Genomic DNA, 72,089 nt, shown 5'->3' with positions numbered 1-72,089 from the left:
TGTTTGTTTATTGTTTGCATTTTTACGTACGTGTATATTCGTAGCTCATAATCTCTAGTTTTGCATTTATTAAAATTCATAAATACTTTTCACTGCCTCTGTGTTTGGAAATCCACCTTATAAGTCAATGAAACTTTAAAAGATCTTAAGCTACAAGCTCGAAATATAGACTACTTGAGTAGTTTTAATTAATAAACTCAGGAAGTTTGATGTCCGTGGCCAGGACATAAACTCTCTCGAAGTTTGTGAATACCTCTTCTTGACTGTAATGATTTTACATTTGTTTCGCTGGACGAATTAAATGTTGGTCAGATAGTTATAGAACAAGGTAATCTCGATAATTGATAAAATAAATGTACATGCGACTTATGAATTATGACCATGAGTCATAAATATTAATATTCCCAAGATTCCCCATATTCTTGAGCTAATTCACATTTACCCCGAGTCGTAAACGCTACATTTTTGGTGGAGAATGCGGGCAGTTTCAAACTTTATTTTGGTGGGCAAAATTCAGTTTCAGTGAATGTGTATTATTGGTATTAATATTTGTAACGTTACACGCGCGTTTTGAATTGTGAGGTAAGTCGCTATAACGCGAACTCACTCAGCTGACGTTATAGGCACAAAGCCAGCTCAGCTCTTCAAATTAACATTTTTAAAAATGTCTAAGCATTTTTAATCACTGTTAAGAGCTAAAACTGCAGTTCATGACATTACATTGTGTCTCTGTAAAGACGAAGCAAAACTCTTTACAGTTAGTACATGTAATATGATTTAAACCGACTAAATGAAGACGAAGGATCTCTTTAGGACGAAGACGTAAATCTGACCTGGGCAGTGCCTCAGTTTCAGTCGTAATAGGCCTTATGATAATACGTTAACGATAAACTCCTGGTCAGAAATTGGCGTCGCGAACCAATTTTGAAAAACCTACGCATAAAATCATAAAAGGGCTACTTTGATTAATGCTTATGGGAGATGAGCAGATAATTCATGCTCACAGCTGTTTTGATGCCTGTTGTGCTCACAGCTTAAGTAAATAGATGTTTTGATGCCTGTCGTGCTCACAGTTTCTAGTGATTAAAACAAGAAGTTTTAATACCTGTTTTTATGTAAACCGTTTCAGAGATAATGTGTAATTGAAGACCAGTTTTATGAATTAAGAAAATATGACAGTCCCTGTTCTTATGATAAAACCGTCTCAATGTGTAATGTAAAATGTGTAATTCCTGTAGTTACATGTTGTGAAACTCGCATTTTCCGCATGCAACAGAGCGCGAAATACTCGTGATTTCCACAGAAAAAAAATCTGCTGTCTAAATTGCTGAATCACGTCACCGACACTAGAGGGCAGCCTCTAGGTGCGTGGCAGTTCTCAAATCACGCGCGCCCCACCGACGTCATCCTACGTGAGCGTCGCCTCCCACTGACGTCAGCCTGCGCGAGCGCAACTACGCCATCTCGTGGCGTTCTAAGATAATACCTGCTTTCAATTTCTTTTTCTCTCTGCATTCAGTTTCTCTCTCAAATACTTAACTGCATTCAAGCTTAGCTTATGCTGATATTATTTGGAGTTAGACGATTCCTTTTTCTGTTTTTGACTGTCACACTTTAAGTTAAGTTCGAAAAAAAAGAAAACTTTTCGAATTAAAAACTTAGATTTGATTCACTCAGTTCATTGATAGGTCCACCTAGGAAGAAGCACGCCACCGTGCGGCCATCTTGGGTCGACTTATCAATATCTGTTTAACCCCCCAGTCTGCAATTAAAGTGTCTCATTGCTACCCTTTTCGTTTGATTATTTTTATAAGCAATACTAATAACTTCAGTGTTATTGTAAGGATTATAGGAAGTCATTCTGAATTTCAGTTTTAATTATTTTAGTATTGATACATCACTGTATCATTCTAATTTTCTTTCCTTCCTTATTTTTATTATTTTGAACCTCCCCTTGCATGCTTAGTTGAATTTCAATTCAAACTAGTTTGAATTTTAATTCAAAATTGTGTCTAATCAGCCAGGGAAGACCACTGAGAAGACATACGGCCCTCACCCTAGTGGCACAAACCCACTGCCGGGGCCTATCCCTCTGCCTGCGTCTCAAGCCTGTGTTGTTATTCACATTTTATTTCATTGATAATTTTTTTCTCTTCCCTCTTTTCTCCAAAGGGGGGGGGGGGGGGGTAGGTTATTCTGATAAATCACCATCAGTTATCATAATTTCCCTTTTGTTGTATCACCTTTTTTTTCTTGTAAAGCCTTTACCTCTGACTCCTGCATACATATTTACTCAATTTGATGAAACCAAAAAGCCTTAATTTACATTAAGTCTAACCTCTTAATCCCTTGTTGTGTATCTATTGGCAGGACTCAGTCAGTGTTTATAGGCTCAGGCCTCCTCATTTTTATTTTATAACACTCCCGTGTTATTGTTTGTGACATTTCATTGCAGACCAATTCACTTCCTTGTGTTGTGTTTCCCTTTTCTTCCCTACCTCTAACTTTGCCTTTCTCCATTCTGTTGTGATTTGTTTCTCTCATTTCACTTACAGACAGAACCTAAGAGAGACCCCAGGAAAGTGAATAGAGTAACGATCAGAGCCGGCGTCATTAGACGACCCCCAGGCTACCGCCTGTCAAAATCTCTATTGTGGGTTTATCCATACCCACAAAATTGGCTCCGCTAACTGTCGGCATCAGTTAGCCCCGAAATTCTCATAGACGGCATAGCCCGTATGAGTATAGCTCATTTGACCCTAAAACAAACTTGCATTTTGTCTCTTTTTGTGTGTGCTGTGCTTCTCTCACCACAGTAAGCAGAGATGTCGAGCTCACCCAGTTCCACAGAAGACCTGGAGGACCGAGCACACACACAGAACCGTCTAGACCAGCTACTCTTCCTGACCGAGGAAGAGGACGAGACGGACACGACGCTGCAACAGGAAGTTGAAAGACTTCAAAATGCCCTAGCCGATCTTCATCGGCACACAGAACAAAGGCAGCAGTCGGAGGAACTCACCCGGAAGGAACTCAACGAACGGCTCCAACAGGCTGAAGCTCTCCTTGAGAGAGCAGAGACTAAAATCCATCAGCTCACTCAGCAGAGACACGAGCTCCAAGATGAACTTGACACTGTTCATGCAGAACTAAAACATGCTTACAGATTGCAGAGGGTCTGGAACGGAGAAACACACATCACAGAGTTTCTCCCGGTCAGCCAAACACCAAAAGCTGAAGGGGGCGGAGCTGTAAAGGGTCAGAATCCTCTCCAGACGGATTGGGCCCCCAGCAACAGCTCTCCTCCCAAAAACCTTGACAAGCTAGCCCGCAACATTCCTACGTTCAACCAAGCTCCTGAAGGAAACCATGACATTTTTGCTTACTTACAAGACATTGATTTTCACTTGCAAACTGTCGCCAACCTGACCGCTTGGGACGCACTGTATCTGCTACGAATAACTGCAAATAGAGATGTGCGTAAGTTCCTGGATCGCCAACCAAACCCTGTCAAAGCAGATTACAAGCAACTGCGACAAGCTTTGATCCATGAATTCTCTGACCCAGAATCTGACCAAGGGTTTATCACGGCCCTCGACGTGAAACAGGCCCGACTTGAACACCCAAACTCCTATTATGGCCGACTCCGACAAACGTTTTTCGGAGCAACCGACACCCCAGGTATGGAAGAAGATGTGAACTTTAGAACGTTATTCCTGCGAAATCTACATAGCAGCGTGAGTAAACATCTCGGTGTGCTCGTCTGCCCACGAACCATGTCTACTCGAAAACTCAGAGACTTAGCCCACAAGGCTTACACCAAGCAAAGGGCTATGGATGAAAAGACTGTCGAAACACACACAATTTACTCCGTCTCTGAGCACTGCTCAGAGCCAGACAGCAGGTGGCAGCACGACTGTGACGGTGCTCATCCAAAGCGTCGGACCGAGCGCTCAGAAAGATTCTGGAACCAGCATCACCCGCCGTCCAGAACTCCAAGCCCTGACCGTCAAACCTATAGCCACTCTCTCCAGAACCCTGATGAGCCCGAGTCTTCTTACACAACAGATGAAGACAGTGCAGCCACGTCTGACACCGACACAGAAAACGAACACTGACACCTGCTGCTTCAAGGTCATCTCTGACCTGCAGCTGTGCAACCAGACCAATGTCTGCGCCACATACCTACCACCATCACGATTGCAGTGACTACACAGCACGAACAAACTTTACCAACTACACTGCACGCCTCAGAGCCGCTTACACTACCTCCGCTGTGTACAAAGAAGGTCATGCGGGCCTCTGATGAACAGACCTTTCCTATGCCAACAATGATGCTCCAACGCCACTCATGGCACATCGAAGCACGTGGCATACCAACCTCAGCGAAGCAACAAGATGCCCTAGTCAACCAAGAACATCCATCGCTGAAATTTTTCCTCCCTCTCTCTCTCTCTCTCTCTCTTTTTCCTCCAACAGGATGCTGTGGTGGTCCGCGAGAAAGCAGCCACAATCGGACATCACCAGGTCCGGCATCCGGCATCACATTAAGAGAGAACACCCCCGACTCCTGATCACCAAGGCAAGACTCACACTCAGGAAGTCTAACACTGTGATGGGCATCTCCACGGTCACCGACCACGCCCCGACACTCGTCTTGGCTTTCATTCTGCACCAGACTCAACGAGACGTGAGCATCCACAGCCCAGCTCACAAAGCCGTGTCTGGCGGTTTCCTACGAACCCTGAAAAGGGGGGGGTCCCACGACATCGACCACCTCAACCTCACTTGAGCTGAATCATCAGCCTAGCAACCACCTGCTATTTGATCGTCATGAGCCACCTGCCATCCATTGTGCCTACTTGTTGTTCGACGAAGTCCATCCCGGATTTCGTCTAACAACAGGGGGGATTATGTAGCAACAATGGCATCTGCTTTTCAAATTAAGGAATCATGTGACGTCAAAACACATCGTCTGGTTAATAATTTCCCCAGAGGGACATTTGAGCCATAAAGAGGACCCTGTTTTTAAGACCCCCTTTGTAAAACCCCCCTAGTTCAGTATTGACTTACTGTGATTTTACAGCCTCAGGACATTCCAGAAGACACACACACACACACACACCCCCACACACACAAAACCTCCTTTGAGTACAATTTCATGTAAAAATATGGCTCTTGAATGTATACCTTCCGATATGTATGTGTGTGATTAGCTTTGCTCTATAATAGAGATGTGGGTTGCTAAGAGTAAAATCTTTAATTCTAAATGTCCACTGAAAGAAGTTCCTCAATAGTGTCTGGTGGTAACCCTACCTCAGACCATAAAACTTTACGTTCGCGAGACATTCCAGAACACACACTTTGGACTTTGAAACAGATATTCCCCCACTCAACAAGCCACTAAATGTTGATATGTATTCCTATGTTTCTCAAGTGTCTTCACCTGCCATAACGGAAACACTGACAATTTTATTGTGTGTTTAATCAAGCTTTATTTGTGTGTAATGTGGCATATGAACGTAATGTTATGTGTGTCCAATATCTACCTGTAATTCTTGGTATCTGTCTGACCGTCCTGTTTTAATTCAACCAGTCCCGCACATAGTATTATCGTAAGATGTATTATTCTGTATGTATAATCTTCAGAGGAAATATTAATTATTTCGCTCAGAAGACATATGACACAAGGGGGCGTGTTGCTTTTTACACAAAGAAGACGTCTCCCCGCTACCTCTCGGAAGTTTTGATTCGCTATGTCACAAAACAAGGCGTAAACAAATTGTCTGTTAAAAGGAAGAGACCCCCACTTTTCCTTCTCTTCCTTCTTCGACCCCGCTGATTCCACTTCCTCTCTTCTCCGGTCGCTCTCATCCCGGACCTCATCCACGTGTAGCGCAGCTCCATGGCAACCAGCTGAACAGGCCTCGCCGTGGCCTCTGGGACACAAACCCCCGCGCCATGTAAAAGCCTGCTGCCTTAGAAACCAAGATTTCTGGCCTCTTCCGCACGGAAGACGAACCTAATTTTCGCGGTAACTTAAATTCAAGTAAGCCTTTACATCGTCTTGCAAAACGACCCAGACGACGAAGCCAGACGCAAACCAGCCGGACACGCGCGCCTCTTTTACAGCATCGCACTGAAAGAGCACAGAATACTGCAAGTATATTGAGTTGATAAAAGCGGTTTTCCTGGTGTCTATCTCTTAGGACTGTGAATTAAGTTCCCTTTCTTCCTCTTCTCTTTTCTTTCTTTCTTTCTTTCTTTCATTTCATTCTGATCACTTATGTTATTGTTTGGTTATATGTTGTTTGTTTATTGTTTGCATTTTTACGTACGTGTATATTCGTAGCTCATAATCTCTAGTTTTGCATTTATTAAAATTCATAAATACTTTTCACTGCCTCTGTGTTTGGAAATCCACCTTATAAGTCAATGAAACTTTAAAAGATCTTAAGCTACAAGCTCGAAATATAGACTACTTGAGTAGTTTTAATTAATAAACTCAGGAAGTTTGATGTCCGTGGCCAGGACATAAACTCTCTCGAAGTTTGTGAATACCTCTTCTTGACTGTAATGATTTTACATTTGTTTCGCTGGACGAATTAAATGTTGGTCAGATAGTTATAGAACAAGGTAATCTCGATAATTGATAAAATAAATGTACATGCGACTTATGAATTATGACCATGAGTCATAAATATTAATATTCCCAAGATTCCCCATATTCTTGAGCTAATTCACATTTACCCCGAGTCGTAAACGCTACACTAGTCTACTTTAATTTTTCACCAGGAATTTTGTTTTGAAAAACTTTTATTTTGTACAAAATGGCATATTGTCACTCTTGTGGTGTTCCTGGTCAAAAATGATCGGCCTACAAAAAATTGCTTATAAATCACTTGTTATGCAATATTATCACCAAATATTGGATTCAATCTTTTTGCCAACTTGTTCTCTTTCAATTAGGACTGGTTTTTTAATTCTATTTGCATCTAATTAATTGTAGGCCTCATTTATTTGAGAGTAGGCATCTAATTTTTTGAGTAAAAAAAAACATTATTTTTGAATAATTTTGGAAATATTAAATGAAATCTGAAGAAATTTGGCACTGTTGATCACACTAGTCTACTTTAATTTTTTACCAGGAATTTTGTTTTGAAAAACTTTTTTTGTACAAAATGGCACAGAGTTACACTTGTGGTGTTCCACTGGGCCATTGTTTCAATGGGCCATAGAAAGTGAACGGGAGAGACTGAAATTTTTTTAGGAGCATTTTCATTATGTTTATGTACACATATGTGCATGTGTGCTTGCAAACATCGAGCCCTTGAACCTGTGCATGTGTGGATACATGCATACACATGCTACCCAAACACACACACACACACACACACACACACACACACATTAAAACACACAAACTATTACACACATTCTTTTTCACAGAGAGAAACTTGATCCTACCCTAAACTGCATCTAATATCCATTCATCCATCTGACATTCATAGACACACATTCATAGACACACACACACACACACACACACACACACACACACACACACACACACACACACACACACACACAGACACACAGACACACACACACAATCCATGCATGTTTCATTGAGTTATGAGTTGAAACATCACATCCAAACAACATAGCATCACTGCTACTGCTACTTCATTGGTACGCCTGTGCAACTTCATGTGTTAGAAGTCCATGAGGAATATCTTTAGGTCAGAGTGATGGATTATGGTGATTTTTGGGCTCCTTTTAATCTTAACAGTCTCATGTAAATAATGATGTGCCATTTTCCACAATTTATGCATGCTTCATTGAGTTATGAGTTAAAACGAGACATAAGTGCTACATCTATATTCAAGGCTCTGTGTGCGCCTTTGTGTGTTACAACTCCATGAGGAATATCTTTAGATCTGATTGATGGAATATATTGAGTTTGGGCTCTTTTTAATCGTGAGCTCCTGCTGTAAATAACGATGTACGATTTTTCATGATCGATGTATGTTTAATGAAGATACGAGTAAAAAGGCCAAGTCTAAGCTACCTTGCTTGGCTACGTGAGTCTGTGGATTTTTTTTGTGTTAGAACTCCATGAGGAATATCTTTAGTTTTGAGTGATGGATTATGTTGAGTTTGGACTCAAAATAATGATGTTATTTTTCACAATCAGAGCATGTTTCATGAAGTTACGAGCAGAAATGTGTCTAAAATTCAGCATCCATATAAGGTTTACACATGGGTCTCTTGAAGGGCTTCTTTTACAAAAACCCAGAATTCATTGTTTTCTAGGGTATCGGGAGTATGTTACGGACAGAATTTGGCCGTTTTTTTTACAGCAAGGTTTTATAACCTTTGGTTGATAAACCATGTACATAAAACATGCACACTAATGCAATTACAAAATTACACTACTGAGTAGATGAATAATAAACATTTATTCTGTATTCATAGAACACACGTAAAACAATAATGGTATTATAACAGAAGTGGCTCAAGTACAAACTATACAAAAACACTGTTTGTACAGGAAGTGAGAACAAGTGATGCATGATGCTGATAAACACACTCCCCTCCAGTATATAAACAGATAAACCAGGGCTCCGCTCCACAACGCAATATCCAGACGTTGATATTGATCTACTGAACTGGTTTGTGTCACAAAAATACAAAACTTTGTAATAATTAATTCTGAATATTTCTGTTTCAGTATTCGTTGAGGAACAATGGCGGTCTGGACTGTCTACCTGTCTCTCTGTCTTCTCATGGCTTTGAGTGCTTCAGGTAAGAGCATTATTCAACGTTTCACATCATTACTGTTATTTTAACATGAATTGTAGCACACCTGGGACTAGTAATGACTAATCAGAAGAATGATCTGTAAAATGTAATTAGTTGACCTTACTTAAAAAAAGTATGCAAACTCTTTGCCTCAAAAAAATTAAGCAAAGTAATCTTAAGATTAGTGAGTTAGAAAAGCTTGTTTATTTTAAGTGTGTGATACTAAATCAAGCAGTACCACTAGCACGTTTTTTTTAATGTTCATGTAACACAATAGCCCTGATCAGAGGTGGGAAATCCAGGGGCCAATGAGTAGAAGTCCTGCCATATGTTTATTCCACCCATGAACTCAGTCAGCTGATTTCACATCACAATACCTCAGTGAATCAGGTTATTTCATGATGATTGTAAATCCATCAACAGGTAACCATCATCACCTGATCTCATTTCACTTTAGCTTTCTTTGTTGCTGCAAATGTGTTTAACAAACACACTGTCACAACTGCCAGAAAAGATAAAAGATATTAGAAGACCTTAGAGCCCAACTAATGGAAATACTAATCACTGTTATGGTGACTTCAAATGAAACACATTAGAGTTAAATCCCTGTTAATTCTCAATAAAACTTCAGTAGACGTCTGACAGAAATAAAGTCAGTCTGGTTAGTAATAAGTGAAGCTGGTAATGCTGTTTGTGGAGTTGTTTAATCCTCCTCTGCTGAGATCTTCACAGATTTAATGTCTTCTATTCTCTTCAGTTGATTTCATCTGAGGCTGTGGCTGAAATTACTCCATATTTAATATACACAGATTTTTTGGCTACGATTATGTCCAGTTCTGGTTTATTTCTTTGCTCTTGGCTGACATGTGGAATTGCTATGCAGAGGTGTAAAGTCCAGGTTCAGAAAGTAAAAGTCCTCCTCAGTATTTTGTTCCAATCACCTGGATTTGCTAATTCAGACAGGAGAGAGAACTAATTAGTGAAATCAGCTGACTGCAGGGCCGCGGGAAGTGGGGGTGCTGGGGGTGCTGCAGCACCCCCTGTTTTCACAGAATTGCAAATGCACCGCATATGTTTGTTCATTAAAATGTATTAATTTTTAGCATTTAGTCATTTATTTGTAATAAACACTTTAAGTGGGCTATTTAAAAATTGTTATTTATATGTTAAATTATCTTTTTAAAACATAAGCGCAGAGTGTTATGTAGGCTAATATTGTGTGTGTGTGTGTGTGTGTGTGTCAGAATTTGTCAGCAGCTGCTCAAGAAAAAAAAAAAAAAAAAAAAAAATCCCAGTCAAAAACCTTACTGTCAGTGTTAGGAACAGGCACATATGTCAAATATAGCAGGAGACATTTTAACTGTTTACTAATAAAACAGTTATTTTTTATGTCAGTGTCTGTCGGCTAGACAGATTAAGTTGACGACTCGCGATCTTCGCAGCGCCAGAGAGAAATGCACATTTCATACGAATTAGGCTACATAAGTAGCGCAGTTTTATTTCGTTTTGAATTGTTCTGCTTAAAAAGTGGTGGTATTGTGTATCGCCATGGTAGCCTAATTGCTGTTTGTGTCCATAACAAAATGACACTTACTGGTTATTTTGTATATTTTTATATGACGACTGTGGTGGCTCATACCAAGATTGTATTTACACAAACTAGTTTGGGACTGCTATTTAATAGCTTAACCTAGCAGTGCCTACTGTCTATCAGTATTTGTCATATTCTTTTTTTTTCTTGTTAAGTAAAGGGGGGCAGAACTTGTGTGTCAACAATTTTGGTGTAAACAAATGTATTATAAAAGGCCTATAAAATTCCTAAAAAGGTGGGTCGCGGCTTGATGACCATGGGGAAATGTGGGTCCCATAGCCAAACTATTCAAAACATCATTCAATGTTGTGATAATCGTAATTAATAATCACAATTACAATTTCAAGGGAATAATCAACAATTATCATTTTTGTCATAATCGTTCAGTCCTACCTATTAAAATAAAATGTGAATGCATTTGACATTAATTTGTGTTTTACTTGTTTTTTTTTTTTATATATCCATAATTAATTGATACCTGATTACCTTACAATAATTTTTGGCTAAAAAGTCACTGAATCGATTTCAAGTCAATGAATCGTTTCTGATCGTATCGTTCTAAATTAACCAATATCGTCCTTGAATCGTATCGACAACGATGAATCGCGAATCGAATCGTTGTAAAAACGAATCGTTACACCCCTACTAAATACAGTACCTACAACTTAAAACTTTTAGTTCTGCTCACTCATTTTTCAAGTTCACTTAAATTAAAGAAACCAATTTCTGAGTTAGGTTTACTTTATTAATTATAGCAGCACTATCCTTGTACAGCATAATATTTAGAATTTCTTAAAAGTTTCCATTATACAAAACAAAACAAAAAAAAAAAAAAAAAAAATATATATATATATATATATATTTTTTTTTTTAGACACATTGACATCAAGAATCAGCCTGTGAATCTCAACAATTTTGACAATTATAAAGCATGTTGCAGTGCATTCTGGGTGCAACCAATCAAAACTCATTAATGGCTCCCATCATGCATTGCTGCATGAATAAATAATGAGCTTATGATCAGAGGTGATCTGTTTGTCACCATTGCTGGGATTCATACACTAAGTCTTGATGTCTGCGTGTGCCAACATAAAAAAAAAGAGGCTTTTTTTTTATTATTATTTATTTGATTATTTGGATTTCATTGAAATGGCTTAAAATATTATGCTGTACCAGGACAGTGCAGCTACACTTAATACCGTGAACCTAACTGTCAATCAGTTCAAATGATTGTGAAATAATGATTATGTTAAAACACAACCAACACCATCCGATCACCTTTTCTCGTTGTTCATCTGGCTGTTATAACTCAGGTACAGCAGCCAAACAAACTGTAAAATTAATGATCAAGAGTGGGTCAAGAGCCCAACTAAAACAAACACTGATCAACACAATGGTGACTTAAAATGACGGTTTTCTCCTTCAGCCAATAGTAGTTCATAAACTTACTTCTTCTAAATGAATCCAGCTCAAGTTGACTGAGCTGGTAAGATTTTTCAACCTCAAAGTACAAGTAACTTACTAAAAGTGAGTGTTAATAGCAGGTTGAATTTTTTTTTTACTGAATTTACTATTTTTATTTAAATAACATGTTTGCATTTGCAGTCGTAGTAGAATAGAAGTACCACTACTACTGCTGCTGCTATTAGCAGTTCTGTTTTAAAAATGTAATATTTCTTTCTTTTTAAGTGGAAGCGAGGCCTGTTAGAAGTACAGATTGTGGCGGTAAGGCATCTCTTGTCTTCTACTTCAGTGTGTATACAGTCCAAAAGTCCAAAACCTTTGCATTTCTCTATCTTAACAAGTGTGTGTGATACCTGATGATCATGTTCTCCAGCATGCTTTAAAAATATTCTAAAGAGCATCTTGGAAACAAGAAATTTTGACTGAAAAACAGGTTTGCATGATTAATGTAAACAAAAACTTAAAAATACTTATTTGATTAGTGCAAAATCTTAAATGTCTTTTCACATCATAATATTTCTCTTTTTAAAAACAATGTTTAATCTTTTGTTTATTTAAGGTACACTATGTAGCTTTTTTTGTTTAAAATATACAATTTTAAAGGTGCAATGTGTGATATTTCTGAGGATCTATTGACAGAAATGCAATATAAGATCCATAACTATGCTTTCAGTGGTGTATAAAGACCTTACTTAATGAACCTTTAAGTTTTTATTACCCTAGATATAGTCATTTATATCTACATAACCACGGCCACCCCCTTCTATGAAGGTCGACATATCGTGACGTCATGTTTCTACCGTAACCGACAGCGAACAAACAGCGCTACAGAGCGCGTTTCGTCACTGACTTGAATGAGAAGCAGCAGAAAAAGACGAAGCAGAATACTCAGGTTGTCCCTGACTCTGCAAACGTGGAGAAAAACATGCTGTCTGAACGACGCCTCGGACATAGTAACGTTAGCTATTTCCCCTTACCTAAGTTAGCTGCTTTGATGCTCTAATCTTATACTAACTACCATGGAAACAAGCTATGGTAAAGTCAGTGAATAAAAGACTAAAACAATGATAAACAAGTAAAAATAACAATCGCAATAACATGTGATTTTACTGAATAATTAAGTAAATATGTAAGGGATAATCCACGGCTAGCCATGCACTAAAGGATTTTAATGCACGACGTAGAGGCGAAGAACCACCCGACGCGAAGCGGTGGTTGCCTTCGTAGAGGCTGCCTTCCGCTTCGCGTCGGGTGGTTCTTCGCCTCTACGTCGTGCATTAAAATCCTTTAAAGGGGTCATATAATGCCATTTTTGTACAAGCTAATATGATTCTTTAGGGTCTAAATTAAAAGTTTGTAATATACTTTAATTAAAAATTCTCATTAGTATTGTAAGAAAACACTAATTTTACCTGCTCAAAAACAGCTCTGTTTTCAGCACGCCGTTTCAGTGCATACAGCTTTAAATGATAATGAGCTTTGCTCACCCCGCCCCTCTGTTCTGTGCGTACACCAATTCTAACACAATAACCACGCGTTGTTCATTATAAACGTGGGATTATGAATTATATTGAGAACGTCGTACATAGAAAACATGCCGTAATGTACCCGGAGTGTAAACCTTAGATGCATTCATCATGAAGCGTGCAGCAAGGTTTGCAAATTTGCAAAGATTAATATAAATACTAATATAAAGGTTAATAAAACATTACACTCACATCTTCTGGAGGTTCAGCAGTAACGTTGGTACCGATCCGTTTTTTCTCGTTTGTAACGCTGTCTGATGTGAAATGATTCGCGTAAACATGAAAGCACAGACGATCGTGGGGAATCCCCGTGAGGGAATCCCCGCGTCAATCCTTTGGGCATATCGCTTCAAAAACAAAACTCGGCCACTGCATCTTCAATGGTTCGGATTTAGGAACATTCAAATGACTGCTGTGTTCCTTATTACACCGAAGAACAATCGCAGACGCCATTATGCTCATAGACAGCGCTCCAGTGAGGGTATCAACAATGACGCGTGGACTATGATTGACAGCTCGCTCATGAGCGAGGGCGGGTGTGTGTTGAAACGCTGCAGCTGTCAATCACAATCGTGGGAGGGGCGTCCGACCGTGTGACGTCACACGTTCGAACAGCTTGATTTCAGAGAGGTTCAAACATATAAGGAGATTAAAAAAAAAACACTGGATGGATTTTTATCATTTTATGATGGTTGTGTACAGGCACTGCCAACACACATTTCAGTACAATCAACTTGTAAAAGTGCATGTACCATTATATGACCCCTTTAATGCATGGCTAGCCGTGGATTATCCCGCTTATACCTTGGTTATTTGCCAAGTTAAAAATAAGTTAAAGCTGTAACTGATGTTTACAGTGTAATTTTTTAACAGACGTGTAAAAATTACGGTTATTTCTTAAGTTAAGGCTCGTCAGTTCTTGCACTCCGTCCGCTTTAAATAAAGTAGAGCCATCGGATTGCTTTTATTTGAATGAATTCACATTTATTTAAATTCATTATTAAAAGAGAGAGACAGAGAACTGAAGGAGAAGGAACAGAGAGAGAGAGAGATGCGTGCGCGAGTTAACGTTAGCCTACCTGTGTGCGTCGATCTCTTATTTAAAGTCTAGCAGCTACTGCAGTCCCCTCGTTGCTTAAGCATATAGCTAACTTAATGATTCTTTAATTGGATTTATTACAATTATTTATGAATGACAGGCAACACTGATACAAATTAAACGATATTCAAAAATCATCCATTTAGCCTACCTAAACGTTTTCATATGCGTCTCTCACTCTGCTTGCAAGTGTATCTGTGTTACTATGGTTACCAATGTAGCGGATTAATTTCGAACTGTAATCAAACTGACTGGAACTACCTGTGCATTAAACGGTTTTACTGCACACCTTCCAGCCAATCAGAATCGAGTATTTAAACAGCCCATGGTATAAAATTTAATATAAAATATAATATAGAGAAACCTCATTGCTTGACTTGCTACTCTCTGCTGACTCAGACGACGACTCCGATCCTACGTCGGCCACCGTAGCTTCTCATTCGAGTTTGCAATTTGAAGGAAAGGCCGCAGTTATTGACCAGTTGCAATTCGCAAATCTCACCACTAGATGCCGCTAAAAATCACACACTGCACCTTTAAGTAATGAGTCAATACATCGTCAATCCTTCTTACAAAACATGATTCACTGATTCACTATATGGTAAGCCTGTTATAAGTGTTTTTATTTTAGACCTGTCGGAATGGTTTTCATGGGGAATTGCGTACATACATCACTCGCCCGTGCGTGTCTCGTCATATACGTAAATAGAGAAGAGTTGCTCCGGCTACTTTGCCATGTGTCTGGTGTGTGAGTGGCAGGGGTTAGGTTGCCTTTTTGTGTTTTAACTGGTAAAGGGATAAAAATGACATAATGTAACTTAAAATTATTAATTTAATTACATGAAAGGTCATCAATGGTAAAAAAGAAATAAAAAATAATAACACACAAAACTTCCCTTTAACAGTCTGTTCATTCGGATGGTCTGCCTATGGATGCAGATGCTTCAAGTTTATCGATTATGCTCTCATGTGGATTGATGCCGAGGTATGATACATTCAGCTTATAATATGACAAAAAAAATCATGTAAGTATATTCTTGGCTGACAACTGTCAATTATCACAAGAAAATTATATATATATATATATATATATATATATATATATACAGTATAAGCAGAACCTTTTCTACAAAAGTAGTCCCTCCTCAAAAGGCAGATTTTAGACTTCATGGGTAAAATAATACATTTGAAAGCATGTAACAGATTTTGTAAAATAAATTATTATTTCTTTTAATAAATAGTGGTGTTTGTTCATGTCTCTGCCTCTACAGAAAATCTGTTTGTCCGTTGCTGGGAACCTTGCTTCTGTGCACAGCCTTGGGGAGTTTTATTTTATACAGAATCTTGTCAGATCCGCAACCTCAACGGATGGCGATTTCTGGATCGGAGGGAGTGATGCTGTTCATGTATGTAATTATTTTTTTGATCATGCTTTTTGTACTACTGGGCATTACGTTACATTAAAACAAATTTTACATTAAAACATTTTTCAAAATGCATGAAGATAGATGTGTTTTAATAATTATAAATTTTTTTGGTCCTCCGAATAGTTAGTTTAGTATGGAAGCTTGTTTCCGCCACAAAATTAAAAAAAAATTAAATGATAATTGCAACTTTTTATCTCACAATTGCGAGTTTACATCTCGCAATCCTGACTTAATTTCTCAGAATTGTGAGATATAAAGTCGCAATTGCGTGTTATAAAGTCAGAATTCAGACTTTTTTTCTCGCAATTGCGACTTCATATCACGCAATTCTGACTTTATAACACGCAATTGCAGGTTTATATCTCGCAATTCTGACATATTTTCTCAGAATTGTGAGATATAAACTCACAATTGTGAGATATAAAGTCCAATTCTAAGGGGGGAAAAAAGACGGACTTTTTTTTTTTTACCTCAGAATAGTTTATCTCACAATTCTGACTTTATAACACGCAATTGCGACTTTATATCATGCAATTCTGACTTCATATCTCGCAATTGCGACTTTATATCATGCAATTCTGACTTTATATCTCCCAATTGCGTATTATAAAGTCAGAATGGCGTGATATAAAGTCGCAATTGCGAGAAAAAAAGTCAGAATTCTGACTTTAAAAAGTGTTTGTATTATGAAACTTGATGTGAAAAAGATGCTGATATGATAATTGAGTAAAAAAATGTAACGTTCTTTACTGATACCCTTTCTGTGAAATAATTTCTATTCATTTCTGTTTAGATTTCTGACATTTTTAAAGTGGAGATGGGGTTAGGGTTCATGAGGAATCATCTTTTAGATGAATAAAGATTAAATTAAGCTTTGTAAGCTGTGGACATAAACACAACTCTGTTCACAGGAGGGATATTGGCTCTGGAGTGATGGGTCCGAAATGAACTATGAAATATGGGCGTCTGGAGAGCCCAGTAACTATAATGGACAAGAGCACTGCCTTGAGATGAGCTACTGTAAGATACTGCTGTTAATGCTCATAAACTATCTAAATAAACTAAATACTTTTTTTTTTCATTATACAAATGATTAAAACAAATATTTTGTTCTATCTTGCAACAGATGGCAACTGGAATGATGCAGAATGTTCTGTAATGTTGCCGTTTGTGTGTGTGAAGTGAACCAGCATGTGAAAAATCAATGTAGACAAAACAATCTACTTTGACTCATTTACTTCCCTTTAGAAATGTTCAATGGAGGTAATAAATGCGTTTTAAAGACAGTTAATTGTGTTTGTTTGATTGTGTTTTGTGAATGATCAGTTAATGACTCAGTGACACCTGTTAAACACCATTTTATAATTTGGGTATCTGTAACACTTCCCAGTGTACAATAAAGAATTTACACAGGGGGTTGCACATTTAAAGTGTATTTATTCTGCAAAACAGGAGTTAAACGTTTTAGTTGCAGCTCTCATGGTTATCACACACCATCACATCGCTCTCTAACTCACGCGAGACTTTACACAACACATTTTAAACATTACATTATAGTTAGGGAAAGTTAGGATTTTTTTTTTTTGCCAATCTGCAAAAAAATTTCTTACCAATAGCTTTTTTTACCATGTGTTCCTATAGGTGTCTAGTAACACCTCCCAATTTATCCACAGCCAAATCCTCGGGGAAACGCCTGGAGAGGCAATCAAAGTTGGGGTGCCCAGACGTCCTGCATGGGTAAAAATAATGAATTTAAATTTTTTTTTTTTTCAATATTACCTTTTGAGATGTCTAACTAGGGGTTTTTAGGGGTGCCGAATCTATCCCAGCCATTAGTTTTGACTAAAAATTACTCCAAGTCCATACAAAAACCCCATAAAAATGGCTTTATTGAACAGTTACAAAACAAAACTTACTAAATCGGTTTAAGGCCAGACACTACAGGTGAATAGAGTCAAATTTTTAACTAGCAGATATCACCATGAAACTTTCCCAGTTGATTACCTATATTAAGATGAGAAAAAGATGTATTACAAGTTTTCTGTAATCTAATTTTTAAATATGCAAATTAGGCAATATCTAATTAAATATGCGCTAATTTGCATATCTTTTAAAAAACGAAATCTGAGTATTGGACAAAGCCAGATTAAAAATTATTTCCAACTGTCAGATCCAAATATGGTCAATTCCTTTTTATCAGCAACCAATTGTGAAAGTAAATGGGCTGAATGCCAATCTCATTGGCTGATGATAAATCTTTAAAGGCCATTTTCTCAAAATGACCTTTCTCTCAAACTCCAAGTCCGAAATCTCCACTTCAGTATAGCACCTATATACACCAAACTCTCCAGTCTTGTACCTATTTATATTATGAAGACATATACAGAGGGATTTGTAAATATAGTATTTCTAGCCTGATTTATATTACATTTTATTCCGAAAAAACATGGCGAAAATAATTTTTTAAGGCTATTGACAGTATTTTCGGATTTACAGGATAACAAAAGATATCCATAAATTCCTCAGTAATTTTTTTCCCATCTAATATGTGAACACAATGAAAAAAAATTTTTTAACCTGGCTTTATCCAATACTCAGATTTTTTTTTAAAGATATGCAAATTAGCGCATATTTAATTAGACATAGCCTAATTTGCATATATAAAAATTAGATTACAGAAAACTTGTAATAATTTTTTTTCTCATCTTAATATAGGTAACCAACTGGGAAAGTTTCATGGTGATATCTGCTAGTTAAAAATTTGACTCTATGCACCTGTAGTGTCTGGCCATAACCTCCTGAGACCCGAGAGCTTGCCTGGTGTGCATTTTATAATTGTTCTTACTATTTGGGATAAGTTGGACCTAATAAGTATAATAACTAAAATTTGTTTTTGTAAAACAAATTTCATGCAAGGACAGTGGGTCTATGTTTTACCATATGATGTCCTCATGCAAGGACAGTGGGTCTATAATTTACCATTTTACTAGCAATTATGTGAAGTGTCAGTACAAATGAAGTGATAAACACTTGACAAAATCTGATTTTTATAATAGTACTGGTAATGGCCAGCAGGGAGCAGTAGAAGGCCACTTATTGGCTCACTTTCATTTTGAAATTCTTGATTTTTACCAGTTTTCTGCACTAAAGCAAACCAGTTTTTCCATGTTAACTCAATAATTCATGCTTACACACACACACACACACACACACACACAGACAAATGTTGTTTTTTCAATGCTATTGCGATCCGTCTAAAAATTCCCAAGTTTAGCTAACCACATGGTAGAATAAATAACGTAATATAGTCCCAATGTCCTCAAACGAGTACTTCACATTTACTGATGTCCTGGAGTGCTACTATTACTAAAATATGTCAAATTTTAATCCCCATATGATGATGGAGACAGTATTGTACATAAATACATTATATTTCATTCATATAATTTGAACAGATTTTTTACCTGGGTCATTTTCTTTCGGGAAGTGTTTTGCTGATATTTTGCTGATTTTCCAGCCATTTTCTTCTCACTGACATTGGTGTAATGTTGTTATATCACCACAAGATGGTGTGGGCAGTGTCCCTAAATGTGGCCAACATGTCTAAGATTTACAAATTTGACTATCATTGTGTCAAGAGGCAAAAATGTAATGTCCTCATATGAGGACGCATGGTCTCAGTAAGTTTTGTTTTGTAATTGTTCAATAAAACCATTTTTATGTGTTTTTTGTATGGACTTGGAGTAATTTTTTGTCAAAACTAATGGCTAGGATAGATTCGGCACCCCTAAAAACCCCTAGTTAGACATCTCAAAAGGTAATATTGAAAAAAAAAAAAATTTACATTCATTATTTTTACCCAGGACGTCTGGGCACCCCAACTTTGATTGCCTCTCCAGGCGTTTCCCCGAGGATTTGGCCATGGATAAATTGGGAGGTGTTACTAGACACCTATAGGAACACATGGTAAAAAAAGCTATTGGTAAGAAAAAAAAAATCCTAACTTTCCCTAACTAATTAGGCTTGTTTGAGATGCGCCTTGCTAGAGGTCTGCACGGGCTTTAAACTGAAGCCTGAACCCGGCCCGTACCCGCGATCATTTAACCCGACCCGACCCGACAATTACATTTACATGTTAAGCCCGAACCCGACCCGAACCAGAGGTCCACTCTATTTCTCACAGCAAATAAATACCATTTTTGCAATATGTTGTATTTAATGATTGCTGAAACGGTAAACAAATACATGTAACGTTAGGCGCAGCGGCCCTCAGCACAGCAGTAAGAGAAAAACTTACCAATTACGTAACTTTGCTGTGGTCGAACAGGTGTAACAGTCACAAATTTCTCTGGAACTCAAACTTTAAACTTTAAAAAGTTCACGCAATGTTGCAAAACTGTTTACACAAATATATCCTTCTCAGTATGAGTTATGAAGGAAGAGAACGGCATCGACAGTTGATGGTTTCAGCGCCGTCCTCCTCTGATTGAAAGTTAGTCCAGCTGCACTGAAGTTTCTCTCGCTGCTGCTGCTACTTGCAGGGATGCTGAGGATACTACGGGCCAGTTTTGACAGTAAGGGGAAAACACCGCTGTTGTTTTTCCACCAACCCAAGAGATCCCGCTCTTCTTCCATGTTGTGGTTGCGGCTGGAGTATTGCGTAACTTCATCTGCGGTTTCACTGAGGGGCACGTTTACCCACTCCTCAAACTATCTTGCTTCTTTTAGTGGCCGGTTCAGCCACCTGTTCAGTTGGCTCGTTGCCTGTGGTAAAGCTGGCTATCCGACGCCTGGCTTCTTGCTGGATATCATCTCTGTCAGGGAGAGACAGCATGCGGAGCTGACAGAACTTTGGCCAAAGGAATATGGCAATCTTATGTAGTGTCTGGATTTTGATTTTGCGGTTCAGCCATTCTAGATGCCGCTCACGAATGATGGCCTGATGAGGACTGTCTGACGTCACAGGTCTGCAGTGGCGCTTAAGCCTCTCGTGCCACAAAACAACCAGGTTAAGTGTGGGGTACTGGTCCCCCTCTAGTTCCCTCTGAGCCTGGTAAAATGGGCGAAGAAATTCCAGCAGGAACTCCAAGACATCTGGAGATATTTCGTCGATTTTTCGGCTTTCCCCTCGGCTTTCAAGTTTTTCTCGAAGCTCAGCGTACACCTGCTTAATTGAATCCAAGGTAAGGAACACCGTGCTAAACCTGGTGTCTGACATTTGCCTGACAGTTGTTGATAACTGACTTATTATACCCGTTTGCTTGACGTATCGCACAAGTGTCTTTGCTGCCAGCAAAGTCTGTGTGACCTCTGGTGCGCTGTCTCGTAGTTCGGCAGAATCAAGCGCGTGTTTGAGAACTGTGTTATAAACATGGTCCTGACAATCCAGGCGATGATACGGCGCGAGTGCAGCAATCATGTTTGATCCCTGGTCAGTGACCCAGACGACTTTGTTCATAACACAAGCATCAAATCCTAGTACAGATACGAGCAGTCTCTGTAATTCTCTCCGTATGTTGTTACCGGTTTTCGCTTCTTCAGGAGGGAACATCGCTGTTGTAAGGACTAAGGACTCTGCTTCGAGGCAAAAAATCAGGTGTGATGTAGTGGCAAGTGATAGTTAAGAAACTGATCTTGCGATAATCGTCAGTCCACATGTCGGTGGTCATCCCAACACTAATATCAGACATGATGATCTCCGATATTTCTTTGACCAGCGCCTGTCTTTTGGAGGCCGCGGTTTCCTTGCATCTCCGAGAGATGGTTGTGGGATCAGGTAACACACTGTCCACTGAGACACGGCCATATGTAGCCCCCACATGTATTAGGTCTTGCACTAGGTTAATAAAACCTTTTCCAGCAACCGTATGAAACGATCTAATATCCCGACAGCAAAACTCCACACATTTTTCTGTTACATTAGATTTTACAGAAGCTGGTACTGACTTGGCTGTTGGAGATAGATAGTCCGAAAGAGTTACCCCTCATTTACACCGCACACGTCTGCGGCGCATTACGGCTGCGACACGGCTACCGGAGCTGATCGCGCCCATTCTAGTCAATGCTTGTGTTTACACCGGCCGCGACGCGGCGCGTTTCAGAAGCTTCCCAGAAGCGGCTTTCCGCGCCGCTTCGCTAAATATAGGTGCCTAGTCTATTTTTGACGGACGCGCGTCCAAGTCGCACCGGGAATACAAAATAAAAGTAAAAACAACATTGTCAAATTCAAAATAAACACACTGTGCAAACTCCCAAACGTATTACACACCAATATCCTTGGTAGAAACCATAGACTGTATGGTCGAAACTCAAAAATCAAGAAAACCCACGTCTGACAGGCAAATGACGTGATCTCGCGCATCCAGTCGCTCCGCTTCTGAAATGCTCCTGGTGTGAGTTGACACCGCGTGGAGGACGGAATAAAACCTTGTCACAGACGTAATGCACCGCAGACGTTTGCAGTGTAAATGAGGGGTCAGTCTCATAGTGCACCAGCAGGTGGCGGCGATGTTTCGTAATGTTGGTTGAACCGATCTCTCGTGAAGTCTCGCGTGAGTTAGAGAGCGAGACTTCCCCGTGAGTGATGGTGTGTGTTGGTGAGTGATGGTGTTAAACTAATACGTTTAACTCCTGTTTTGCAGGTAAGCTGGTGAATAGTTTGTGAGACTTGTGTATTAATGGTTATGTGTATATTCCCGAAGTGTTTGCATAGAATCATATATATATTATATATTAACCGTGCTATGCGTTGATTAGTGAGTTGGCGCGGGTGTGAGTTCATATGGCCATTTATACGAGTGTTGTTTATAGGGAATATATCAGTGATGTAGTGTGACGTCTCAGCCTAGGCTGTACGTAGGGGTGTGTTTGTGTTGTAGGTTTTTAGGTGCCGTCTGGAGGGGGCGTGGCCGACACACCTGACACCTGAGCAAAATCTGCGCAGAACCGATCACCGGTGATCAGCGCGAGATGCATGCCAGTTAGAAATGTGTCCGAGTGCGGTCCGCCTTGCTCTGATGTCATGCTGACGTATGTCAAAAAACTCTCGCGATCGCAAGGCAGACGTGTCGGATTCTGCAGGCGAGCGCAGTTGCTCTCCACCGACTGCGCGGATCAAAAGCACGATAGGAAACGACTTGCTGACGACACAGCATGTTCATTGGTTTAAACAACCGTGATGTATTGTTCTCTTTTAAAATGTTTGATTTTAAAACTCTAATATCATGTTTTATGTGTGTATGGCTACTTACATTAAAATCGCTAAGATTTTAAATTAAAACTTAAAATTGACAAAAACAGCCGACTCTCATGCCTTTTCTTTTGCATTTAAGTTGTAATAGGCCTACAATAAATCTTTCATGTCACAAAGAACTTGTTTTTTCACCTCCACTAATGAGAGTGTTGTTCATTATGTCGCCTTGTTGAGGTAAATTGTAGTTTTCCTTGCTTTACCCCGGTCTTAAAGTTGGCTAGCCTTAAAAAGATGACTGTGAAAAAGAGTATAATTAAATTAAAGGTGAACTAAGTAACTTTTTTACCTTAACTGAACAGCTTCGGAGTCATTGGAATGGTTATATTACTTATTTCGGGTTGAATGGTGGTCGTTTCGCACCCCCCTGGTGCCCGTGAGCGGAAAATTCGCACTTGCAACTTTGAGACGGCGGGCCGCCGACCGCCGCGGCAGGAAGTATCGCGTGATATCAGGTCTCGCGATGTAAACAATTGCTTTACGGCCAAAAGAAATCTGCTCAAATACTGTCATTATTGCGCTCCCTCACGCTGTCCGAACCCGAAGGAAGAAGACGTTTTAAAGAATGTCCCATCTACTTTGATGTCGTTGATCTACTAGCCTCTGGTGTCTGAGAATCACCAAAGAGTTTTTACAACAGTGTTGTCAAATATCTATTCCGAAGCTGTGGGGGGAGCTCTAGAGAGAAACCTGCGAGCAAAAAGCGAGAATACAGCGAAGAAATCCCGAAGCTACTGAGTGCTGCTTTAAATGCATTTATGGTGAGATTACTACATTTTATTTTATTAAACGCATTTATGGTGAGATTATTATATTTTCATGTCAATCTGTGTTCATTTTGACCACGAACCATGCGCTGTCACTTTAATTCAGTGCGTGCAGCACAGCAAAAATAGACTCGGTGCGGAAACGATCTCTGCACTGCTGTAGCCTCTACGCACCGCGCATGGAACGCATCGCCAGACCGCATCCACGCTCAGTGTGAAAGCTCTAATACGGAGCCCGGGAATCAGGTGTGTATAATCTTAAAAAACTCGAGGCCCCTCCGTATATTCACCAGGCCCACCTAATGACGTTCTGTATCCGCCACTGGTATGAGTAGCCTATGTTAGTATGCGATTTCGAATTCAGCCCATCATTTCTTCGCTGTTATTTTTTTAATAAATCAATGCTATTGGTCAAACTTTATGTATGTCAGTGAATTTTACAAATATTTAACAACCAATGAAAAGCATCAAAACAGCTTGTGTTAAATCTTGTTACTCGATTAGACTGTCAAGCAAAACCTCACAGCTCATAGCTCCTCGTAGCTCCGCCCCTCCTCCTCCGGCCAGCGCATAGCTGAACGTAGGCTAATCAGTGATCTTGTTAGATTAAATAAAGAACTGTTTTTTAAAATAAGTACAGCGTTTTCTTTACTCAAGAAATACTATGTCTATAAAGGTTAATATTTTATGTTTTTGAGGTCTGAGATGCGGGAGCGGTGAAGAGAGAGAAAGGGCAAACCAGAGTACAATTTACTCTCGCGATCGACTGGAAAGCAGTCCGCGATCGACAGGTCGACCGCGACTGGTTGGGCACCCTTGGCCTACGCTAAGGTTTTTCCCAGAAGAAGTAAAACCATGTGACTAATAAATCAATGACAATGTAAAACATGTGACATATATAAAACATGACACAATGTGACTTTTAGTACTTCATTTTATTAACTCCTGGGAATTGTGTTCAAATTATGTTTACCACAAGTGTGTATTCATTTCAGCATTCTTTCTTCCTTCCCTTCCATCTTGGGAACCTATGTGTGTGTGTTCTTGAGTATAAGTCCGGAAATGGAGATGTATTTGTTAGTTTGTAATTTTTTTTACTGCCCAGTTCCTTCATTGCTGTGACGCAATCGGCCTTCAAATGCGGCCTTCGGAGGATGCAGCCCTGAGTTGGGACACAGTTTTGTTTCTCAGCACATAAAGATGAACCATTGATCACTCGTGTGCGGCTTCTCTCCAATGTGGTTCCTCATCCTCTCATGTGTTTTCAGATTTGATGACTGACTGAATCTCTTGTCACAGTGTGAACACTTGTAAGGTTTTTCTCCAGTGTGAATCCTCTCATGTGTTTTCAGATGTGGTAACTGACCGAATCTCTTGTCGCAGTGTGAACACTTGTAAGGTTTTTCTCCAGTGTGAGTTCTCTGGTGCAGTTTTAAACAGTTCGGTCTAATAAAAGTCTTCCCACACTCAAAGCACACGTACTCTCTCACACCAGTATGAGTTTTCCGATGGGTATGTAAAGATTGCTGCAGTGAAAAACTCTTTCCACATTCAGAACATGAATGTGGCTTCTCCTTTGTATGAACTGTCAGGTGTTTCTTCAGGGCTGATACCACAAGAAATGTTTTTCCACACTGATCACATGTGAACGGCTTCTCTCCAGTGTGAACGCTCATGTGAATCTTAAGACAACCTTTGCGTCTAAAACTCTTCCCACATTGATCACATGTGAACGGCTTCTCTCCAGTGTGAACTCTCATGTGCATCTCAAGACTATGTATGGTTGTGTAACTCTTCCCACACTGAGTGCAGGTGAAAGATTTCTTGGCTCTTTTCTTTAAAAATGTATTTTTAGTCTTTGAGCGACTCAAAGGTTTCTCTCCAGGTTTGACATGATGTTCCTCCTCCACTTCACTCAGTTCTTCACTATCCTCCTTCACTTCGCTCAGTTCTTCACTCTCCTCCTTCACTTCACTCAGTTCTTCACTCTCCTCCTTCACTTCACTCAGTTCTTCACTCTCCTCCTCCTTCACTTCGCTCAGTTCTTCACTCTCCTCCTTCACTTCACTCAGTTCTTCACTCTCCTCCTTCACTTCACTCAGTTCTTCACTCTCCTCCTTCACTTCACTCAGTTCTTCACTCTCCTCCTTCACTTCACTCAGTTCTTCACTCTCCTCCTTCACTTCCATCAGTTCTTCACTCTCCACCTTCACTTCTCTCAGTTCTTCACTCTCCACCTTCACTTCTCTCAGTTCTTCACTCTCCTCCTTCACTTCACTCAGTTCTTCACTCTCCTCCTTCACTTCCATCAGTTCTTCACTCTCCACCTTCACTTCTCTCAGTTCTTCACTCTCGTCCTTTACTTCTCTCAGTTCTTCACTCTCGTCCTTTACTTCTCTCAGTTCTTCACTCTCCACCTTCACTTCTCTCAGTTCTTCACTCTCGTCCTTTACTTCCATCAGGTCTGACATGAAATGTGAAGAAAGAAAAATAAGTTAAATTTTTAGTACACAATTCAAAGAGATAAATATAAAGTGAAAGGACATAAAAGCGAGCTCTGATGTAATAGCAGAAATTAGGCAACAGCTATAAAATATTACAATGCATTATATAAATCAATTATACGTCCCTGTCCCTCAAAGCATTATAGCCACAAATAACATGTTTCTGTAGTGAGAACTATTAAATATAGTTGATCAACGACATTTTAACATAAAAAAATAAATTTTTCTGACACCAACTTTTAGAATGAGATTTCATTTATTTTATGAAAAACTTTAATCCTCTATGGTACGGTGTTGCCTCCAGGCAACAGTCTATTTTTTTATAAAAACTTAATTAAATGTAATTGGTCAATGCTTTAAGGTAACTGGTCTAAGGGGAGGGGATGAAAATGCAAAAGAGTGGCCACATGACCCACAGGGGTTAATTTTGTTCCAGCACACGTGCATATGTCACATGGTTTGATATTTTCTCCACTGAAAAAGGCATTTTTCACTCATTTCTGTCCAGATAATCAGCTACAAAAAAAATCTGAGTCACCTTCATTGGTAAGTAAAGAAGTATTTTCAAAAACTTTACATTATATATCATCAAATATATCGTAGGAAATTACATAGAACTGCATGTTGCCTCGAGGCAACATTGTACCATAATGGAATCACATAAGGCCATACTAGGTTTTAATACAAGTGTATTTTATTTGTAAGGAAAAGAGTTTGAATTATCTAAATGTATTTGCATTTTTGCATGATTTTGAAATGCATTTATAAGAAAGGTAATTAACATACTATACATGCACATATTATGATTTAATGCAGGAGATGAATCCGCACGTTTTCTATGGCACTTCAAAAAGGTATAAAGCACAGGTAGCACTGCCAGTGAATGAGAGTGAGGATGAGAGAGTTTTTGTTGTTTTTCCCGCACAAAAAGTATTGTCGTCGCATGATAAACGTAATGTAGAGCCACTGTAGTCACTTGGACTATTTTAACGATGTTTTTAATAACTTTTCTGGGCCGGCGAGTTTCGGTCCCTCAGAAAGCCTATGGAGGAGTGATGCAACCGTCAGATTTCATCGAAAAATATCTTAATTTGTGTTCCGAAGATGAACGAAAGACTTACATGGTTGGAACAACATGAGGGTGAGTAATTACTGACAGAATTTTCATTTTTGGGTGAACTAACCCTTTAACTCTCTCTTTTCCAGCACTTTAGATACAGTTGCGCTTAAAGAAGATTAAAGAAAACAGCCCAACGCTGTGGTACAACGAGCACACTCGGGCCTTTAAGAGAGCAGCCAGAAAAAGGGAGCGCAACTGGAAGAAAACAAAACTAGAGGTATGTCGCATTTCATGGAAGGAGAGCTCGATTGCTTACAGAGAGGCTTTAAAAGCTGCTAGATCTGCTTATTTTTCAACCCTATTAGAAGAAAATAAACATAATTTGTAGAGGCAACAATCTTTTAATTAATAAATACATTTAAAAATAATTATAATGTTTATTGATATTGTTATAGTGTCCAATTTTAAGCAGGAAAAACAAATATTTTTTCCTCACTGATATCATATTGCATACCATAGAGGGTTAATTATTAAGGGCCGGTCACGTTAAACTCTTCACTTAAAAAACTAGCATCACAATAAGTGTATTGTGATTGTCAAAGCATTTAGTATCAACATATGTTACTACATGGTACAATGAGTTTTCGTTTTTATTATTGCTTGACAGAAATTTCACAATTCAACGGCATGCACAGACTTCTCCACACAGGTTCACACTCAGTCATTTTCAAATGAACAGCCCATGTTCAACTTCAACCTACTCTGTTAATTTGAGTGGTGACAGATATTATGGGAGTGGCTTGATGCAGTTAACTTAAGAAACTTTAATTAATACTGTCACGTAACAAATCTGCTTCAAAAATAAATTAAAATGAATTGCTCATCACAAATTTTAAAATAAAAATGTAAAGCCTGTACAAATCCTAGAAATCGATAAATGATTGCCAATCATGTAGGGGAAAAAAAGTGCACATTTTATGCATCTATTAACTTTTACATTGTTTTGGTCGCTTGGATGTTTCCTTATAAAGATCCAGAAATGCATCATGCTTTTCGTCAGGTGTCTTTTTTAATTATATGATGTCATTACGTTGCCATCAGAACAATCTTTAGCTTATTCTAATTTTTAAAAAAAATATTAGTACATTATCTGTGTCCTACATGTTTCCCTCATTCCTGTTACTTCTCACATTATTTTCCTTCTTCCTCAAAAACAGAGCATTTCTTAAAACTGTGGCACCCAAGAAGTGACATCATCTGGGCTCTTTCTACAGCATGATGGGAGGACAAGAAAATAATCTCAATCCATTCTCTCAGTTTTTACACAAACTGTACAGTGTTGACCAGATACTAAGGTAATTATAAGAAGAATAATCTCAATAAATATGAATAACTTCTAGAATTTATGAGAAATACAACTTTATTAGTAACTATAAATCAGACTGTTTATTGGTAAAATAATTATAATAATAACTAGGCTATATTGAAAAATGTCTAAAATATTGGCAACATTGTTGCAAAAAATTGTTGAACCAGATATAAATGTAACAAAAAAGAGAGCTAAAATAATATTTATGACCTTTACTGACCATTTGTTGAAAACAATGTTTTTTTAACTGTTCATCTAAAAGTGATGAAGTGCTTGAATGTTTCTAACATGAATGTTCTTCAGCATCATGAATGAATGAAGAATAAACACCAACCTCTTTGTTCTTCAGGATCTTCAGTGTGTTTCATTCTGCAGGGTTCTGGATCACTCATGTTCTCACTGTCCTCTTTAATAAACTCAGTCTTTGCAGATTTCAGCTCTTCCTGATGCTCTGATGCTCGTCTTCACTTGCAGCTGATGGGAATTTACAGCATTTATTGGAGAATTAATGTGGGAGGAGCTTCACTGATGATGTGATTTTTGTGGGAGGAGCTTCACTGATGATGACTTCCAGTGTGGGAGGAGCTTCACTGATGATGAATCAAAGTGTGGTAGGAGCTGATCTGACAAAATCAAAAAATATATCAGTTACTGAGTCTGTTTTTGTACTAAATATCACATCTAAGCACTTATGCCTGTTTGTCTGTCTATTGTCAAGTAACTGATGCCAATTCACATATTTTTTTACTAACCTGGGGCCGTATTCACACAAAGCATTTTATCTTACCACTAGGAGTACTTCTAAATCGCACTAAAAGATTTTAGCTAGGAGTTTTCTCTTAAAAGTTATTCACATCACCTTTCAGACCTACTCTTATTAAAGAAAAATTACAACTCCTAAACTAATAGTGAGTCTTTGTTGCTGCCTGCCTAATGTTTTTTCTCATTAAAATCATGCTCACATACATACTGTTTTAATATAATATAATATAATATAATATAATATAATATAATATAATATAATATAATATAATATAATATAGCTGAATGTCCAATAAAGCTGTTCTCATTTAAAACACTGCTCATTCACGTCTGTTAGCTGCCGTGCTTCACTCTGCTGCACTCATGGTACGGCCGCACAGTTCCTTGATTGTTACGCCGGAATGAGAGTATAGTTCCTAGCCATCTAGGCTTAGAAAATCGCAACTTTTCATTTTCCGTCGATCTTAGTACGAGGTTTAACAACAGAAGAGTCAAGTTTTAAATAGGAAAAATATTGAAAATCGTTGGTCATTTTGAAAGAAACGCTACAGAATGAATGGATTCTAAAACGGTAAAACTCAACTGTTTAACTCTGGGGGAGTTGTAAAATGAGCATATTTACGAAAAAAGTGGAGTATCCCTTTAAAGAACAAGTTTAAAGGGGTCAGATTACTAATATTGGAGTCAAATAACTAAATGCTTATTCTCCATCTTTTTAATCCTATTAACGTTATTGGTTCAAAATAGCACTAATCCTTCCAAGACCAAAATATAGTGTTTTCAGCAGCTGTTAAAGGGTTGATCAGCTTTTTTCCGAAGGCTTGTGTTTAGGCTATGTGGTGCAGTCTAACATGTGTTCATGCTTCATTCAAAAAAACCCGCATTTTTTCACATAGACATAATAAATACATAGACGCCCTATTGGCCGCTTTGGAACGTTGCTGCGATACGTCAACGCGTCCACCATTTTGTGGAGGGCAAGACTGCGCTGTAATCAATGCAAGTGAACAGGTGAGCTGCGGTTTTTCTGTATAAAAACCAAAAAAAAATTACATTTATCAACCGATTTCGGTGGTTTGTATGTGGTGTACAAAAAAGTTCCATCTGTAGTTAGTTAAACTCTCGATAGTTAGACTTATAATTATTTTATTTTTTTTTAATAAGGAATGGCCAAAGCTCAGGCTTGTCATGTATTTAGCTTTTCATTCTTGGATAAGAATTGTGAACACCCCCATACTGAGATATAATTTAATTTTCACATTAAATTAAATAAAGTTTTCTTATTGTGGGAAAAGCATATTCTGTCATTGACCTGATTTTAGCAATAACAAAGATAACTGATGGATCCTTTATGGTAATACATATGATATGGTACAACTACAGTGCAATGCAAATAGTAAATTAGATAAAGTGAGAGGTAGGCTAATAGTAAATAGTTTAGTCAATAAAATAAACAAACAGTATACAGTAAATAAAATAGTAATGAAAAGTATAATTATATAATATCATAAGTACTAATATAATAATAATAATAATAATAATATATTGATAATAGCATAGTTTATGTATAATACTATAATAATAGCAATAGAATATGAAATATCAATTACAGAATATAGACAATAAAAAAGAATAAGTTAAATAGTTACAATGAATAGTAAAATAATTTAACAGCATAACTATAATAGATTGATAATCGCAAGTGGTATATTATTATAATAACAATAATAAATAATGTAAATTTATACATTTTAAAATATTATTACATAGGCTATATAGAATAAAACGAAGCAACCCTGTCTCTTTTTGTTAAATTTCAGTTTTTAAAAGGTATAAGAAGCTATACAAGTCAAGAAATAAAGTAAACGATCCAGTCAAACATACAGCAGGCTACACTGTTAAAGTTAAATAGCCTAAATATATAAAGTTATGAAACTTCACTTTGCCCTCAGCCAAAACAATCTGCCAAGGAACAAATTATAGATTAATGAAACCAAAGATCGCCCGTTAGATAAACACGAGACGAATTATTCTCACTAGACTGACAGCGACGAACGTCAGAACTCAGAAGCACTATAGACGAATCCGACGAGCGTTCTGTGTAGGCTGCCATCTTGTGGCGACGCCATTACTGAGCTGTTACTAGTATGTAAACAAACCTCCGTGATAACGCAAACGCACCCTCGATGACAGCTGCAGGCAGTATGACTTGTTAGGTTGATGATGTTAGACAGTGGCCTCCAGTCACAGATGAAGGTACAAACGATCTTACAGATTATTTATGAAAATAGCTTGGCAATAACTATGCTAGCTAGGCAAGCTAACGAGGAAACTATTAAAAGATCTGTCCATTTGGCAACAATAAATAAATTAATGATATCAAATAAACGAATTCATGTTTTTATTTTGTGACCATTATTTATCTCATTTTCACATTTCAAAAGGAAAGGGTAAGGTACAGCTAACTGCTAGCGTTGTTGGTTCTCAGAGTGAGAGTCACAGTCAAGCAAATACAGTAACGTTAATGCTACTAAGTTACTGCCCCAACGCGCCCCTTCGGTTGTTTTAAAGGTATTCAAGAGTATTTTCTCCTTCGCCTGGCATCCGATGATCAACAAAATGCCAACTACAGGTCACTGATAGAGGGTCAAAAAATTATCTGAGCTCCGTATGGGTTGGTCAAATAATGCACACTCTACCAGATGATAAATACATAGTTCTTAAAGGACCTGTCCGATCTTCACAGACCATTAACAACACTTATACTGTTCAAATAACTCTGCAGAGGAAGAATAGTAAAGTTGTAGATGTAACGTTAGTGACAGTCGTAAATTGCGGGCTGTTTATTCCAGTGGACGCAACCAAACCAATAGGAGGCAATGGCGCAACGCTACCCAGCAACAGCTCAGTAATGGCGCCCGCTTACTTCCGGTAGTTTCGCCGGATTCGTCTATAGCCGAGGCAAGGCTGTTCTCGGCGGGGTACATGAGCGCTGAGCGCCCGCGGTGATCGCTGGATCAACTCCGAAACCGTCAGATAACATTTTTAAAAAGGCGCTATCTTTATAAATAAACCACAGATTTGAGCTTTAAACAACTACATTGTCGACTGAAAAACTCTTAAAACTACATTTCGTGACACAATAACAGTAGTATTTTTAAATTTCGCGGCCTTTCTCCTCTGAAAATAAAAATAGTAAATGAAATGCAACCAGAAACAAATTTTCAGTTTTGCTTGTGAAAGGTAATTCCCTGAGACCTGTTTTCAATTGTGTGGCGATTTGTAAAGCCCCAAGCAGCACAAGAAATAGGCATTTTTCTCAATTCTCGTTATGAGAGGTATGGGAAAGTTGCCCTCCGCAGTATGGCGGCGCCGTTGACGTACGATCCAGCGGCCAATAGGGCGTCTATGTATATTAGGCTGCGTCCGAAATCGAATACTTCCCTACTATATAGTATGCGAAAAACAGTACGCGAGCAGAGTAGTATGTCCGAAATCATAGAATTCGAAAAACAGTAGGCGAGAAGTACCCGGATGACCTACTACATCCGGCGAGATTCTGAAGTGCGCATACGATGGACACTTTACTATCCCATGATGCCACGGGAGAGGAGTTGTCGTCGTTATATTTGAAAATGGCGGAAAACGGAGACGCGGCTGTTTTCAAGTGTAAGTACTTTACAACACACTTTTTGTTTATTTGTGGTTAAATTGTATTTGTTTAACATCATATAAGTAAACGATTGACTTGTTAAAAGTTTAAATAATGTAAATCGAGGGTACAAGTTTGTGAATTGGCTGCAAAATGACAATTTTATCATTATTATTATTGCCGAACAGAACGAGCTAATGTCTGTCAGTTAACACTGTTTTATTTAAACAACGACGTTGTTTCTCAGTTAAATGAGAGGGTTACAAAACTTTTATTTTTTAATTTTACAACGATTTTATTTCTTCTTTACCAGTGTTGATATGTAATTTGTGTTGGCTACAAAGCAAGCTACTGTAATCAAGTGTACCTCAACTTGTCCAACATTAATATTAATTTAATAATATAGATTGACCATGGTTCATCACTAATGTTAAATTCTGTGTTGATTTTGCAGGGGCTGATGACCACACCTGTGTTCTTATGGCTAATGGAAGAGAGGAAAGAAAAGAAAGAGCGACGAGAGAGAGAGGAAAAATTCCTTCTGCTTTTAGAAATTGCTAAAAAAAAATTATAATAAAGAAAACAAATGTTACACACTCTCTTTCCATTTATTTGTTATAAGTTCATTTTGTAATGCTGTTTTAGCAAGTTTTATTACAAAACACTTAATTCCCAGGGATTTACAGTAGTTAGATTGTCAATTGTAAAGTGTTTAATATGTGGCATTGAGTAATTAATATTTTTAAAGGGTGTTGTGTGTGCACTTATTTTGTGACAGATTCCAGATGTTTTTTGAAACAAGCAAATTGCAGGTATATCTGAAAAATATGAGTGCCACACTGAAGAGAAATATCCACATACCCCAGACACCTTTAAAATGTATTTGCTTTATTTTTGTATATTATTTAACTTTTAAATGGATACAGAATACAAAAGTTTAAAACAAAATCACAAAACTTTGGCAAAACTTTTTTTTATTAAAGTGTCATCTTGAGGGAAGAAAATGAACTTCAGCAGCTTCAGTAAGGTAACCTTCACAGGTTTCTAAAGATCTAAAGGGACTTTCTTACTAACAGTCTCATTTGTTGGGCATCACTTTAAAATAATTTAAAATCTGTTTCTTTAAAAGCATGTGTACAAGATGAGAACTTTACACCTTGGGTAATTTTTGGATTTCCACTTGAATTTTTCCTACCTAAATTTAAAGTAAATAATTTGTAAAAAATTAAGCTCAAATATGTGATATGTAGCTAGAACACCAGCACCTCGATGTCCTTTTTTTCCACCCATGGTCGCAATCAGTGACTGGATGGACTACCGTGAGGGGTGGAGGTCAGCTCCATCTTTAAAATATAGATGAAGAATTGGCGTTGTAGGGCTCACAATCTGTAACGTGTTCATAGTTTATTTTAAAATACGATTTGAATCGACAAGACACTTGTTTTCTGTGTTGGATTATTTATATGTATATGTATTATATGTATATGATCCATTTCTTATATGTGTGTGTGTATATATATATATATTATATATATATATACACACACACACATATATATATATATGAATACTTAAGATGTAAAAGCCTCTAAGTGCCATCTGGAATTTTCTTTTAGTTTGATTATTTTTATCAAGTTTATCATGTTTATGTTCAGTTATTTCACTTTAATGGCAATGAAAAGGACCTATTAATTGTCATTAAAGTGAAATTACTGAACCTATAATACAAGTTTGATAAAAATGCTCATTTTAGAAGAATCCTTTTCTTTTACGTCTTAAGTCTTCATACATGAATGAATGTGTGTGTGTATTGTATCTGACCTCAGTGTGTTACCCTATTGTTCACTGTGTGTGTGTGTGTGTGTGTGTATATATATATATATACACACACACACACACACACACACACACACTGTGATATTGCCATCCATGAATGAATCGACAGAGATAAACACACGCATATTATTGATTCATTCATGTTTATTCATTGATGGCACTATCACAAGCAAATAAATTACTTTTTCCTTACCAAAAATCAACCTCTGCCATTGTTCACAGGTTTGTGTGTGTGCGAGCAACTGACCGACGACTCTGAATTGTGAGCACGAACGACGTAAAAACGCAGACGAAAGCGGAAAGAAGAACTAAAAATGTTATGTTGGTGCAGTCAGTGGAACGGGCTCTTTAAATTTTCGCGCTGATGTGACCGCGCATGTTACGTGACAATACCAACATGGCGCATGTAGTACGTCCGGACTCCATTCATACTACCCGTATTCATACTATATAGAACGTACTTTTTTAACGGTCGCGAAGTACGTTCTAATTTAAATGTAGTACCTACTCACAAAGTATGCGATTTCGGACGCAGCCTATGTCTATGTTTTTTCATATAATTTACCTTTATTCTGCACCGCTGTGTCCCTCCTCGTAAACCGATCTTCTTCTTCTTCTTCTTCTTCTATAATTTTATTGGCAGTTTGCAGTCAAAGTGCATTACCGCCATCTACTGGGCTGAGGTGTGATCACATAGGGATGTCAAAAAAAAAAAAAAAAAAAAAAAAGTAACTAAATAAACAATAAATAAAGCTTCAGCTGGCGCTGCGTGTTCAGCTCCTCCAGCTTCCACTCTTATAGCTCCTCAAACTTGTAATAATATTATTAAATAAATAAATAACTAAATTCTTCTTGCTAGTTGGCTTTCTTTAAGATGTAAACCGATCTGATGATTTCCTGGTTATAAGAAGCCTCTCCCTCAGAAATACACGACGGGCTCTGATTGGTCAGCTTGGCCCAGTGTGTTGTGATTCGCTTACCGCCTAGTTCACGCTGTCCGGAAACGTCCATAACAGCAGTTGCATGTGCTCCGGTGTAATGTAAACACAGGCGTCAATATTGCCTTCAATTCATCGATTTCATCCCGAATCAGATTTAGAGAATATTAGTGGAGAGGAATCGAGCAGAACTTGCTCACGAACGGCTTTTTCAGGACGTTTCAGAGTGGTATGTTTTTTGTTGTTGTTGTTTTTTTGTAGATGTCTCATTCTCTTTATATACACTGTTATTTGCAAATGCTAAGTTACTGCTTATGCTAATGCTACTGTTTATGTTAAAACACGCAAAACGTTCATACAATCGTTCTAACTCATAATATTACAATCCTAGAATGGATTATTTGATTCTCTCTCTCTCTCTCTCTCTCTCTCTCTCTCTCTCTCTCTCTCTCTCTCTCTCTCTCTCTCTCTCACTCACTCACTCACTCACTCTCACACACACACACACACACACACACACACACACACACACTCTCTCTCTCTCTCTAAAAAAACATATGTAATCAAATATCTGTTGTCAGAACTATGGACAGTAAACAAAATGTTTACACAGTGAACCATGTTTGATATAACGTTACCTGTGGCCATGATAGAATTATTTTATGCCGTAGACATAACCTCTTCACATTAAGACAAACAGGTAAACTAGAGCATTTGTATTAGCCTATCTGACATAGCATTTGATAGTAATATATTATTTAGCCACAGCCACAAATCTAACACTGAAAAGGGTATTTTATAAAAAAAAAATTAATAAAATTGTAAATTTTAGTTTTGAAATATAACTGTATAAGAAACAGTGCAACAAATAAATCTAGGAATATTAAACAAATATACATGAATAATATTTGACAAAAAAAAAAACCTCTTTAAAACTTCATTTCCCAGAAACAATTTTGTTAAATAAAAGGCATTTCAGTTTTTAAATATGAAAGCGCAACAGAAACTTATACTCAATCTATAGTCCTTTAAAGCTTAAAGGAGAACTCCGGTCAATTTTAACATTGAGCTCATTTGTTTGTACATTTGGAGTGCTGTAGAAGTCGATTGCCGAGTTCACGCGCATAGGTTTAGTTACCTATGATCACGCGCCTGAACTCGGCAATCGACTACTTTGGACTTCAACCGAAAACAGGATGTAAACACTGGTATTTGTGCTGGCTTAAATAACATCATTTTTATTCATATCTTTCACATCTACTGCAGTCAGATTCACTCGTGTTCACTCTGAAGGAATCACTCACATTTTCTGTGCACTTGTAATGACACATCAAGGATGTTAAGAGGCTAAAAGCAGGTTTAGTACTTGCCCCATTGAAGTCAACAGGGTGCAAATTTTAAAGAGGATAACACGGTGTAGGCAACAACGATTTTTGTCGTTGTTCTCTGTATTGACAGCACTCCAAATGTACAAAAAAATGAGTTCAATGTTAAAATTGACCGGAGTTCTCCTTTAAGAGTATTATTGAAATTTGAAACAAGAACTTTTGAAATATGGCAACGATGTTGGGAAAATTAATCAAGTGGGAGACATCTTTTTAATTTACAGTCTAAAGTAGGCCTAAATAAGATTGCAGTGTCAGGTAGAGCTAGACATGAAGAAGTGGTGTTGTCCAGGCTGAGGATTGTACTTAACAGTACATTATTTTTAATGAAAAAGCATGCTGAGGGTATCTGTGAGTATTGTCTTGGAAATAACCCAGAAACTGGAGAGCATGTAGGCCTAGTGTTTTATTGTCAGAAATATAAGCATGAGAGGGAAAGGTTTATTGAGCAAGTAGAAGCCAATGAAATTATATTTAATTATAGAAATATTTTACATTGAAGTTCTGATAAGATGTGTCAAATTTTGTTTTCTTTTTTAAAGAATACACGGCTTTTAAAAAGAATTTAAAAGTATTGAGAAAATAAGCTGTGGGTATACTCCAGTCCAGAGGTTGCGGTAATACAACAACAAGTTGTCAACCGCCAGATAAAAACAGAAGAAGAAGAAGTAGTTACTAGTTTCAGCGTCGAGTATTTTGGGGATTCATAAATTTTGGGGCATCTCGCCCGGGGGGCGGGGTTACGTTCTGCGTCACTTCTCTCATGCGGGTTCTCTTCGACCAGGGTCAGCGCGCACACAGGCAGGCACAGAACTAGCTAGCGAACCTAGGTCATAAATCTAATAAGTTATGTTTTTTACAACACGTTTTTGATGGAAAAGTGATGTTTAATTTCCATAGTCTTTGTTTAGTGAACGAAAGCGAAATCAGGAATTGCGGTCTTTCAGTTTGTTTATCGTTGCCTAGCTACCAAGGGTTGTACAAGATGTGCTGTAGCCTTAATTATTTACAATGGCCAAGTCGCGTTTCATATTAACAGATGAATAGGCTTCGCTCAGTTTATTAAATACATCCAACCTGAAAATCACGGTAGGACTGTGCAAACAAAGTAGACTATCTGTCTAGCATTGCCATGTCAGTGTATTGATTCATTGTCCCATCATAGTTTGTAAGAGACATTTCAGGTTGGATGTATTTAATAAACTGAGCGAAGCCGAAGCCTATTCATCTGTTAATATGAAACGCGACTTGGCCATTGTAATTAAGGCTACAGCACATCTTGTACAACAGAAATGGTTAGCGCTTTTCCCAAATATCACTTTTCATAAGGTATGGACAGTGCCAAACACATTTTTGTTTCATAATAAAATAGAAGAAATCCATTTTAAAAAATATTCACCGTTATTACCCTTGTAATAAATATCTAAGTAAATTTTACAGTAATATTTCCCCACTATGCTCTTTTTGCCAAGAGGAGGAAGAATCTATTTTACACTTATTTTACTTATGTTCTTATACTAAACAATTTTGGCTTCAAATTTCAGCTTCCATATTTCTTGCATTTCATCAGTTATGTAATATTTCTGTCAGTAAAGTTATTTTTCACTCTGATGTCTCTGAAAATAAAAAGCTAGATGATATATTAAACTTGTTCTGTATGATGGGAAAATACCACATCCACAAAGCAAGATACCTTAAATTCAAACCTAGTTGCAAAATTTTTGCTTATGATTTAGTTATTATTGTCTTCACTTCAAAAAATCCCCTCCAATAAAAAAGCTTTGAAAACATCCTGTATTATAGAACAAGTTTTATGTAAATTGTAATTGTATTTTATTTACTGTTATTATTTACTTTCATTTTCTCTGTATCCCCACATGTTCATGTTCATTGTTTTGTGTTATTTCCATTGTATTGATTTATATTGTAATGCAATAAAAAAAAAAAAAAACATCTTGTACAACCCTGGTAGCTAGGCAACGATAAACAAACTGAAAGACCGCGATTCCTGATTTCGCTTTCGTTCAAAACAAAGACTATGGAAATTAAACATCACTTTTCCATCAAAAAACGTGTTGTAAAAAACATAACTTATTAGATTTAAGACCTAGGTTCGCTAGCTAGTTCTGTGCCTGCCTGTGTGCGCGCTGACCCTGGTCGACGAGAACCCGCATTAGAGATGTGACGCAGGACGTAACCCCGCCCCCCGGGCGAGATGCCCCAAAATTTATGAGTCCCGAGTATTTTGAGGGGAGGAGAGCAGTTCACGGTATTTCTCATATTTACACTCCATCACACACACTTTATACAGTTTGATTAAGCGACAGACTCCTTTCTGTAGTGTTTTCATCGATCACAGCGATACTTGTGCGTCTTTTCTGGCGTCTTCCTTCTGAAATAAACATTTAGTGCAGCAGCAGCGAGCATGAGGAGAATATGTTGAGTTCATTCAGACCTGAGCGATTTTGTGTTCGTTTGTGTGATTGTCTCGATGTTTGTGTGAGAACTGTTACTGAATGTCAAGTCAAAAGTTAAAGTTTGAGATTTGTGGGGGAATTGATGCTGCTGCTGTTTTATTTATGCTTTTTGACATTTTTGGCAGATCAAATGTGGTTTACGTTGTTAAAATGCGGGAACAGATACGGCTAAATACTTCACATTGAGCTTATGATTACTTTTTTAGATGCATAGTGCAGTGCAATGCATCTAGTTACTAGAAAATCTAAATATATTTTAGATATTGACATTATAGCCTACTGCTGTAGTTACTTAGATGAGGTGTTTTTTTAAGATTAATGCCATTAGTGTTTGTTTTTATTTTTATGTTTTATCCTTGTCGTGTTGTGAGAAGCAATAGTAACTGTTATTGTCTTTCAATATAGCAGTTTTACAGGCTTTTATCATGTATCCTGACTCAAATAATGTGTTTCTAACAGCAAACACTCAGAATAAAGTGAGATGATCTGCTGATGATTCTGAATGGCTTGTTGAATGAGTGTTGATAGTCTGAGGCTCATCAATATTAACAGATCTGCTGAAAACACTCTTTATTTCATGACAATAGTTCCTGTTTTCACCTCATTTATTATGCTGATGTCTTCAGATCTCCTGTAAATGTACATTTAAAGCTCATTTCATTGGTGTCAGCCGACTGAGGGGATTTGTTGGTTACTCTTGTGTGTTTATTTCTGTGTTTATGATTTTTATCTGTTTTTCTTACCTTATCATCATTGAAGCTCCTCCCACTGTAATTCATCATCAGTGAAGCTCCTCCCACTGCAATTCTCCAATAAATGCTGGAATACTCCCATCAGCTACAAGTGAAGACGAGCATCAGAGCATCAGGAAGAGCTGAAATCTGTAAAGACTGAGTTTATTAAAGAGGACATTGAGAACATGAGTGATCCAGAACCCTGCAGAATGAAACACACTGAAGATCCTGAAGAACAAAGAGGTTGGTGTTTATTCTTCATTCATTCATGATGCTGAAGAACATTCATGTTAGAAACATTCAAGCACTTCATCACTTTTAGATATGCAGATAAACTATGAAATGGTACAGAATGTTCTGGGGTTTTCTTCAACAAATGTTCAGTAAAGGGAGGTTTGAGAAATGTTTATATTAATTGTTCAACATCAGATCAAACTAAATACTATTTTAACTTTTTTATTTTACATTTATTTTATATCTGGTTCACAATTTGCAACAACGTTACCAGAATTCTAGTCATTTTCAACATGTTTAGGAATAATCAGTAAAGTTACTGATAAAGTTGTAACAGGGTTGATGAGGCCATCCTTAAAAATATTCTTGCTTGCCGTAACCGTCCGTCAATTTAGGTCTGACTCAATTAATTTTTTTTTCCTTTTAGTCCGACCAACTTGCCGGTTGTAAACTTGCGTTAAGACAGACCTTTTTTTTTTTTTTTACACTTCAAACAATAATACAAATGCAATAAAATAATAATTAATTAGTAAGTATTGTGAATATAAATTGCCCATAGGCCTACATACAAACGTATGCGAAATGAAACCGAAATCGCGACTCTCAGGGCCACCAACCCTTTCCAACTCCCAGAGTTATCCTTCCCGTCCAGATCCCATGCTACATCTTTACATTACTATTGGGCAGTTTCAGCATATGGACGTGACATTTGCAGTCAAAACTTGAAATGTAAAATTTCAGAAATAAAGAGAGTTTATTTGTTTATTTTTATTTATTTATTTATTTAGTTATTTTATTAGTTTATTTTTTTATTTTCCTTAATAAAGGAGTTCAAACGTTAGAAAAATATCAGTATACACATGCGTTTTATATTTAATATGAGGGAAATACACTTGTGTAACTGTCCGGACGTGACACAAAAAAAATCTTTAACTTTTAGGTGGTAAAATATGTTTTAGTAATTCTATGAATTAAACTGTGCAAACCAAAAGTAATAAAGAATAAAGATAAAGAAGGGTCGGCTCTCCACAGAACATAATATATTCATTTTATTTTATTTTTCATGTTCGCATTTATGAGGAAGAAACAATGTTACGGACGTGAGCGCTCTGAAAGCGGCACTACAAGACTGCTTTAAAACTTTCACAGAGACCTCAAACAGGCATTTAAAACACCAAATATAAAAGATTGGCATATCAATCAAAATAATATTCGATGATTGATCGAAAATCGTATCTCTTCCCCCACATGCTCACCGGCAAGACGCTCCGACATTAAATTTCTCTGTACTGTAGGCTAATAGGCCTATGTGTTGTAGCCCAGTCATTGAAAAACTATTTAGTTTCATATTCATGTTTAAATAAAATAATATTTTTTTAAAACTTCATGTTGATTATATGAAAAGTGAAAAGCATGAATAAGATAAGATGATCCCGAAAATATCGTGGAGACAAATGGAGTGGGCACATGATTTTGACCAATTTTCTGGATTTAATAAATAAGAGCTAAATATAGCAGGCAATCTAATCAGGACAGTGTAGTGATTCTGACAGGTCAATTTAGCTCAAAAGGAATTATTAATTAATTTATAGGGAATTCGAAAGAATCACTTATTACGGCTATGCTAATGACTCGTCCAGCATTCATTTGAACCGGCCGTAACTATCAGCTCTGCAGCGGATATAAATATCCAAACTATAGTGAAACACTATTTATTAGCATGGTAACTAACTTATATCAGCAGTTTAAGGGCCTGTTCACATATCGCGTCTTTTGCGCGCTCAAGTTTGTTATTTCAAATGTAGGCACGCGGTATGCGCGCTCATAATGGAAGCGACGCGGTCGCGGTGCGACGCGCTCGTTTATTCCAAGCGCGTCCGTGCCGCATTGAGATAAAAACATCTCAACTTTTCAGAATATTTGCAGAATGCCGCAAGCGCACCGTAGGACACGTGACAAGAACCAACCAATCAGCTTCCTCCCCTTTTCTGTTACTTTGAAACCTCAGCAGAAAAATGGAGGAGGCAGCTCATCATTGCGGTCCAGGGATTTCCTGAACTTTATGACTTGCTGAAATTTCCTTGCTGTAACGGAGAGCGCAGCTGATGGTTGCTTAGCAACGACAGTCACCTCCGGAGCGCAACCGCCCTAGCGCTTTGGAAAAAGGAGAATGCGGTGCGCCTACGTTTTCTACGCGTTTTTAGGCGCAATATGTGAATGGCGCCTAAGACATTAAATTTGTAAGCACATGACACAAGTAACACTTCTCTTTAAAATACAAACAAGACGTTATTGATTATTCTAAAACATAAAACTAATATCTAACACAAACACACAAATTCATACGAGTTGCAGAAAGAGAGACAGTGAGGAATGAATGAGTTTTAAGAGTGAGATGATGAAATCTCAAGATTCTATGCACCTATAAGACATGACCTGAATGAACCATCAATCATTAATTTAACCCTTCTATCCTTTCTTAGGCAGGTTATTAAATCTATATCAATTACACCAGTTCAGCTTAAGAGTCTGGAGGCTACTTGTCTTTGCTCTCCTTTGGGAATTCCCTTTTGTCAGTGAAAGGGGGTTTCCTGAGTTTGTTGATTGGCGGGCTGTCTCCTCGTGCCTGGATATATGTCTGGGGCGGCCAATCACATGGTGTGCTGACGGATGGATGGAAAGTCTTTGAAGTTGGAACCGCTGATGATATAAGCATAAGAATATATTTGCAGTCGAATCGAGGACCAAAACTTTGCCGCAAAACTTAACTTAGAACCGAGACTCACAACGGAAAAGAAAAGAACTAAGAAAAGAAAGAAAATTGAGACGAGAGTTGTTAGATGGCTTGAATGAAGCTGTTTAACCCATGTTCTTCTGATCTTGATTTGGGTTCTTTCATCTGCTCGTCTACATGGTTACTCGTCTGTCTGGCTACTCCGTCATGGCTTCTCCATGATCGCTTTTTGAATCTACTTTTCCAAAGCTTTGTTCGGGTCCTAACGGTACGTTCACACGGGGCGTCAGCGTCAATGCTTGACGGAAGGCGTGGCTGAAGTTTGGCACTGACGCCATGGTCATAGCAGCGTCAGCCAATGAAATTTAAAATGTATCCTCAGTTTGCTGCTCTTGAACAGGATGAACGTGATTGGCTGCCGCCTGGCTACTGTATTTGCATAGAGCGATCCTATTGGCTGACGCTTCCGTCTGCGGCGCTTCACTGGCGTTGCTCGCGGCAGAAGTTGAAAAATTCTCAACTTCTGCCGCGAGCAACGCCAGTGAAGCACCGCCGACGGATCCACAATTCTTTTCGGCAACGCTTGACGTCACCCATTCAAAGTCAATGGGAAGCATTGACGCTGACGCCCCGTGTGAACGTACCGTAAGATTTTAAAATCGTATGTTTGTCCACCCTTCTGGATGAGTTCTGACCAATTAGACACTGTCTTTATTTGAGAGGTGTTTTTTTCTTCACTTCTCATCGTAAATCATGCGTTATCTGTGATCACTTTACTCTCCAGCACGAGCAGAGGCCACAGTTTATTACTATTCACATCATTATTATTATAAGAATACAACACATTTTACACTGATTTTAATCAAGCCATCTTTTGAATCAAGAACATACGATCGTACTGATAGGAAACGAGACACTTTCATTCAAACATCTAATAGTTATAACAATTACATGACTTATATATGGGATCTAAGCATATTAGACACACATATAGGTTGTAGACACAATATAGAATTATGTAGTTGAACGATGTTTGATTATAAATCCATCAAGAATTGTTTTGGGATGATTTTATGTATTTTTATAGGTAAAGTCTCAGTCTCTGTGGTTTTAACCCTAGGATTTCAACCCTAGGGTCGTTCAGAGTTCCTTAACCCCCTGAGGTCGACGGTATCGCCGGCGATACCAGCTCACTTTTTTTTTATCAGTGTAAAAGAAACTCATAAATACTCTGTTGACTTTGATTTTCCCTAGGAGTTTCATACATCAATCGATTCTGTTAAATGTGTATTATTTTTGTGTATACTCACAATAAAAACAAAGTGTTGTGCTTTTTGACAAATAAAGAAAAATAAACACGAAGCGAGTTCTGCCTTCTCTCTGCCAGTAAAGTCCATTCTGAAACGCGTCCGAAAATGAACTGTAGCTCAGCGAATACTCAGTCAAACAGACATACAGACACACAGGCATGAAGCTTTAAGTTAAATGAAGTAATTTATATAAAAAACAAATATTCTCATCTTGTGAAATCTGTATTAAAAGAGAGCGATTCCAGTCGACCTAATTACAGCTGATTCAGATGTAATGTGACTCCGCCCACGTGCGCTATTCAAACGCAAATGGCTGAGGCAATCCTGTGAACGCCCTCATATCAGCTCGAGAAAACACACAAGTTTATTCAGATCATTACTTGTTTACACCGTCTTGCAGCGCTGTGAGGAATAACAATAATAATGGAAAATTTCCCTCAGAAGTGCGGGTATATCGAGGAGCGAGCTGAGGAATACTAGTAAGTTTTTTTTCCTTCATGAATTTCTTCACGTGGGTTTCTGTTTATGAATGAATGAACGGCAGAGATGCGCACTGTTTACTAGGCTTGTTGCGATAGTCGGTGTTACCGGTGATACACGGTGTTTAACCCACCTACCGGTCATAGCACTTGACCACCGGCACTGTCCCCATCGTGTTGAAGTTTTAGCCTATAGTAATAAAGCACTTAATTCAGTTAGTGACTATGTGCCTTCTTAATTTAGCGTAAGCGGAACGAGCGCCGCAGTAAAGCAGCAGGTGTCCGATTTCATTTATCATTTGAGGAGAGTGAGGCGAGCTAACTGGCAAAGGATGGCGGAAGATCTGGTTTCAAAGAGAAATGCAAACGTGAGTTTAATTTTTATATTAGCTTTTTTTTGCACTTAAGTGTCCAGTGATTATTCGGGTAGGCTACCTTATTTAACGAAGTTTTTGATGTTCGTTCGTTTCATATTCGATGGTTGTGCTGTGTTTTTTTTTTTTTTTTTTTTTTAGCTGAAAAAGGCAGGCACTTTATTTAACGAATAGTGATTTTTTTTAATATAATTTCTTGTTTGATACTTGCACGATGTGTGCAGTGGTTCGTTTTGTTAATAAATGCACTTTAAAGGTGTTTCATAAGTGCTTTTGTTTAGTTTTTACATGGTGTGTTAAGTTATTATTCATTTTTGCAATAAAGATGTGTGTAATACAAGCGAGTGTCTTATTGTTTTGTGTATTTTTATTAAGAATAAAATAAATTAACCCATGATTAATTCAAACAAATGCTACTGAATTGCCGCTAATTAAAGTGAAAGTAAATTGAGACGTGTGCACGTGCGCATTTTCGGCCACCCGAAATCCCCGACACGCAACCCCGGTGACACCGGGATTACCGGTTTTTTTACACGTCGATTAACCGGTGGAAAAAATCCGTCACCGCAACATCCCTACTGTTTACCACAGCTGGCAAAGACAGTTTAAATTTAAATCGCGTGTGTGAATGAATGATGATGTTTTAGCAAACTGTATTGCTATACTGAGATGAGTAAAAATCGACTGAAATATGTTGAAATAAAATGAAGGCTATTTGTATAAGCAACGTATTAAACTGCAAATTAACAATATGCCGTAATATTTCATGAAAACAACGTTACAGTCAGGCGAAATATGAAAGACAACATCTTGACTAGATTTGGGTACAGTTTTTACTGTAGAATACTGCCACGTCAAATAAGCTTTTGTTTAGCAATTTCTAGTTTTTAATCTAAGTTTTTAATCTAATCTAAGTTTTTAATAAAATAGCAAAACATATTTACAAGATAGATGTAAGCAAAATCTTAAATGGTCAATATAAGTCTTCTAAATATATCTTTTGTCCTTGCATTGTGGCTTAGTCAGTGTCACACCTGAATGAATGGCTAATTATGCAGAGTCATTATGCAGAGTGGGTGGGACATTGTATTCTAAGGTGTAAACCACTCCTCGTTCACGCCCCCTCGCATACTGGCTTTCCAAGCAAAACCTGTTTTACATCAATTTATATCAATATATGGTTTTATGTGAACGATAAAGCAAGACTATTTTCACATAATTTTGAAGAAAAAACTCTAGGCGAGGACATCCATTAGTCAAAAGTCTTATTGACACATATTTACTATGTGTTTTGTGGCCTTATTTCAGAAATTTTATTTTTTATTTTTTTCAATAACAATGCATAAACATTATTCTCTCAAAAATGAAAACATGTACATACACGTGGCTCACATATTATGGTAGCCCTGTTTGTGCTTTATAGAGTGAATTTACACCTTTGCCATTAATATGTTTATAAGTAACTGAAAAAAGCACAAATGTTAGGGCATGTCAGAACATCTCAAGGGCCCCAAAAACAGCCCAGACCCCAGAGGGTTAAAGGGGGGTTGAAATGCTATTTCATGCATACTGAGTTTTTTACACTGTTAAAGAGTTGGATTCCCATGCTAAACATGGACAAAGTTTCAAAAATTAATTTGTACGTTTGATGAAGTATTTCTGTGCCAAAAATACTCCTTCCGGTTTGTCACAAGTTTCGGAAAGTTTTTTTTCCGAGCATGGGCGTGTGTGACGTCAGATGGGGCAGAATTTCCTTATACGGGTCCTAAGGGCACTTCTCCCAGAAGGGCGCGCGCGCACCCACCCGTAGACCAGAGCGAGAGAGCGAAAGCAGTACGCCCATCAAAACGCTGTGCTCGGCTTTAGGGAAGTCATCGGCTGTGCTGCCCAGTTTGACGCCGGATTTGCAGATCTTCTAATGCTTAAGGATGGAGCAGTCCCAACGATAAAGGTTCACGGTCGGTCGTGCGTTGGAACCGCAGGCGGTGAGTAAATCTGCTTCAAATGTCTGTGTGTTGTTAGCTATCGCATAAGCACAGCAAGTAAACAACATTTGTGATTCTTTCGCTCCGCCCACAAGGCACGCCTCCAGCCACTCGTTTTTTTTTTCCGGAAAGACTCGGTACAGCCTATCTTTCTTTATAAATATAATAAATCTAAAGACTTTTTGGAGATATGAAGGATGCAATACTACTCTATAGGTACTCAGGTTTAACTTGAGATTGACTGAAACTGAGTGTTTCACCCCCCCTTTAAGAAGAAGGAGGTCTGTTCTGTATATCTGTCATGGGATCAAGCAACCTCTGCCGTTATCTTAGTCGGGCCCTGAGCTTTGCCATCTCTGAACCAATCAGTTTTTTCCAAGCTATCTAACATTGACAATGTTCTTCCTTTAGTTGGACTCATCTCTTTGAAGCTTGCATGGCTATAAAGTTCTTAGCTGGGGGTTTTCTTTGGTTAGTGTAGACTGGCTGGAGCCTGAATTTTATGGTTCTGGATTGGTGATTTGGGGTCTGGGGTGTTGAGTTCTGTGTGGAAGATTAATTTGTGTTTGGTTCGCCCTCAAACCCTACAACACGGAGGCGACGGCGCGTGAACTGGAGCTCGTCTCGTAAATGAACCGAAAGTCAGCGTTTAAGCTACTTGCCTCACAGACCTGAGAAATATATATTTAGAAAGCATGAAATGTGTACTTTTAAACAAAACAATTGAAATCTAAAGAAAGCAGACTGCTCTCTGCTTATGTAATCCGTATGAAATGTGCATTTCTCTCTGGCGCGTTCACCACTGCGAAGATCGCGAGTCAGCATTGTCAACCTCATCTTTGACACAGAAAACACTTATTAATAAACAATTGAAATGTCTCCTTGATATATTTGACATATTAATAATCATTACTTTTCCCAGTTCTTTGTGACAGCTTTTAGGTGCGTTATTGGCAGCGCACCCTTACATGTTACATTTACACAACACCACCACTCAATTGCTAATAGTATTCTTTGGTGTTCAGTTTATACAGGTTTTCTTATTATTTAATATATATATATATATATATATATATATATATATATATATATATATATATATATATATATATATATATATGAAGTTCTGGAAAACTGTCAGTTAAGTCCCGAAATGCAAATTTGTTTAAATTCATACCTATGTAATCACCATGACCAAAATTGTACTTTTTTTTTACATTGAATCTTGAAAAAAAAAATATAGACCGACCTACCTACTCTTTTTTTTTTTTTTTTTTTTTTTTTTTTTTTTTTTTTTTGCTGTTACGGCAAACCAAAATATTTTTAAGGATGGCCTGAATACAGTGACGTTGGTAACAGGTTTGAAGAATACAGTCAATGCTACAGCAGTGTTTCCCACAGAATTAGATTCTATTTGCGGTGGTGTGGTGTTTGGGGGGGGGGGGGGGGGGGTTGGTTAAGTTAAATATATCATATCATGTATATATATAAATAAATTATATATATATATATATATATATATATATATATATATATATATATATATATAAACATTATAATATAATTATATAATGTTTATATATATATATCATATATTTTTATTGACAAGTACACATTCCCATTGCCAACACTTAGTGTCAGATATAAAGACTTTGCCATTGCTACATTTCTATGCTATGACTGCTCCACAGACTTTTTGTTGCAAATTTTGCTCACACACAAACCTGGAACTGGACACACACACACACAAACTCACAAACTTACTGACACACTCAAACACAGGCTCACACACACTCACACATTCAAAAAGACTCACACACACAGATTCAAACACAGACACACCTTCACACACACTCAGACCCAAACACAGACTCAGACACACACAGGCTCACACACACACACCAAACTGGACCTGGAGGTGGACACACACAGACTCAGACACACACACACGCACACCTGGAGATTGAGGTGGACAAAAACCAACACACACCAAACTGAACCTGGAGATAATAATAATATAATGTCTAGTCAGGTGGCTGTGATATGAACCTACCAACGTCCGTTGCAATGATTTTTGGAATGACTGATCGCGAGAGGAACAAATTACGTTTTAGTCGCATAACATCGGTTAATGGAAACGCCGTCATTTCGCAATAGTTGTAACGTTAATTTATATTTAAAAAAAAAAAAAACGCAAAAGTTTTGCGCGAATCTGTAATGAAACGCAACCGCGCTGCAAAAGTTTTGCGCTAATCTGTAATGAAACGTGACCGCGCTTAACATCTAGACAACTTCTCAGAGTTATGTTGAGCAACAGTGTTCATTATACTAACCATTCAACTCCGGATTGATTCTGGAATCTTCACTGGGGGAATAAGCATTAAGCACCGGCAACAATCCGCCCTCTACATGCTCATGTTTTGATTCAGATCGTGCGGTAAGAGAAGGAGGGGCTAGTCGTGCCTCCATTGTCAGTTTGTGAGAGAGAGGGGGGGCATCAGCGCGAATAAAATACAATTTTACCCATATTAAATAGTTAAAAAATCTGAATCAATCCGTGGCGGTCAACGTTGATATGTGGCGGGCCGCCACAAATTAATGAATGTATGGGAAACCCTGTACAGTTTGTGTAAAACTGAGACAATGGATTGAGATTATTTTCTTGTCCTCCCATCATGCAGTAGAAAGAGCCCAGATGATGTCATAATTTTAAGAAATGCTCTGTTTTTAAAAGGAGGAAAATCATGTCAGGAGTAACAGGGCTGAGTGAAACATGTAGGACACAGATAATGCTAATACAAATTATTAATTTAAAACTAGTTAAAGCTGCGGCCACTCTACACTTTGATCATGTGAAATTTCTACTCACACTGTAACGGTCGTGAAATGACGTCACATTCTGCAGCAGCTTTTTTACAAACATGAATTTAACATATAACAAATAATAATAATTCAAAATGTAAAAAAAAAAAAAATCCACTCCACTTGAATGCTAAACGCTTGTTATTTCTCACAGGGTTATTCACTTGAGCTTGTGTTTCTGGTGTCCCACTTTTACATGTGTATGAATGGAAGTCAGTGGAAGGAAAAGTCTAGTGTGAACGGCCCTTAATAATTCAAACGTTTTAGTAAAATAAATATCAATCTCAAAGTTGGTGTCAAAACATGGCAGTATTGTATATTTTAGTGTTAATATGTTGTTAAATAATTGTCATTGAGCAAATATATGTAATAGTTCTTGCTAAAAAAAACATGGGATTCGTGCCTATAATGTTTTAAAAATAAAAATTGGAAGATAAATTTACCTCATTCATGGAAAGTTTCAAGGACATATAATCAATTTATAAAAAGGCTTCAAATTATCATAGTATTTTATAACAGTTGTCTACTATTACATCAGGGCTCACTTTCATGTCCTTTCACTTTATATTTCTCTCCTTGAATTATTTTGATGTTCTGAACATGATATTTAATATTTCTTTCTTTGATTTCAGACCTGATGGAAGTGAAGGAGGAGATTGAAGAACTGGGTGAAGTGAAGGAGGAGTGTGAAGAAATGAGAGAAGTGAAGGAGAGTGAAGAAATGAGAGAAGTGAAGGAGGAGAGTGAAGAACTGAGTGAAGTGAAGGAGGAGATTGAAGAACTGAGTGAAGTGAAGGAGGAGTGTGAAGAAATGAGAGAAGTGAAGGAGGAGAGTGAAGTGGAGGAGGAGAGTGAAGAACTGAGGGAAGTGAAGGAGGAGAGTGAAGAAATGAGAGAAGTGAAGGAGGAGAGTGAAGAACTGAGTGAAGTGAAGGAGGAGAGTGAAGAACTGAGTGAAGTGAAGGAGGAGAGTGAAGAAATGAGAGAAGTGAAGGAGGAGAGTGAAGAACTGAGTGAAGTGAAGGAGGAGAGTGAAGAACTGAGTGAAGTGAAGGAGGAGAGTGAAGAACTGAGTGAAGTGAAGGAGGAGAGTGAAGAACTGAGCAAAGTGAAGGAGGAACATCATGTCAAACCTGGGGAAAAACCTTACAAATGTTCACACTGTGACAAGAGATTCAGTCGATCATCCTATCTGGAAACACATGAGATGATCCACACCGGAGAGAAGCCGTTCACATGTGATCAATGCGGCAAAACTTTTCGTCATGCATCAGCCCTGAAGAGACACCTGAGAGTTCATACAAAGGAGAAGCCACATTCATGTTCTTTATGTGGAAAGAGTTTTTCACGACTGCAAACTTTACAGATACATCAGAAAATTCACACTGGTGTGAGAGAGTACATATGCTTTGAGTGTGAGAAGACTTTTACTACAGCTGAACATTTAAAACTGCACCAGAGAATTCACACTGGAGAAAAACCTTACAAGTGTTCACACTGTGACAAGAGATTCAATCAGTCAACAAATCTGAAAAGACATGAGAGGATCCACAGCAGAGAGAAGTCGCACACATGTGATCAGTGTGGAAAAAGTTTCTCTTTTAAAACTCACCTGAAGCGACACATGAAGATCCATGCAGAGGAGAAACCACATCAACACAGTCTGAGATCACAGCAATTAGTTCATCTTTATGTACTGAGCATCTCTACGGAGCAAGTCTCTTCTGTGTAAGTTAGACACACATCACTCTATAGCCAAATCTCCCATCTCCACCTATAGCGTGTGTGTGGTGAGCACAGGACACTTTGTTGATTGATTGGTATCTATTAACTCATGTTCAACCAGCAGGAATATCTAATTAGTCAGTTCAGATTAGGGCTTTGACTCCGAACTTCGTTATTCGAATATAATTTGAATATTTAAAAAAAATAATGATATTTGAATGAATATTAGGCAGCCTTTAATATTCAAACCTGTTATGGGCATTATTTTTTTGTGTTTGCTTGTAAACGTTGTTTTCAATTCAGATTCTGAGGCTTTTTTACGCCTGAAGTTGTGAATCGCGAGTTTATTAGCAAGGCTATTATTGGTCATCTGGGCTCCTGTAGGTGACGTTAGCGTCCTGGTTAGCGCCTATTTTGTATATCAAATCAATGGCTGCGCCAGCGCCTACAACACCCACGCCTGAGGAGGAGTTTGAAATCTACACTCCTGGCAATTTGAAAAGCAATGTGTGGCGCTACTTAGGGTTCCCAAAGAAACAGGGAAAAAACACGAGTAAGGACAAAGTATTTTTTCTAGGGATGCACCGATACAATTTTTTCAGAATCGATCCGATACCAAAAATTCGGAGTATCGACCGATCCGATACCAATACCAGCACAGTTTTTTTTTTTTTTTAATCAAGTAGAATTTCTATAACTCTGTGTTGAACTGATAATCACTATTTTGTGTGTTAAACACAATCTATTTAATACAGACAACTTCATTATAAAGAAATACAACTTCATTTTTTTTTTTTTTTTACATAGTTAAGGCGGCAGGCGTGTGTTGCTTAGGCGGCTGCCTTAGTTCCAAAGTGCTGCGGGAAACCCTGAGGCATAATTGTCATTGCGTATGTGTATGCAGCATGAGTCAAATCTTCTGTTTGTGAACAGTTGTATTTCATTCATTAATCTGACTATGCATCTGTGCTTTTAATTGCCATTGCCTCGTGTGATAGTAATATGGATCTTAGTAGTATTTTAAGTGATAATTGATTCTATAAACAACTATAAAAAAAGCCTTTCTCCGGCTCCCTGCACTGAGCGTAATGCGAAACCGGAAGTGTCTACCCGCACACTCGCTGATCCGAAATCCAAAATGGCAGCCACGTGCAACTAGCCTATATTGTGACGTTGTGGACTTCCCCAGAGAAGCAGACAGGTGACGAGGATCGAGTTTACAAGCACCAAACAGCTGTGGTTTATTTCCTGAACGTGAACAACCTAAACACGGGTACCAGGAGGTGTCTTAAATGTCCCCACAAACAACAAGAAGGCCCAAGAAGCGATGTAACTTTCAACTAACTTTTCTCCGCACCCCTCACCGTCCTCCCCTCTTTTCCCCTTTTTTCGTCTTTAGCCTCTCCCTCTCAACTATTTCCCTCCCGGACACCTCCCCCCAACAGCAGGTTGTAGAATACATCTGCGATGCTACCATACACCCATTTCTAATGGATGAAGCCTTGGCCTGGGAGAGAGGTCATCAGGTGTTCTCCAACCTTCACTGGCTGTTTTCGACCCTTAACCACAACTCCTTCCAGTTGGCGGGTCATCAAGTGACAGGCCAGGTCACTGCCCCTCTCCTCCAGGCTTCTAGCTTGTGCCCTCTCTCTTGTGCCAGAGCCAACAGGAGGCTCTCTCTGACGCTTCTCACAGCCTACGAACGGCTGCTTTCCTTAAGAGGCCTCTCAATCCAACCTGTCAATAGTTTCCACACAGATTGAGCTGGGAATCCTCGACATACAACTTCCACCGACATGAGCCATGTTGTCCACCCCTTGTCCCGGCAGTCTTGGACGAGTTGCTGGTATTTGTTTTTTTTCCTCTCTGCAGCTTCCTCACAGCCCTCCTCCCACGGCACCGTCAACTCCAGCAGAATGATCTTCTTTCCCTCTGGAGACCACATAATAATGTCGGGCCTTAGAGTTGTGGACAATACTGCCTCGGGGAAGTGGAGTTTCCTCCCGAGATCAACCTCCATTTCCCATCCCTGGGCTGACTGCAGGAGATTATGCCTGGCTTGGCTGTGGACGACAGGTCTTTGGCCCTCTTTCACAAAGGCGATGGTGCTCAGCATTGGTCTTACTTTGGCTGGTTGTTTCTTCCTCCTTTCTTGCTCCAGGATGTCTGCGAGCACTGCCAACACCTTGTCATGGCGCCACCTGTATCTTCCCTGTGTCAATGCAATCTTACACCCTGACAGAATGTGTGCCATTGTTCCTTTCCCACCACACAACCCGCACAGTGGGTCCTCCCTCATCCCCCACCTGTGCAAATTGACTGGGGTTGGTAAGGTGCCATACACTACTCGGAGTAGAAAGGATATACGGAAGGGCTCCAGACACAACAGTTCACTCCATGTGATCGCTCTCTTGGGGAGGTTCCACCTCATCCAGGCACCTTGGGTTGCGAGCCCAATGAATTTTGCTCTTCTCCCTTATTCCTCAAGGTTTCGGACTTCATCCTGGATCATGGTTCTCTTCTCCCTAAGGGTGGACTTTGACCACTGCTGGAAATGTGCTGTTCCTAGACCCTGTTTTCCAGTGCAAGGGCTTTAAACTCCTCCACCACTAAAGACAGGGGAAGCTGGAGCTGGCCCGACCTTATGTAGAGCCCCAAGGATGTAAAGCTTGGGGGTATTCCCAACCATCTTCTAAGGCAGTGGTTCTCAATTCCAGTCCTTGTGACCCACTGTTCTGCACATTTTGTATGTCTCCCTTATTTAGCACACCTGAACCAGATCATCAGCTCATTAGGAGAGACTCCATGAACTGAACTGAGTGTGTCAGATAAGAGAGACATACAAAATGTGCAGAGCAGTGGGTCACGAGGACTGGAATTGAGAACCACTGTTCTAAGGTGCCTGTTGAACTTCCTCTCCATTTCTTCAAAAGTTGATAGAAGCACCTCATATACCGTGAAAAGCCACATGAGTCTTGGGAGCAGGCCATGTTGGTAGATCCAGCACTTGTATTTCCCAGGCAGACCAGACTTGTCAATCTTTTTCAGCCATTCTTCAACTTGATTTCTGGTGCTGGAGATGCTGTTCCTGTCTGACAGGGAATCATCATACCACTTTCCAAGGCATCTAATTGGGTTCCCCTGGATGTTCGGGATCACTTCCCCTTGAACATTCCAGTTGTTTTGCCCTTTTGGATCACCAGGCTCCTTGAGGTGAATCAAGTAAGCATGTTTACAACAGAGAATAAACAGTGTCAGGGCCACAATATGAATAGCGTTTTAATCTTGGAACAATAGTGCTTTGTGGTGCTCTTATTTTTAAAAGTTTTGTGATCATTTTCAGTTTCTGCACTTATAAAATGTTATTATTTTAATGATCTAACTTTATAGTGATTAATGTAGTTATCATATGATCAAACTTAATTTGGACAAATTGTGCTGCTGTCATTATTTATCTGTTGATGAAATGAGTGTCATTAGTGATTGTTTTTGTATTATTGATGTTTTATCCATGTCATGTTGTGAGAATTAACAGTATTGTCTTTCAATGGAGCAGTTTAATAGTCCTTTATCATGTATCCTGACTCAAATAATGTGTTTCTAACAGCAAACACTCAGAATAAAGTGAGATGATCTGCTGATGATTCTGAATGGCTTGTTGAATGAGTGTTGATAGTCTGAGGCTCATCAATATTAACAGATCTGCTGAAAACACTCTTTATTCCATGACAATAGTTCCTGTTTTCACCTAATTTATTATGCTGATGTCTTCAGATCTCCTGTACATTGACACTTAAAGCTCATTACATTGGTGTCAGCAGACTGAGGGGATTTGTTGGCTACTATGTTTATTTCTGTGTTTATGATTTTAACTATTTATTTATATTCTAAAATTATTTATATTCTTTTCTATATTTCTAGATAACTGTGTTTTAATGAAGCAGCAGAATAATGTTATAATTAACACAAAAAAATCAGTTACTGTACAATGAATAGATGGACAGACATACAAGTTTAGAAGTGTCATTTATTATAAAAACAAACTCAGTAATTGATATTTTTGATTTTGGCAGATCAGCTCCTCCCACTGCAATCACATCATCAGTGAAGCTCCTCCCACTGCAATTACATCATCAGTGAAGCTCCTCCCACTGCAATCACATCATCAGTGAAGCTCCTCCCACTGCAATCACATCATCAGTGAAGCTCCTCCCACAGCAATTACATCATCAGTGAAGCTCCTCCCACAGCAGTTTACCAATATTAAAGAGGACAGTGAGAACATGAGTGATCCAGAACCCTGCAGAATGAAACACACTGAAAATCCTGAAGAACAAAGAGGTTGGTTTTTATTATTGTTCAACATCAGATCAAGCTAAATACTATTTTAACTGTTTTATTTTACATTTATTTGATATCTGGTTCCCAATTTGCAACAACTTTACCAGAATTTTCAAGTAAATACCAAGTTACTGATAAAGTTGTATTTGTCAAATATCATACAAGTTATTCATAGTTATAGAGATTCTTCTTAAAGTAACTTTGGTAACAGGGTTGATGAATGTGATCAACATGTAGGACACAGATAATGCTAATAAAAAGTTAATTTAAAACTAGTTAAAGCTGCGGCCGCTCTACACTATCATGGGACATTTCTACACACACTGCAATGGTTGTGAAATGACGTCACACTCTGTGGCAGCTTTTTTGCAAACATAAATTTAACATATAACAATAATAATTAAAAATGTAAAAATAAACAATCCACTCCACTTGAATGATAAACGTTTGTGTTATTTCTCACTGGGTAATTCACTTGAGCTTGTGTTTCTGGTGTCCCACTTTCACATGCGTATGAATGGAAGTCAGTGGAAGGAAAAGTCAAGCCATTAATAATTAAAACATGTTTAGTAAAATAAATATCAATCTCAAAGTTGGTGTCAAAATATGGCAGTATTGTATATTTTAATGTTAATATCATGTTAAATAATTGTGTCATTGAGCAAATTAATAGTTCTTGCTAAAGAAACATGGGATTCGTGCCTATAATGTTTTTAAAATAATAACTGGGAGATAAATTTACCTCATTCATGGAAAGTTTCAAGGACATATAATCAATTTATAAAAAGGCTTCAAATTATCATAGTATTTTATAACAGTTGTCTACTTTCTACTATTACATCAGGGCTCACTTTCATGTCCTTTCACTTTATTTTTCTCTCTTTGAATTATTTTGATGTTCTTGAAAATTAAATGTAATTTTTTTTTTTTTCATGTCAGATCTGATGGAAGTGAAGGAGGAGAGTGAAGAACTGAGTGAAGTGGAGGAGGAACATCATGTCAAACCTGGAGAAAAACCTTTGAGTCAATCAAAGACTAAACAGACATTTTTAAAGAAAAGAAGAGCCAAGAAATCTTTCACCTGCACTCAGTGTGGAAAGAGTTACACAACCAAACAAAGTCTTGAGATTCACATGAGAGTTCATACTGGAGAGAAGCCGTTCTCGTGTGATCAATGTGGGAAAGATTTCAGTCATTCTTCATCCCTTAATGTTCACATGAGGATCCACACTGGAGAGAAGACGTTCACATGTGATCAGTGCAGCAAAACATTTCTTAGTGCATCAAACCTGAAGAAACACCAGACAGTTCATACGAAGGAGAAGCCGCATTCATGTTCTGTGTGTGGAAAGTGTTTTTCACTGCTTCCATATTTACATAAACATCAGAAAAGACACACTGGTGTGAGAGAGTACGTGTGCTTTGAGTGTGGAAATATTTTTTCTTCATCAAGCCATTTAAAACGGCACCAGATTATTCACACTGGAGAAAAACCTTACAAGTGTTCACACTGTGACAAGAGATTCAGTCACTCAGAACATCTGAAAAGACATGAGAGGATCCACAGCAGAGAGAAGTCGCACACATGTGATCAGTGCGGGACAAGTTTCTCTTTTAAAACACATCTGAAGCGACACATGAAGATCCATGCAGTGGAGAAACCACTTAATCAAAGTCTGATATCAAAGTAGTTCATTTTCATGTGCTGAGCAACAAAGTCTCTTCTGTGTAACTGTGGGATTACAAATTTAAGAATCTGTTTAAGATCTGCTGATCTTACGTCCTTACATAACATAACATGAAAAAACCAAGGTAGAGTAAATTTAATTTAGTATTTAAGGTTATGCCAGTCCTGCTCTCTCTATTGTAAGGTAAATTAGTCAGATTACTGAAACTCTCACCCTTTGTCTTTAATGGCTCTTGGAGCCCCTGGCCCAGACTTTGAATAGTCAGGCTGATTGGATTAGATACTGATCTATGCATCTGAATGACACTGTTATGCTGATGAGATCAGGGCTGAGGAAATTCTGGTGACGGCCTGACTCCTGTACTTCATTTGCATGCTTTGTTCAGAGTGTCTACACCTCCATGTAATCCCTCCCCCTTTGAGAGGTATAAACTCTACAATGTACACTGCCTGAGTTAGACTTGGATGACTACAGCGACGCACAGCGAGTTCTCAATAAAGAGTAACTTCTGCTTGAAAGATATCCCAACGTCTCCTGGGGCCTGTTTCAATAAGGAGGTTCAACCAACTCCGAGTTAAAACTTGAACTCTTGAGTTGATTTACCCTGAGATGGGAAACTGAGTTTTCAGTGTCATAAGAGCTGAATTGAGTTAGTTAAATCAACTCTGAGTAGGTTGACTCTGAGTTAAGCGCGTGCACCACGACTGTGACAAGCCGTGATCAATGGAGCTCCGAAATTACGATTCACCATGGCAACAGCACCTGACATAAAGACGCTGTATACTTCAGAGTCTATACACAAATGTAATTCTCAATCACTGTTATATTATCAGGTGAAAACTGACAGAAAGGTAAGTTATTGAACTAATACTAATTTTCATGGTATCCCACGGGCAAAAAAAGAATGTGGCAGCAACTTAAATTTAACAATAAAACCATAATTCAATCAGTTAAATCTTTAAGCATAAAAGGTTCATGGCTGTAGGCTTCATGACTTTACTTACATTTGACATATTACATAAATATAATTCAGTGTCTATTTCAATGTGCCCCCATTAGTACAGATGCCCAGAAAGAATACATTAGCCCAGAGATCCAGAATGAAATTCTGTCCACAATGAGCAACAGTATTGTTTGTGGAATAGCTGACACAATCAGGAATCTACCCATTCTTCAGTATGCAATTATCATTGATGGAACACAAGACATATCTGGGCAAGAACAAGAAAGCATATGCCTGCGTTATATTGACAATGACCTGATTCCCCATGAAGAATGAATTGGTTTGTACGGTGTCTCAGATACAACAGGAAAGATTCTTGCTGAAGTTGCTAAGGATGTGCTGCTGAGATTAAATTTACCAATCCATGGTTTACGAGGTCAAACTTATGATGGGGCTGCTAATATGTCCGGTAAGCATTTTGGGGCACAGGCAATGATAAAACAAGAGCAGCCACAAGCACTCTACGTTCACTGTGGTGCCCACTGTACTAATTTAATTGCACAGAAAGCTTACTTAGCCTCCGTTTTAATCAGAGATTTCTTGGATTGGGTCAACCAGTTGGGAGTCCTGTTATCTCAGTCAGGGAAGTTTAAAGCAATTCATGCAACGATTGCACATGCAGAGAATCCGCTCTGTCCAACAAAATGGACGGTACGGAACAAAGCCATCACAGCTGTTTTATCACAGTATGGATCAGTGCTTGCTAGCTTGGAGGAGATGGCTTCTGGTACCTCAAACACAGCATCTACTGCTAATGGCTTGCTAGGTCAGTTTTGTAAAGGTAAAACAGTGTTGGGTCTAAAACTTGCCTCACCAGTGGTTCATGAGCTTGAATGCCTGAACATCTCTTTTCAGAAGAGAACTGCTACAGTTGCTGGCATGAAGGCTGCTGTTGAAGTTGTCAGGACCTCACTCATGGACAAAAGAAATGAGGCAAGCTTCCAAACTTTGTTTGAAGAGGCGATGGCCATGGTTCAGTCTTTAGGTGTTAAGCCCATTACAATTCCACAGACCAGACCACCCTCAAAATGCTTCACTGGAGGAGCTGAAGCATATCAGCCTAAATCTGCAAAGGACCACTACAGAGAGGAATTCTTTAAAGCCCTGGATACTGTAGATGCACAGCTCACTGAGCGGTTTAACCAGGATGGTTTGCTGACTCTGCAAAAATTGGAAGAAACACTTCTGAGTGGAGAGGTTGAAGCTCCAGTGATTGATAAATATTCAGAGTTGAACAGAGAGTCACTTTCAGTGCAGCTTTCTATGTTCCGATTGAACACAGATTGATCATGTTTCCAAAGCCGTATGTGACTTTTCTTTTTGTTTTGTTTTTGTTTTTTTGGTTACAAATCAAATATTACCTTGTAAAGTGCCACTTTCCTTTCTGCCCGCAATTACAAGGGGGCTTGTACACTTTTATGTTTCCCAACTCCAATATTTGTCTAATAATAAACAGATTGGATGATTTTGTGTATTTTCCAAAGTACAGTACATACTGACACCCCCAGAAAATAGTCAATAGCCAATGATCTGATAAAATACCGTTAGTTCCTTATACGTCCAACATTTAGCCACCACAGCTACACTCCCTTCACTGAGGAATTCAACAACGATGTAAGACATACTGTTGATTAGAAAGAAGAAAAGTTAGTGATAGACAACCTCAATGACCACTGACATATTCCTGCCTGAGATAATTTTATGCATTTACCTAGAAATGAGACAACCACAACACTGCATTGTAATCTTCCCAGTTCAGACCTCCCATTTCAAAAGTCAGGTGTGTCCTGCACTTAGGCCCCCAGCTGCCAGCTTCATTTAATATTCAGAGTCCAGACCTTCCATTGCAGAAGCAGAGTCTTTAAGCATCGATGCATTTTCTACTGCCTGACAGGAAGTCACGGGTGTATGAGCCTATTTTTACAACAACAGCAGCTACGGTGCCGTAATGTAATATACAAGGTAATCGAGGCTTTGATACATTGTCGTGTTTATTTAGAAATAAACATTGGGAAATGTGAGCCTTTAAACGATTCAGCCTTTAGGTTAAGACTTTCCCCTTGGTCTTAAACCCTCAGATCCATTTTCACCTTTCTTCAGACCTGATGTAGAACTGCCATAAAAGTTGTAATCTGCCCCGTCTCTACTAGTATGGCGCTCCTCCAGAGTTCTTTTGTAGGAATCCTCTTCATCATTGTGTTCCTCCTGTGGTATTGGAACACCCAAATCAAAAACGAACTGCATGGCTGAGAGAAAAGAGGTTCCGGGACAGCACTGCAGTTGTCCAGGCCTTTGAAGCACACTGCATCTGTTGACAGGTGCAGCATGGTGTGTGTGTTGTAAACCAGGAAAGTGGGCCCGTACAGTTCAAAGCCTTTCTCTACAAAGTATTGTAGTAGTTGGTGAGCATAGTCATGGTGCTGCTGCACCAGTGTTGGACACACCAGCAACCCAACAGGCAACATTCAATGTCAGGAAGTGGTTGTAAAGGTCCTCTCTTAAGACACCTTTCAGCACCAGTTTCCCTGTGTATAGCAGAAACTGGCGAAACTTAGTTGCCTTCCATCGTTCAAGCTCATCTAGGCCTCGAGGGCTGCGTGCAAAAATCGAGGGGATTGATGACTTCAGCATCAGCAGCCTGCTGCTCAACTCCTGAACCTGGCTGGCAGATATCCGCATCCCCTTTTCGCCTCTGCACCAAATATAGAGCAGCTTCTTTGTGACGCCTAGGCAGACCTGGTGCATATAGTCAATGGGGAAACTCTGAACCATGTCAATTGGAAGGTCAGACACTGGTGTGGTGCCATGGTGGTGCTCAGGCTGTGTTTGAGCTCTGAATGATGCATCAGTATGCAGCTCTAAATCAGATGTCTCCGGGTATGTGACTCGATTTAACCATGATCCTTGTTGTGTGCATCGCTCACATCCATAGTACCCTGAGTAACATTTGGTGTTCTTGATCATTGCTTTGGCTGGGGCGTCAAACACAAAGCACCTAACTGTCACTTTAATGTTCCTCCCTCTGTAGTTTAGGCCATTTGCTAAGATCTCAGCTAGGTCCTTCACTGTGTCCTCCAGGAAGCCAAGGTTAGTTGACTTCTTCATCCCACAAGTCAGTGTAGTGGGAAAAATAGTAACTGGACTAAGCATTACAGCACAGAGGACCGGCCACATGGACTTCCCAGAGCTTTTGAAGAGAGGCAGTCCATCAACATTAAAGGACAGCTCCAGAGTCTCAAGATCACTCACAAGCTGAACTGGGTAACGATCCAGGGTCTCAACTAGCTTCTCCTTCAATTGGTAGTGTAGACACTCCATGCCAGACTTCTCCACAGTTTTCACTTCTCTAGGTGTTTTCAGGAGTGTATGGGCAGAGTGTTTTGGTGAGTGAGATTCTCTGCCTGGCTTGCACAGGCATTCCCTGTCTGGCTCGCACGGGTATTCCCTGCCTGGCTTGCACGGGCATTTTCTGCCTGGCTTGCATGGAGTTTTTGGAGAGTGCGTCTGGTAGCTCTCCAGGACTGTAAATAGATTCTCCGACTTGGCTTCATCCTAAAATACAATCAAATTTTATGACGCCAGTTTAGCCAGAGAACCTAAAACTCCATGTAACTACAACGCCCTAACATTGTGAAAAAGTATGGTTTGTGAATAAAATAAGCAAAAGCAATTATCCACTTAAGACCATGTGTTGTGTAAGGACATGGTAGCCAATTGATATGTTTCTGAAAAGGTGTAAGTTAGGGGATTGTCAAGTTCTAAAAACAGAATAGTTTACAGTCCCCCAATAACAATATTTGTATAGTGCATTTAATACTATCACTTTTTTAAAACATGCTTACCTGAAAAACACTGTCAATCTTCACTGAAATTGGAAATCACAGAAATCTGCAATCACCGAAAGCTGCAATGGAAGAAGAAAATAGAAATTAGAAGAAAATATGTTTCCCACACCACTATTGTGTGAATACAACATTTCCTGACAAAAACAGGGTTTCTAGGAATTGGGAAGGGAGAAAAACAATATATAAAAATACAAAACAACAATTAAATAATAAAGCTGAAATAAGCTATTCTATTTACCAGGATAATGAAATAAATTACCACAGTAAGAGACTACAGCAGTAAATTCCACCCAAAAAAAACAACAACAGTAGGCCTACAGTAACGTTAGGCCCACTCGGACATGTTCTATTTGAGGAAATGTGACGCAACACTGTCTACTCACCAATGAAACCTAACTAGTTAAAAAGCCATTTTAAACTACATTTGAAACAGAGATCTTGGTTAAAATGTAAAATTCGGAAAATACATTAGAGAATGTGTGGGACCCTTATGGCGGGTTGTATTTACACTTACCTGTGTTTCGTCGTGAAGGAATGGTGTATTTCTTCTTTCTTCGATTCTAGATAAGTTAAACTACTGCTGTAATGTTAGGTAACTCTAAATACTGAAAAGATACGAAAGTGTGTAAAATAAACAACTAGAAGACGGTCAAAGGATACGTATACTAGTGAAAATTCCAACACAATCCACGCACGTTCGTGAGGCGGGACTTCTATAAACCAGCAGCAGAAGCTCTTCTTTTGTGGATATGGGTCCTCCGAAGGACGCACCATGTAGCCTCCGTAGGATTTCCTAATTGCGCAGCCAGGTGTTCCCGATTACCGCTCCAGGCGTCAAGCAACGGTGCGAGAGTATGCTGCCATCCTGACAATTCATTTGATATGCTATGGAGCCCGAATTGGCTATTGTCATTTTTATGTTTTATATTTTACCGAAGGACATGGTATTAAGGATGTTTCAGGTCATACTTTCGGCTTAGCCGAAGATTCAAATGTTCATTTATATCTTACCTTGATGCGATTTTGTAGGCTAGTGTATTCTTTTTATTATACACATAAATGGACCATGGTAAATATATGTATACAGGTTTTTAACCCCATTTGAATATAAAACCCATTTGAATATAAAAAGTCCAGTGCGAATGTTACTCCCGCTCGTCATCGGCAGCTGTCAGTCACTGTTGCTAGGCGACAAGAACAATCCTCCGTAGGCTAGACCGGTCCGAGCGCTTCAGATGCACCCTTTGAAATGGGACGGAGCTAGCCTAGAAATCTAGACGCACCCTAGCGGCAGCAAAATGTATTTTGCAGCCAGCTGGGTCTAGACACTCTCAATAGAGAGCTAAAAAACTAGCTGCAAAAACCCAAATTGGGTCAGGCCAATCACAACGCGTATAGAATAGGCGGGGCGGGCTTAACATAATGACGACAGAGATGTGACGGTTCCCTGGCTTGAAAACAAAGAATGGCTGCTGGCGAACAGTCTTTCGAATCAGCTTTGGCTGCGACTCTGGAGGACTTGGAGTTAAGTTTTTCTTTGAGAAAAGAGCAAAGAACGGCACTTAAGTCATTCTTTAAAAAGGAAGATGTGTTCGTAGTTTTGCCGGTGTTACACCAGATTCTGTGACCGTCATAATATGTGACCGTAGTGGGCGCGGTTGTCACTGCGTGCTCCGTGATCTACGCAAACAGCGTAACTTATGACTATAAGCCAAAGGTGAAGTATTTACGACACGTTTGTTTAGAAATGCTTTTTTTTTTTGCCTGTCAGATATGGCAAAAGTTGAATCTATCATCTAACGTTAGCTCAGCTGTTGGGAAAACGCTCTGGTTGGTTGAAGCGCTGTCCTATTGCGTGCAGAGGGAATTTGAAAGACAGCTGTTTATCCCGCCCCTCGGATTGAGCGTGTCTATGGTGAGTTTCTAGACCTAACATCTTGATGTAGGTCTGGCTTGCCAGGCTAGGACGGAGCTGTAGTTAGCAACAATTTGTTAATATTGTGACAATAGGCCTACATTTTGTTACTTTAATTTTCAAAAAAAACAGTGGTGGTATGTAAGGAACTACATACTTCGTTAATACTCGAAGTAATTTTCCCACACGGGACAGCAACACTACAAAATTGTTATTTTACAATATGATGCATTGTTTTACATGAAACTACACAAAAGTATATAGTTTAAATGTATCAACCTTGAAAATATTCAGAAGTAAAATGCAACATGCAATAATAGAAATGCAAAACATCATAAAAACCCTGACAAGGTTTTTTTTCCTGCAGAATTCCTTTACTTTTACTCTTGATACCTTAAAGGGATACTCCACCGTTTTTTTCATATTAAACTATGTTTTTCCTTTAACTAAGACAATTGATACATACCTCTCTCATCTCAGTGCGTGTACTTAGTCGCTCTAGCACGCGGTGACACTCTGATAGTACCTAGCTTAGCCCAGTATATTCAATGGTATCTGACAGCAATGAATTTTGAAGAGACCAAACACATACGCGTTTTCCCTATTTAAAAACAGTTACACGAGTAGTTGTAGTTATACGACCAAGTATGGTGATACAAAATAAAACGTGCCACGACCAGATGCCACTGAGTCCTGCTGACTTCAACATTCACATGAGTCAATGTACATGAACATGGTAAAGTGAAAATCAAACACCTTGGAAATGAAAGGTGTACATATGAACAATGTTTTTAGTAATGGCACAAAGGTCTCTGTCGTTGGATCAGTGTGTTCAATAAGTGCTTTTTTTCTACAAGTTGGCAGATCTGTCTAAGTCGGTTCGCGAATCAGTTTGAATGATTCAGTTCCTGATTCTGTTCAGTTCCCTGCACACAGTGAATCATCTGAAGCGATTTCAATTCACACTGGACTCGGAGTCGTAACAGGAAGATTTAAGCACATCAAGAGCGTTAGATGAACTGGCAGTGGACCTACAGTACAGTCAAGTGAGAGCAAATCTTCAAATGCATCATATTTTTGCCAGCGATGAAGATCTTTATTAGTTGAACATCTTCGTAAGCTGTCTGTGAATGAATGATTCCACAGGAGTCAGGACGATATATTCGATTTCATTTCACTCAGGTAGGCTAATACATTTTACAACCAAACAGATTATTACGCCACGATACTAGAAAGTAACATTACCCGTTTTTTGGACATATACATTAATTTACATTAAATAAAGCTACCATTGTTCACAGTTTATGAACACCCGCCATCCCGCGGTATTGTGTGTATTGTTGCGCAGTGGTGTGCGAACTCGAAAACGAATGCCTTTGCCTGCCGTAGACAGTTAACCAGTTTAAACATGCTTGCAGATATATACATTTGATTATATTTTGGAGAACAGTCAGAAGAAGATCCGTCGATGTACTTTTATTTATTTATTTATTTTTTGTGTTCAGATGTTCAGTAGCAGTCATGAGCGCGAGCACATGTGAAGAGTTTTTAACTCTTCTCTGTCAATACATGCCTTTGAATGCAACACTCTGCAGATTCACTTTATTTCGACATTGTGTAATAATCCAAATGTAGTTGTATAAGTAACTATTATACAGACCAGAGGACAGGCAATGATTTTCGAGCTATACAGATGGCAGAAATAATGCTTACGTCTCTCTTCAGTTTTTGTTGCAAAGAGCTGATAATAAGTCATGTAAATAAACAAAATCTAAATAATATCATTTTATATATATGACGACTTCAGAGGCAAAAGCCTCTAAGTACCATCTGAAATTTTCTTCTAAAAGAGCATTTTTATCAAGCTTGTATGTTTATGTTCACACTTAAATGGCAATGAAAAGTAGCCTACCTATTAATTGTCATTAAAGTGAAATTAGTGAACTTAAATATACAAGCTTGATACAAATGATTGTTTTAGAAGAAAATTTCAGATGGCACTCAGAGGCTTTTGCATCATGAAGTCTTCATATATATATATATATATATATATATATATATATATATATATATAGGCCTATATGATCTGAAGTAACTAGTTACTCGCTACTTGAGTAGTTTTTTCATTGGATACTTTTTTACTCTTACTCAAGTAACTATTAAGATTATTACTTTTACTTTGAGTAAATATTTCTATAAGCACTTGTACTTTTACTTGAGTACAGTTTTTGGATACTCTACCCACCTCTGGTTAAGTTTCCCCGACTTGACTCTCCCCTTCTTCATTCATGCTGATGCCTGTGAGCTGTGGGTCTAGGAGCTGCGTTGATGCAGAGAGATCATAATGGTAGAGATTAACAAGGCTATTATTGGTCATCTGGGCTCCTGTAGGTGACATTAGCGCCCTGGTTAGTGCCTATTTTGCATATCAAAACAATGGCCGCGCCTACGCCTACAACACCCACACCTGATGAGGAGTTTGAAATCTACACTCATGTCAAAATCAAAATCATGAGTAAGAACAATGTATTTTTTCTAGGGATGCACCGATACAATTTTTTCAGAATCGATCCGATCCAATACCGATACCAGCACAGGTTTTTGTTTTTTTTAATCAAGTAGAATTTCTATAACTCTGTGTTGAACTGATAATCACTATTTTGTGTGTTAAACACAATCTACTTAATACAGACAACTTCATTATAAAGAAAAACAACAACAACAACAAATATATTATCATAATCTGACATAAATGCTATTATAAACTAGATTAGTGGATCATTCAGCAGTAAAATTCAGTCTAGAAAAATCACGAGTGCACAATAATTGTATAAAATCTGAACGTTTTGTGAAAAAAAAAAACATTTAGTGGGGAACAAATTAGAGACCATAAGTGTAACACTAAATCTGGTAAAACGTTACACATTGCTCTTTGTATTGTTGTAAAATACATTAAAGAAAAACAAGAAAACAAAAATCAAAAATATAAATTATTTTATATATAGCCTACTTTAAAAGTGAGACATTTTTTTAAATGTATAGCACAGCTGTTTAATGAGGTAGCAACATATGATAGATAGGACAGAACAAGAACGGCTATTAATAATCTTTCACTGCATCACTGTATTATGATATGAAAGGCTCCAATTCGCTCCGTGCACGATGACCGTTGAACGTTCAAGCTTGAGTGCGTGGGCGAGTACTTCCAGTGAAAACTTCCGGTGATCTGACAGCGAGAGCAAGAGACAACAGCGACTGAGTTCCATTACCAGAGAGATATTTTTTCACAATGAGTGTTTTTAGGATTCAAGAGAGGCGACTTGCCTTTCAGAGGGTGATAGCCTCAGCACTTCATTGTTGTGTGCCGTTATGTACCGTTTCGTCACGTTATTACAATAAAGAAGTCAGCGTTCATGCATTCCCCGTTGACGCTGCGGTACGGGCTGAGTGGATACAGAAGATCCGGAGGGATGACTTCAACCCGACCAAATTTTTAAATGCATATAATTTTCAGTGTATTTCTCCTGTGCGTTTCTATGCTTTCTATTACTGCATTTATTTTGTGCAAGTGAGATGAGTAAAGATCTGTTTCATAAATCATTATCTGTCTGGTGTTTATAAGCAGCACATACGGTACTGTACTATGTGTAAAATATACACAAACTTACGTATATTAAATTGTATGTGGTACCTACAGCTAAAAATATAAATGTAAAATATGTGATAATATTGATTGAGCAATTGATGCAAGTAAGTAAAAATAAATGCGCAGAATTGAGAAAATAGTATTTATGGAGATTAACTGTAGCCTATCACAGGGCAAACATGTGAATGTTCACGGTGCATTTTATGCAAACTACTCTAATCGTAGTTGTAACTCTATATTTACAGTAGGCATAATTGTCATTGCGTATTTGTATGCAGCATGAGTCAAATCTTCTGTTTGTGAACAGTTGTATTTCATTCATTAATCTGACTATGCGACCGTGCATTTAATTGCCATTGGCTCGTGTGATAGTAATATGGATCTTAGTAGTATTTTAAGTGATAATTGATTCTATAAACAACTATAAAAGATAATTTTCGGCTTTCTCCGGCTCCCTGCACCGGGCGTAATGCGAAACCGGAAATGTCTACCCGCACACTCGCTAATCCGAAATCCAAAATGGCGGCCACGTGCAACTAGCCTATATTGTGACGTTGTGGACTTTTCCAGAGAAGCAGACAGGCGACGAGGATCCAGTTTACAAGCACCAAACAGCTGTGGTTTATTTCCTGAACGTGTACAACTTAAACACGGGTACCAGGAGGTGTCTTAAATGTCCCCACAAACAACAAGAAGGCCCAAGAAGTGATGTAACGTTCAGCTAACTTTTCTCCACACCCCTCACCGTCCTCCCGGTGTAGGTTGTCTACAAACTGTAAGGTTGGTGGTTCAATCCCCGGTTCCACCTGACCAAGTGTCGAGGTGTCCATGAGCAAGACATCTAACCCCAGCTGCTCCCGACGAGCTGGATGGCGCCTTGCATGGCTGACACCGCCGTCGGTGTATGAATGAGTGAGTGAATGGGTGAATGTGAGGCAATATGTAAAGCGCTTTGGTGGCCATTGGGTCTGTGAAAGCACTATATAAATGCAGTCCATTTACCATTTACCCCTCTTTTCCCCTTTTTCGTCTTTTTCGACACCTCCCCCCAAAAGCAGGTTGTAGAATACATCTGCGATGCTACCATACACCCATTTCTAATGGATGAAGCCTTGGTCTGGGAGAGAGGTCATCGGGTGGTCTCCAACCTTCACTGGGTGTTTTGACCATTAACCACAACACCCTCCAGTTGGTGGGTCAGCAAGTAACTGGCCAGGTCACTGCCTCTCTCCTCCAGGCTTCCAGCTTGTGCCCTCTCTCTTGTGCCAGAGCCAACAGGAGGCTCTCTCTAACGCTTCTCTCAGCCTACGAATGGCTGCTTTCCTTAAGAGGCCTCTCAATCCAACCTTTGTCAATAGATTCCACACAGATTGAGTTGGGAATCCTCGACATACGACTTCCACCGTCATCAGCCATGTTGTCCACCCCTTTTCCCGGCAGTCTTGGACGAGCTGCTGGTATTTGGCTTTTTTCCTCTCTGCAGCTTCCTCACAGCCCTCCTCCCACGGCACCGTCAACTCCACCAGAATGATCTTCTTTCCCTCTGGAGACCACATGATAATGTTGTTGTGGACAATACCGCCTCGGGGAAGTGGAGTTTCCTCCCGAGATCAACCTCCATTTCCCATCCCTGGGCTGACTGCAGGAGATTCTGCCTGGCTTGGCTGTGGACGACAGGTCTTTGGCCCTCTTTCACAAAGGCGATGGTGCTCAGCAGTGGTCTTACTTTGGCTGGTTGTTTCTTCCTCCTTTCTTGCTCCAGGATGTCTGCGAGCACTGCCAACACCTTGTCATGGCGCCACCTGTATCTTCCCTGTGTCAATGCAAACTTACACCCTGACAGAATATGTGCCATTGTTCCTTTCCCACCACACAACCTGCACAGTGGGTCCTCCCTCATCCCCCACCTGTGCAATTTGACTGGGGTTGGTAAGGTGTCATACACTGCTCGGAGTAGAAAGGATATACGGAATAAGGTTCCACCTCGTCCAGGCACCTTCCTCGTTCAGGCATCCTAAACCCTGTCTTCCAGTGCAAGGGTTTCCGATGATATCTTTGGTTATGAGAGAACATTCTGCCTGGTTAATTGCCGTGCTGGCGTTTCACTTACGGCCAGATCTTGTTCTGACTCCTGCTTCCCTGGTGAGTTGGTCTTGAGAGTCCCTATATGTCACGGACAGTCTGCATTTGGCGACTTTAAACTCCTCCACCACTGAAGACAGGGAAGCTGGAGCTGGCCCGACCTTATGTAGATCCCCAAGGATGTAAAGCTTGGGGGTATTCCCAACCATCTTCTAAGGTGCCTGTTGAACCTCTTCATTTCTTCAACAGTTGATAGAAGCACCTCAAATACCGTGAGAAGCCATATGAGTCTCGGGAGCAGGCCATGCTGGTAGATTCAGCACTTGTATTTCCCAGGCAGACCAGACTTGTCAATCTTTTTCAGCCATTCTTCAACTTGTTTTGCGGTGTTGGAGACGCTGTTCCTGTCTGACAGGGAATCATCATACCACTTTCCAAGGCATCTAATTGGGCTCCCCTGGATGTTCGGGATCACTTCCCCTTGAACAAGTAGCTTGAACCTTCCAGTTGTTTTCCCCTTTTTGGATCACCAAATCATCTTGAGGTGAATCAAGTAAGCATATTTACAACAGAGAATAAACAGCGTCAGGGCCACAATATGAATAGTGTTTTACTCTTGGAACAATAGTGCTTTGTGGTGCTCTTATTTTTAAAAGTTTTATGATCATTTTAATTTTCTGCACATATAAAATGTTATTATTTTATTTCACATATAAATGTTATCTAACTTTATAGTGATTAATGTAGTTATCATAAGATCAAACTTAATTTGGACACATTATGCTGCTGTCATTATTTATCTGTTGATGAAATGAGTGTCATTAGTGATTGTTTTTGTATTACTGATGTTTTATCCATGTCATGTTGTGAGAATTAACAGTATTGTCTTTCAATGGAGCAGTTTAATAGACCTTTATTATGTATCCTGACTCAAATAATGTGTTTCTAACAGCAAACACTCAGAATAAAGCGAGATGATCTGCTGATGATTCTGAATGGCTTGTTGAATGAGTGTTGATAGTCTGAGGCTCATCAATATTAACAGATCTGCTGAAAACACTCTTTATTTCATGACAATAGTTCCTGTTTTCACCTCATTTATTATGCTGATGTCTTCAGATCTCCTGTAAATTGACACTTAAAGCTCATTTCACTGGTGTCAGCAGACTGAGGGCATTTGTTGGCTACTATATGTTTATTTCTGTGTTTATGATTTTAACT

At 38.7% G+C, this 72,089-nt stretch overlaps 2 protein-coding genes across 4 annotated transcripts; one reads left to right on the top strand and one right to left on the bottom strand.

The window, feature by feature from the left end:
* Positions 1 to 24,845: 24,845 nt before the first annotated feature.
* Positions 24,846 to 35,811, bottom strand: LOC308699975 (uncharacterized protein). 2 transcript variants are annotated; one of them, XM_081381195.1, is made up of 3 exons: positions 35,677 to 35,811; positions 29,196 to 29,484; positions 24,846 to 26,392 (listed from the first exon to the last, which is right to left on the bottom strand). In XM_081381195.1, the coding sequence occupies exons 2-3, from the start codon at positions 29,251 to 29,253 to the stop codon at positions 25,116 to 25,118; spliced, it is 1,335 nt and encodes a 444-aa protein (XP_081237321.1). In that variant the 5' UTR covers positions 29,254 to 29,484; positions 35,677 to 35,811; the 3' UTR covers positions 24,846 to 25,115. The 2 variants fall into 2 exon arrangements, with proteins under 2 accessions (XP_081237321.1, XP_081237322.1); XM_081381196.1 differs by having other exon boundaries at positions 24,846 to 26,302.
* A 295-nt stretch (positions 35,812 to 36,106) lies between these two features.
* On the top strand, positions 36,107 to 60,844 carry LOC308694775 (uncharacterized protein). 2 transcript variants are annotated; one of them, XM_081372507.1, is made up of 5 exons: positions 36,107 to 36,278; positions 40,671 to 40,888; positions 51,256 to 52,351; positions 56,427 to 56,689; positions 57,629 to 60,844. In XM_081372507.1, the coding sequence occupies exons 2-4, from the start codon at positions 40,831 to 40,833 to the stop codon at positions 56,518 to 56,520; spliced, it is 1,248 nt and encodes a 415-aa protein (XP_081228633.1). In that variant the 5' UTR covers positions 36,107 to 36,278; positions 40,671 to 40,830; the 3' UTR covers positions 56,521 to 56,689; positions 57,629 to 60,844. The 2 variants fall into 2 exon arrangements, with proteins under 2 accessions (XP_081228633.1, XP_081228634.1); XM_081372508.1 differs by having other exon boundaries at positions 56,422 to 56,689.
* The last annotated feature ends 11,245 nt before the right edge of the window (positions 60,845 to 72,089 follow it).

Source organism: Scardinius erythrophthalmus (assembly GCF_964197995.2).
Source record: "Scardinius erythrophthalmus genome assembly, chromosome: 1".
In the NCBI taxonomy this organism is placed as follows: Eukaryota; Metazoa; Chordata; class Actinopteri; order Cypriniformes; family Leuciscidae; genus Scardinius; species Scardinius erythrophthalmus.
Note: the sequence above shows the minus strand (reverse complement) of the source record. Positions and strands in the feature narration are given on the sequence as shown.

What these genes read in the sequence shown, in the direction of transcription:
- LOC308699975 (XM_081381195.1), bottom strand. Translation starts at nt 29,253, where the DNA reads ATGAGTGATCCAGAACCCTGCAGAATGAAACACACTGAAGATCCTGAA. An exon ending in AGATCCTGAAGAACAAAGAG is followed by an intron (nt 26,393 to 29,195) that starts GTTGGTGTTTAT and finishes ATTTCATGTCAG; the next exon opens with ACCTGATGGAAGTAAAGGAC.
- LOC308694775 (XM_081372507.1), top strand. Translation starts at nt 40,831, where the DNA reads ATGAGTGATCCAGAACCCTGCAGAATGAAACACACTGAAGATCCTGAA. An exon ending in AGATCCTGAAGAACAAAGAG is followed by an intron (nt 40,889 to 51,255) that starts GTTGGTGTTTAT and finishes CTTTGATTTCAG; the next exon opens with ACCTGATGGAAGTGAAGGAG. An exon ending in ACGGAGCAAGTCTCTTCTGT is followed by an intron (nt 52,352 to 56,426) that starts GTAAGTTAGACA and finishes TTGGCAGATCAG; the next exon opens with CTCCTCCCACTGCAATCACA.